We start from the raw sequence: 70372 nt of genomic DNA, 5'->3' as shown, positions 1-70372 counted from the left end.
GAAAATACGACATACTGCAGCTTTAAAATTATTATCATTTATTATTATTGTACTTATGATAAAAACTAGAACCGGTGAAAACACCACACTGAATTGCTAAACTATGCCCTGCGCACCATATTAATGTAACAACGCAGAGGTCCTGTCCTTTGAACAACATGGCAATTGCATGCTTCACACAACAGAGTCAACCGCAGCTCTTTACACAATCATTCCTTCTGTTATAACCCTTCAAAATAAAAGCACAATATCTACTAAATCCTTGCACATTCGGAGAAGCTCCTTGCAGGCAATGAGTGACAGATGCATCGCTAAACTGATATTGTGGGTTTCTTATATAACATAGATAAAGCAGCATACATAAAATATCGGCTAAAAAATCGTGCAAACACGATAGTTATCATACATCTGGCAACACTGAATGACATTGACGAGAGCGGTGGTGTTCCAAAACTATTTTCAACTGAGAGCACTGTGAGCACAGCGACAAAAAACAGCTCATGCCGAGGGCGTTTTTGCACTGAACACTGAACTGCATTAGTTTTTTATAGAAAATAGGCGCTGGCAGCACAAAAAACTGAGACAGTGGGCACAGGCCCTAAGTGAGACATTTAGCTCAACACTTTGTGGTTTCCATTTCATGTAAATATTTGCATGTGCAGATCGTGTCCACATCTGTTTCATTCTTTCTAAGAAACACACACACACACACAACGTTTGAGAAGCATCACTCAGGCGCCTCCAGCTGTTTGTTTCCTCGCTCATGGTGATGATCCATCAATTTTAAAACACAGTTATCAATCATAGAAAGCTTCCACTGAGCTCTCACCCTCTCCTTCTTGCTTATTCTCTTTCTCTTTGATCTCCGTATTAAAACACACACTACATGGGTTTTGTGATACTCTGCCAGGTTCTGTGTGCCAATGCTCCACTGGCCTGGGAAAAGTTTCAAATCTTCTTCCTCTCTGCTGCTGCTGCTTTATGATTTAACATCTGGCTTACAGCTCAAAACACTCCAGGACTCCTGGTTTACTGTGTTCAGTTTAGTTTATTGTAACACCTCCACGAAACGATATCAACAGGACGAAGGTAAACATGTTATTTACATGTTGTTGTGTGTTTTAATGACGCTGTGATGCAGCCGTCATGCTTGAACAGGATGTTAACAGGCTTACATCATTCACTTATTGTTTGGCTCTTTTGTGACCTTTGTTGATTTATTGATGCTCCTCAGGTGGAGAGAGCACCTAAGAAACATGTGGTCCAAGAGTTCGAGGAGTTTGACTACAGTGATCTCTATGACGACCTCTCTGTTTCCACGGTGACCTCAGGCTCTAACGTCACCGAGTATGAGGTAAGACTCTCATACTTGGCTTTGTGTATTTGTTTCTATCCCCTTGTGTTTTCCTACGCCTTCATTTTTGTGTACTGTTGTCGGTCAGATCATCGAGTATGAAGACTACGACAACACAACAGATTACAACCACGTGAGCGAGTATGAGTACGAGGAAGAGTACGATGATCGCTACGGACCGGCCGAGAGAGAGCGGGAGATGTCTCTTAACACACAGGTACCATCAAACCATGAATTGTTGCAGTTCTATATAAGCAATCATGTGAAGGGAATAAAAAACTACTTCTTATTAATCTACATTATTACTGTTCTTAAATCTACATCAATCTTCTCTTTAGGATTTACCAGAGAAAGGTCAGAAAGGAGAGCCGGGCCAGCTGGGACAGGTGAGAAAAAACACACACACAGACATGACATTGATCTGCCTTTGATCATGTTTTGAACACAGAATAAAACCACACATATTAAGTGTCACAAACTGTGAAGTGCAAGTGGAAAGACGTGAAATATTTAGTCACATTTTTAATGTTGTTTACTTTGATTGCTATCTGTTAGCATCACTCGTGCTGTGCAGGGCTGCAGGGTTGGCCGGATATGTCTGCATGTGTTAAAACATGAGACAGCAGCCATGAATCGGGAAGTTATGCAAAGATATGTTTGAGAGGAACACAGAAACAGTGACAGTCTGCCCGTCTGTCCATCCATCATCTATACTGCTTATCCTGTTCAGGGTCGCCGGGGGGCTGGAGCCAATCCCAGCTGTCTTTAGGCGAGGGGCGGGGTTACACCCTGGACTGATCTCCAGTCAATCACAGGGCTGACACATAGAGACAGACGACCTTTCACGCTCACACTCACACCTATGGGAAATTTTAGAGTCACCAATGAACCTAATGAGCATGTCTTTGGACTGTGGGAGGAAGCCGGAGTACCCGGAGAGAACCCAAGCGTACATGGGGAGAACATGCAAACTCCACACAGAAAGGCCCCCTTAGTCCGAACCAGGAACCTTCTAGCTGTGCGGCAACAGTGCTAACCACTGCACGCTGCACTGTAAATGACGCTGTAAATGATGCTAAGCTACTCCATAAAGTGAAAAATGATGCTTGAAATTAGCATAATACTCCCCTTTAAAGAAAGAATTTTTCAATCATGAAAGAAAAGTCTAGGTGTCCCTCCAGTACACATCATGTCCTCTAGCAATCTGTATTAGTCATGATTCTAGTACACAGGATTGACAGTACAAGTACAGGATGTATTGAAATGGAATATATTACTGGTGCGACTTTTAACACCTCAACCAAACACAAGGTAAAAGGTACTTCTCTTACATTTCTGCAGGGCACACAGATCACAGGACCGTACGGGCCTCCAGGACCTGAGGTTAGTCACTTATCTGCATGAAACACATTTTTCTTCACTTATCAGGTTAAAAACTACTTAGCGTGTTGGAAAGGTGAATAAACTTTAATTCCTTTAATCTCTGCTGCTTCATGGTTTCTGTCCGTGTGTGCAGGGGGAGCCCGGGCCTCCTGGAGTCACAGGACCTGTAGGACCTCGAGGAGACCCCGGAGAGCTGGTGAGGACTGCCCCTCTGCTCGAGGTGTGATTGGCAGGAGTCCACCTCACCTTACTGTCTCTCTGTAACTGTACTCCTCCTGTCTCCTCTCAGGGCCCTCCAGGGCGGCCAGGCCTTAGCGGAGCTGATGGGATACCAGGACCCCCGGGAAACATCATGCTCATACCGGTAAGGTGAACACACTTCAGTGCTGCCTGAGGCTTTACAAGCTGCAGTGAGGTGGCTGTTGTGACTGTTTGGTGCTATTAACGCTTAGCGGAGCCCCCAGGGCAAGTGGGGATGTTTGAATGTGAGGTGAGACATCGGCTCGCTCAGGGTTGCTTACTTTGCAAGAAGGTCATAACTCGCCAGAACCCCTAAAAAACATGTGTTCTGCAAAGGTGTCCATCTAATATTCCTTTTAGCTCCTGTGTGTGTTTTTTAATATAGTTGTTTGTTACATTTTTTGTATCTAATCAGTTAAGATTTACATATTTTCATCCTAATTTAACCTTTCAGAGAGCCCTCGTTGCCCCTATGGAGGCATCAACTTGTTTCCTCACCTTGTTATTCTAAATGTTTCCGTTGATTTGAGTTGTCTGGACCTTTCAAAGCAGGATTTTAATTGCAGTGCCACAAGTTGACCACCGGGTGGGGTATTGAGTTTGACTTATAAAGCATCTTGTGTACTTTTTGTGTGCGTGTGTGTGTGTGCAGTTCCAGTCAGGCGGTGATCCGAAGCTGGGTACTGTAGTTTCTGCACAGGAGGCACAGGCTCAGGCCATCCTGCAGCAGACCAAGGTACACAAACCTCTGAAATGTCACCGTCACACAGAGAGATAATAAAGACCTTCTTAAAATGTCTGACTCCTTCCTCCTTCTGCTTCCTTCTCCTCCAGCTTGCTATGAAGGGACCTCCAGGGCCACTCGGCCTCAGGGGACGACCTGGACCGCTGGTGAGTGAGAATGTTTTTCGCTGATAGCACCATAAATTATACATGATTTGCACCCGCTATCTGCCCCGTCTCAAGGTCCGATTCACAAAGGAAACAGCACTGATGATATTCAAGCGCAAACACATCCATAAAGTTTCACAGATCCGTGCAGTTTGCTCTTTTCTTGTGTCTGATTGAGGAGAGAAGCTGTCTGCACCTTCACTCTCTGCTGTGTGGTGCCGCGCTCTCAGGCATTAGTTGAGCCAAATGTCAAATTTGCCCCAAAAGTTTGCATAATGACTCATTTAAATATGTGCAAACAGCACCGGAGCATAGAGACGCTTTGGGGTGCATTTAACTCTCTGCGTGTGCTTCGAGAATGAGTCTTTTTGTGACATTTGCACAGGTTTAGCCGCCGTAAAAGCCGTGCAATCCTTTAGTGAATTAGGCCCTAAGACATTTTTAAGCACAATAAAGTGTTAAAGTATTAGTTTATTCATGCTTCTCTGCTACTTAGAGGGAAAAATGGGATTACTACAAAACTACAAGAAACGTTACAAGTTTAGAAAATTCCCGTGCAACCTGAAGATCACTGGGAAACGTTTTTAAACTGATAGTTCACTCTCCAACACTGTGAAAGGAATACATATTTACAGCATAACAAGGCTGCTGCCTCTTGACGTTGTGAATCTGAACAGTAACCATTTTAACACAGTCTTTCTTATTAGTTGTGTTATCTGCTTGGGTTGCAAATGACCTGTTGCATGCACCTCATGAGCAGTGGCAACAATTTCAGTAAAGGACGTCTCGCCCCCAGCTGGCGTGACAATAGTTGCCATGACAACAGCTGCACGTTGAGTTCCTGTAGTGGAAAAAGGTCCAGTATTAGATTAGATACTTAAACTTTCTTATAGAGAGAGACAAACACGTGCAGAAAATGGATCCTAAAGCCGACCTGTACGGACACTAAATATCGAGTACTATTTTTCCCAGGGTGCACCAGGACCCTCTGGTCTGAAGGGGACCAGTGGAGATATGGGCCCTGCGGTGAGTAAGCTGTTTGTTGTGGCAAAACAGTCTTTGTATAACACATGAACTCATTTGAGAACCAGTTCACCTTCTTTCTTTCCCACCTTTGTCTCTCCAGGGTCCTCAAGGACTGCCAGGAATCTCGGGTCAGAACGGACGAATCGGGAAAAGGGTGAGACGAATTACTTTACGTCTACTTACTTTAAGACTTTTTCTCTATCAATATCATCTTCTGTGTTTATGCTGTAATAATCTTTTCTGAATAACTCAGTTATACAGTTACAGTACGTCGTAGAAGAATCTGGCACGTCTAAGTGTGTGTGTGTTTGTTTGTCAGGGTCGAGCTGGTACAGACGGAGGCCGCGGTGCGATCGGAGAGACTGGAGCGAAGGTGCAGAAGAACGGATGTCCTGGTCACACTTCACTTACAAGCTGCTCCTCCGTCTTCAAATATAACCTTATCTCTCTCTTTCTCAGGGGGATAGGGGCTTTGATGGCTTGCCAGGCCTCCCTGGAAACAAAGGACACAAAGTAAGTTATCCGCCTGAATGAGTGGGTGGTGTTTTAACAGATGATTCATAAAACCACGTGCCAACATCCTTGTGTTTATCTTCTCAGGGGGACAGGGGAAAGCCGGGCCCTGTTGGTTCTTCTGGAGACCCAGGAGAGAAGGTGAGAGGTCGCCGTGGTTGTTGGTGTTGATTTTTTATGCATGTTTATGTGTTGGATGTATTAATGATTGTGCTTTTCACAGGGCTCTGAGGGGCCACCTGGGCCAAGAGGGCAACCAGGTGATGCTGTAAGTGTTAACATACAAATAAATTCACTCATTTAAATCCACTACAACATAATTGAATGTGACTTGAGTCTAAAACACAATAACAAACAGTATTTTCTTAATTATGCCTGTAATTATACCTCACACAGACGAGCCAAAACAGCATTTCCTTTTTATCTTCATCTATACGCCCAACGCCTACTTTTATCCTAAACTGCAACGTTAAAGGGACAGTCAGATGTTTCAGAGAATATGCTTCTTTGCTTCCTTCCCCAGAGTTAGAAGTTAGAAATCTTATATCAAGTTTTTTTGCAAGTTGATTAGCTTAGCTTAGCTTAGCTTAGCTTAGCATAGAAAAACAGCTAGCCTGGCTCTGTACAAAGGTGATTAAAATCTTATCAAAAGCCATGTGTTCCCATCAATGCCGATCGGAGCTGAGGCAATAATTACCCGGGTCTACTGCAGAGTCGTGTGACCCGGGTCTGAATGCCGATTGTAGCCTTTCCTATTAAGCAAAAAAGCCGAGTGTTAGCAGGTTTTGTGACCAGTGGGAAAGCAGCTAAATAGACAACTTGTGGCTGTACCGGAGGGGTTAAGTATCCAACTATTCTTGGCAGTCTCTCTATCATAGTGAAGTTGCCACAACCATAGCAGAGACTTCAGGAAGCAGAGAAATAGTCCAGCACATAACACAGCATGAAACAGAGAAAAGCATTTTTACACTTTGCTTTTGTATGAATTAAACATATATGACATAAAACCTTAGAATAACAGCTTCAGAAGGGATTTTTTCCTTGGATGGCGAAGTGCTTCCTTTGTTTCCACTCTTCACGCTGAGCGAAGCTCAACAGTTGCTGGCTGTGATAACATGAGAGTGGCATGGATCCTTTTATCTAAATCCCTGCAGGAAAACAAATAACAGATAACCCCAGATGGAGATGTTGGACACAGTCACAGTCCAAAGACATATTTACATTTCCCTTTTGCTTGTTACCCTACCACACACAAATAAACACCCATGTGTTGTACTACTGTACTTGTTATTAATGTCCTAGATTCCCTTGTCCCTTACCTTTATCCTTAAACTAAGTCTAGATCTTTAGTGAGGAAGTGTGGACTAAAGAAAGGTCCAGACTGTCCTAAAATATCCTGTTTTTAACATCTAAAATTCACATTGGTCCTCACAGAATAGACGTATCAGGGCACACACTCAGTTACACACAATAATGTCTCCATATATGTCACTGTGATTTCAGGGTTCCAGAGGTCTGAATGGTCCCAGAGGTCGTCCTGGTCCCCCGGGTCAGATTGTGAGTGTGATATTTACATGTTTTCCCACTCACACACAACATTCACACAGTCACACACATTAACGTCTGCCCTAAACATGCTGGTAATTATCCTGTTTAACGCCTCTTTGTTTACCCATGTGAGGAAAATAAGGCTCCTGTCACTGCCAACATAAATCAGCTGCGGTCTCGCTATCAGATATTACCACGTGACGATGCCCAATCATGATGTAGCTGTGGTTATCCATTTGTTAACATGATGTTATGTAATTCTTATCTCATCTGAGTAAGTGACTCTCTGCCAAATACAACATTATATCTCCAAACACCTCGAGCAGTAGCTCTCTAGTTTTATGGCTTACACGATGTGTGCACTTGTAGAAACACAAGCTTGCACTTGTGAACATCTGACACTTTTTCATTTGTTTCGCGCTGGTTAATTAAGCATTAAACGCTTTAAGCGATGGGGCGGAAGAGCCAAAACCAACAGGGAGCCTTATCGCTTCCAGTTTTATTTAGTTGCTGTCGCAGCAGACTTTTGGAACAAGCCTGGGGAAATTTAAAAAATGACAAAAATGGAATATATTAAGCTAATGCGCCCTTTTTTAATCTTTTCTTTAGCCTGACAGGAAATGAAAATATGTATAATAAATAGAGGGTTCATGTGCCACAAAGTAAACTCCATACAAGGGCATTAAAACAGCAGCTTTGTCTGCTTTTAAGAATTAAAAAGCTCTTGTGCCGTGAGTGTGCTCAAGACTAAACACTTCCTTTCATTTACTTTCTTTCTCTCCTCACAGGGCATTCGAGGAATTGACGGAGTTCAAGGTTCAAAGGGAAACATTGTGAGTTTAATCAAAAGCCCTTTTTACATTGTGATTCTGCCACAGCGCCGTAACGAAGCTCCGCCGTCATGCAGCCTTTGTCATTTTACATTGGACCAAGCAACGCCCCGGTGTGTGTTGCAGAAGCAAAACGTGCACGAGGTGTAAACAAACAGCTTGTGCTTCACAATACACACGCACGCCGCTGTTCCACCCTGCCGGCTCCGCTGTTACTACCTCAGAGGCGGAACAACTTCGCCCCACCATACCGCCTCTGTGCGTTTTACACAGAAGACAAAACGTAACAGAGGCGTAACAATCCCGCCTTGAACTGGCAGTGTAAAAAGAGCTTAAGATTTACTATTACAAAGATGACACATTTCAAGCTACACCAGTGACCAGAAATAGAGTACACTTCCTGTCTCTCACGTTTCCCCCCCTTCAATTCAGTCAAATAATAACTATAATATATAATAAGTTTTAATGCAAAGAAACACAAGATGTCGAACTGTTGTTTCTCTTCATTCATGATATTTAATTTCTGTATATCGGCTTGGAAAGAGATGTAGTTTTACGTTCAGCACAAAGAGAGAGAAGAGAAATCTGTATTGCCTGATCTCGCCTAAGTGTGTTGCTGACGCTGACAATCGAATAAGTTAATTTTCTCCCGGTTTACATTTCTGAAAAATGCAATTTTACTTTTAGAATATTTGAAAGATCTGTGGCTTCTTTAAAAATGGATTCAATAATCTGTTTTCATGTTTCCTACTCCGATTTGAGTGTTTCTCTTTAAACCGTCTTTGGGAGAATAAAGAAATTTCCTGTTTGTAACAGGGACCTCCTGGAGACGTCGGAGCACCTGGGCAACAAGGCAACCCTGGCATTGTGGTACGAGCAGACACAAGATACTCACCAAAATACATCCTTTGCGTAAATACTCTAACAGAAACACTAATGCTCCGTCTCTGCTGCAGGGTTTTCCTGGTCCTCAGGGGCTAGTCGGGATGCCAGGAGAGAAGGTAAGACACTTCTAGTTAGGGTTTTTTTTTACTTTGGAATGAAGGAGTCGTGATTAATTGTTTGATCGTTGCCTTAAAAGGGGCCTCAAGGGAAGAAAGGAATGCAGGGCTTACCTGGAAACGACGGACCCCCAGTAAGTAAGAGCATGCATTAGCCTGTCCCTAAAATGAACCATAACAGTACAACTATGTGCCTGTGTTTGTGAATTAAATTGATATTCCCTCACGTCAACAGGGTCACCCTGGAAGAGAAGGTACTCCAGGGGAAAAAGGACTGCCGGTAAGTCTGTCGTATGCGCGTCTCTTTGTTTGTGTTCAATGTTTGCATGTTGTGTTTTGGAACATCTTAAAGGAATAGTTTGACGTTTGAGAGTTTGCTTTATTGCTTACTTGCTTAGCAAATTGTTCCCAGCTCCCCATGAAACCAGTATGTGTCCTTTTCTATATTAATTAGCCTGGCTAGCTTTCCTGTGCTTCCTGTCTTCTACTAAGCTAAGCTAACAGGCTGCTAGCTGCAGTATCATATTCATCTGACAGATATGAGAGCCGCATCAACCCTCTTATCTATTTACAGCAAGAAAATGAATTAGTATTAAACTGTTCTTTTACTGTATGTGTGTCTAAAGGGTCCCATAGGAGTGCAGGGGCCGGTTGGATACCCTGGACAACGAGGAGTAAAGGTAGGTGATGCGAAGGCGAAATATTCCTTCTACTTCACCTGCAAGCCATCTTCGTTAAATTAAGCAGATGATTAGGGTTTAATGGAAAAGGATGCAAGCAATTTGTTGTTTACCACCTCGTGAGGATGTCCTGAACAAGCGGTTATATATGATCATGTGTTTTCTGTTCTCTTGTTGACCTACACTTTGTTTTCCTGTCTGACAGGGAGCAGATGGAATCAGAGGATTAAAGGGAAGCAAAGGCGAAAAGGTAAGGCAGAAAAGTGATTCAGGCTGTGCTCATTCAGGATGTTTTCCCATGTTACCACCGCAGCTCAAACACAGTATGCGTCCTATTATTCAGTGCCTTTCATGTGTGTCTCTGTCTTACCTACTCCTCCGTGTTCACTCTGTCTGCAGGGAGAGGACGGTTTCCCAGGGGCCAAAGGTGAGATGGGAGCAAAGGGTGACCTTGGAGACAACGGAGCTCCGGGCGTCCGAGGAGAAGATGGACCTGAGGGGCCAAAGGGTCAGAATGGTCCTCAAGGAGAAGCTGGTTCTTCTGGAATTGCTGGAGAGAAGGTGCAGAGCTGCGTTAGCATGCAGAATGCTAATCATGACTAATAAAACTAGCCATAAGGATTTTTAAGTACTAGTATTAGAATCCAGCTGTCTCTCTTTTTAGGGAAAACTGGGAGTGCCTGGGCTGCCGGGATATCCAGGGCGACAGGGGCCGAAGGTATGATAATTAAAGTCATGATTGAGTGATTGATAAATGTAAACAAGTCACAGATACAGGAGATATTACTGATACAAACTGATCAGTGTGCCTCCTCCTCAGGGTTCTGATGGGTTTCCTGGTGTATTGGGATCTGCAGGAGAGAAAGGGAAGAAAGTAAGTAGAAGGTTTAAAGTGATCATTTTTTTTGTTCCAGGAAATCCGACCTTCTCCTTTAACGTCCCGTCTTTTGTTCTCAGGGTCCTGCAGGACAACCAGGAGGCGCAGGCCAGAGGGGACCAAATGTGAGTGCTGTGTCTCAAAACTTTCCCTCGTTCTGAAGCGAATGAAACGTGCAGAAAATTAGATTTTTATTAAAAGCAAGACATGTACCTAATTACTTTTACTGTGTCCAGAACTTTAAACGCCAGGTGTGTCAGAGGAGTAGGAGTAGAGAGCAAGTCTCTTCTAGCTGTCCTCTCTTCTATTAGCTTCTTTTAGTTGGTCACTTACGCTTACGTCAATTTATTCCTCATTGTTCTTGTTCCCTGGCCCACACCTTTACTGTTCTGGTGCGCTCTCACAGCTGTTTTCATCCACAGGGACCTGCTCTTAGCGAAAAAGCAATAAAGCCTCTGACCTAAACCTGTCGCCTACCTGACCTACAACCAGACAGACACAGTTAGCGACTAGCTTTTAGCAGCTAAAGAGCATCACATTTTCCTCAGGAGTTGGCTCAGACCAAAAACAGAGCTAAAGGAGAGCGAATGTTGGACCTAAATCTGTAAGGTGGCCATATTCACTACTCATAATGAATGTGATGTACAACACGAGCAACAATCAAGACAGCATCAAGATAAAGACTGTTTGCTAATAAGTTGTGTTTACAGCTCGTTTCTGCTGCCCCCAAGTGGCCAAAAATATCTCACGTTTAAAGAACGTCATCGTTGTTGTGCATCCCTTATAATCACAATGCTGGAGAGCTCAGTCAACCCATTAATCAATCCCTGAGAGTTCACTGTGTGCTGAGTGTCTGTAGGCTGAACTGTACGTTGGTTTGAGTCTGTTTGGGTCAGTAAAAGTTCCCGGTTTGTTCTCACTCGTGTTTCTTCACTGACAGGGTGCACGAGGGGGCAGAGGAGCGAAGGGGCCGACAGGGAAATCAGGAGAAAAGGTCAGCTGACTCTCCTCAGCCAATAATAACGTGCTGTCAGTCATTGTGGAAACACTTTTAGCGGTCAACACTTTCCTCATTTTTACAGGGCGCTTCAGGACATGACGGGCCTCCAGGATCTCCTGGAGATAGGGTAAGAAAAACACTGTTTGATATATGTTGTTAATGAATTGATTGATCAGCTGATTGATCGCCTTTTATACCGGCTGGTTGTGTTTTTTAGGGACCTTCAGGGCCGCAAGGAAGGAACGGAGAGCCAGGACCTAAAGGAGGAACCGTGAGTTGTGACAAAACACAGAACAAACAAATAATGTGTATATTTTTATGTCATTGCTACAAATCTGCTGCACAATACAGGAGAGGACATGTTGTTTTCACCAGCTAATCCACCTTTAATCGCTTTTCTAAGTTATTTTTTTATATCTATTCATGGATAAGAAATGAAACAAGAGCAAATGAAGTCCAGGGCGGCCTAAAATCTCAATTTTACACATGAAGTCAAAAGATCAAAGATGTTCTTATACGAGCTTTCACAGTGAAAATACAGGTCCCAAACTTTAGCACGAGAATTAGTTCCATCTCTAAGCTAGTATCTGATTTTTGGGGTCCCACAGAGGTTAACTTGACCCTGACTCGGTGTCTAAAGGGTGATCTGGCAGGAAGTGCTGTCAGAGAAGTTACATAGGTGGTTAAAGTCGTGGCGCAGGCTTCCAGGCTCACGCTGAAGGAGCGTCATTTTTCATTTTCTGATAAAAAATTCTTGTGAGCGAGAAAGCACTGGAGAGAATTCCTTGTCACCTGCTGCTATGAATCACCTACAGTGGCCTGCAGGGGACAGTTCTGCAGACTTATTTATATATTTGACAGCTGCTGTAAGAAAGAGGTACCTGAGCGAAATGTAAAAAAGGCTCAGAACATTTGTTTGGCACTCACCTTGAACATCACGGATATTACTTCCGAGGACAGTTTTAATCCTGAGCTGCCATCAATGCTTCACCTCGATCTTTGCTTAAGTGTGTGTGTGATTCTGTGTATGTGTGTGTGTGTGTAGGGTCCTGCTGGGAAAGACGGACTTCCAGGTCACCCAGGTCAAAGAGGAGAGCCGGTGAGTGTTCAGATTTCATGAGAGTTCACAAGAGGTCAGCAGATACTGAACTCTTTCTGTGAGTTCACCACACGCACACACGCACACACTGGAGCATGTTTTACAGCCTTCTTCTTCTGTGACTTCAGGGATTCCAAGGGAAGACAGGACCTCCCGGACCCTCAGGTGTTGTTGGGCCACAGGTGAGATTTATGATGTGAAGCTCTCTTATGTAATATTTCTGCAGCCTCTGGCTTCAGGTTTGATGTAACCGAGCCTTTTACTCACCGTGTGTGTTTCAGGGCAAATCAGGTGAATCGGGTCCAACAGGGGACAGAGGTCACCCAGGGGCACCTGGTGTACCGGGAGAGCACGGCTTACCTGGGTCTGCTGGGAAGGAGGGAGGAAAGGTGGGTCCACAGAATCTGTCACACATGAACAGTAATTGTCTGTATCTCAGAGCGTCATCATTTGTGTTTTAATAATGGGATCAGGGTGGAAGAGAGGCTTGCATGTAGCCTTAGTAGACACTAAGAATGTGAAAGAGTTTTCTGTTTCACTTGTGTTTTATTTATCTTGAATGTTTTGTCTTGTTTTGTTTTGCATGGACCTCAGGAAGAATAGTTGTTACCGCGGTAATAAATAAATAACACAAATGTTTGTATGTCTCAGGGCGATCCAGGTTTACCTGGGACATCTGGAAAGAACGGTCCTACAGGACTGAAGGGGTTCAGAGGGAGCAGAGGAGCTCCTGGAATTATGGTAACACTCGCCTGAAAACACAGCCAACACACTCCGTACAATTGACATGATTTTTTTAATATTATAAATAATAAAAGTTAAATAATGAAATGCATGCATCATGTTTACAGGGACCTCCAGGTCTGAAAGGAGGATCAGGACCTAATGGATCCCCAGGAGCTTTAGTGAGTTACAGGACATCTCGTCGTCTGATTTTAGATTGTTGTTGAAGTTTGAGTTGAATATGTTGTGCAATATTAAAGGGGACATATTTTAGCTATGCAATCAATTTTCTATTATTCTAATGTGTTTTAAAAATTGTATAGATATTTTAATTCACTTATTTTTCGGAGCCTCTCCTTCCTCCTGAAACCAACACGCCGTTTAGACATTCAAAGGTCAGACCTGAGACACGATTGGCTGACAGCATTAGGAGTGACCGCTACACTGCACTGTCACTCCAAAGTTGTAGAAAACATGGCTGCTCTAGGATCGTTTATTCAGCCTTATATGTACGAACCAGAATCGCCAGGAGGTATGGGGATGGTAAGTTGAAATCTTGACGACTACAGGCTCGTGCAAGAAGGCAGTCTGAGGTGAATGACGGTGAATGACGATTGGTCGATTTCAGCGACAGCAAGGTTCTACGTAGAAACCTGCAGCTGTTCTGAACGGTCCAATCAGAGGCGACCTTTTTAAACATGTCATTCTGGGAAAACAGAATAATGCATTTTAAACTGTGAACAATGAACACACAAAAATGTGAAACCCATGAAAATATGAGAATATCCATTTGAAAGATACTGACCCTTTAAACACATTTTACAGGGTCCAATGAGGCTGTGATCTATTAACACTGAACAAATTCACACTCAACTATTTTTCATGTCTTTTAAAGCTCCTGTGGGGAGTTTTTCGCTGGTTATCAAACAGACTGAAATTAATTCTGATGACTCTCTATGACCTACAAAAGCAAACCAGACCATCAGCGACAAGATTGATTATTTCTATACAGTTATTTTTAATGCCTGAAACCGCTGGTAGGTGTCAGATGAAGCGGTTAACTGCACGCTGCCTTTGTTTACATTTTCAAGTGCAAAAAATTAAAGTGAGTGATACATATGACTGTTACAGAAATCAGGATGAGATTTTTTGTTTAAAACCACCATTTAAACATGTACAGGACAAAATCAGCAAAGAGATAAGAGGTACGGCTTTGTCCACAGGGGGCGCCAAAATCAACACAAACCCAAAGTTCCTCACAGGAGCTTTAATTACAGAAGTATCAAACACCATATATTATTCCAGCCATGATGACTGAGATGTTCTGTCGTTCTGTCTGTAGGGGGCGTCAGGTGAGAGGGGCCCTCCTGGATCAGCTGGAGCCATCGGACAGCCTGGTCGCGCCGGATCACTCGGAGGTCCCGGACCAATGGGAGAGAAGGGCGAGCCTGTAATTATACTCTGCTTTACTCTGTGTTACTATGTGGTTCTTTTGATATACTTTTAGATCTGTTGTTTTTCTGTATGAAGCTTGTATGACAGAACTACATGTGTTTGATGTGTTTGTGTCCCAGGGAGAGAAGGGTCCGATTGGCCCAGCGGGTCAGGATGGAGATAATGGACCTGTTGGGTTGCCTGGTGCCACGGGCCCTGCAGGACCGCCTGGAGACGACGGGGATAAGGTAAACTGTCTGTCTCTGTGACTCTGAGAAGGAAAGAGAGATCGAGTGTGTGGTGGTACTGTGGTGGTAACTTGTGTCTTCTCTGTGTGTGTTTGTCAACAGGGAGAGCAGGGAGAATCCGGGCAGAAGGGCAGCAAAGGAGACAAAGGGGAATCAGTGAGTCTGGAGCTCGACATGGACTGACCTACATAACCAGAGTAGATCTGATCATGTCTGACTGTCTCTCTCTCTCTCTCTCTCTCTCTCTCTCCACAGGGTCCTCCAGGTCCCACTGGCACACAAGGGGTAGTTGGTCAGCCGGGACTTCCAGTGAGTCTGCTCTTCTCTTTCAATTCTGTTCATCTTTGGTCAGTGGCTTAAAACTTCAAGACCTCACATCACACACAGTCTGTTGAGAAACCTAATTAGACGCTGCTTTTCACTCACTCTTGTTTAATTGGATCAGGAGGATTACAGGACTCATCATTTATTGATCGATCGAGTAATAAAACATTTTTTGGGGGGAAACTTTGCTGTTTGCTTTCTTATCAAGAGTTAGAAAAGTTGGTCAATATCTCTTTTATGTTGGTCTGTTAAATATGGTGCTACAGTTTGGAGACAGTTAGCTTAGCTTAGCATGAACCAGCTACTGGAGAACCCGCATAAATAATGTGTAAACAATGTAATGTGTGGTTTTAGGGGGCATTTCTCACAATGAAGTAGTTCTAAAACCTGTAAACTTAAAGTGATAATCTCGAAGATTTCATTTTAATGAATGACTGTTAAGTCACTTTCTATCGCCGGATGAGGTAACACATTGGTGACTGAGCCTATGGCCCGCTGATGAAAGCCTTTGCATTTGCAGTATTACAGACTGGGTGTCTGTGGCGCCCAGTTAGTGACGCGTTTTCCATCAGCCAGCAGTGGTTGGTCTGCCAGAGAGGGTAGGCGGAACTAAGCGGCTGCTTTTCGGTCTCTGCAAGTGTTGCAAGTAAACAGTAATCTACTTTGGCTGAACAAACAAAGAAAAGATGGATGACTACAGATACAACTTCAACAATAAGTGAAAATCCAAAGAAAAAGAAACAAACTCGACGCTCAGATGAAGCAAACAGTCTAAAAAGGAAAGCGACCGTCAGCGAGGAAAACGAGCCAACCGTGGACGTCACACATGCAACACTGTCTGGATATCTGGGAAGTGTGCTCCCGCAATAACCGTTTATCGCCATAGGTGCTGCCAAAGAGAACGAGATCTTCGAGATTACAACTTTAAGGAGGTTACTACCACCAGCAAAGACATAGGTCCCCATACAACCTCCTGTAGAACCACAGCTTGTTGTTGTTACATTTAGGTTTTTGTACAGATTTGAGAGAGTATATTGTGATTATTAGTTAGCTTCTCTTAGGTTCAGTTAGTCACCGGTGGACAGAGCCAAGCTAGCTGCTCCCCTGTTTTAATTCTCTGTGCTTAGCTAAGCGAACCAGCTGCCTGTAGCTTCTTTTATACCTTGCAGACCTGAGAGCGGAAATAATCTCTCTCTCTAATCTTGCAAACTAATTTCCCGAATTACTAAACTCAAGCGAAGAGTAAGCTGAACCAAAAAGCCCGACCTTTAAAAAACACAAATTTAACAAACCAGCCTTTCTGCCAACATCACCATCATGTTGATACTCACACTAACTCCACGCTCCCCTCTGTGTACCAGGGTGTCGATGGAGTGGGTGGACCTCGGGGCCAGCAGGGCATGTACGGCCCGAAAGGAGATGAAGGACTCCGCGGCTTCAAAGGATCCAAAGGACCAATCGGATTACAGGTGAGATTTGTAGAGCAGTCGGGGTCCTCGGGGATCAGATGCCCTCTGAATCGATGAGGTGAACTTTGAGTTCAATCCTCTTCTCATCCTGTGTCCTATTTTACACAGGGCATGCCCGGCCTACCAGGAGAGAAGGGTGAGAGTGGACACGTGGGACTAATGGTGAGCTTGTATCCTGTGTAAATGGCATTTTTTCTTCCTTAAACACAAATGAATGAAGTGATACTAATTCTTCCTCTCTCTGTTTTAGGGTCCCCCTGGTCAACATGGCCCTAATGGTCCTCAAGGACCTATTGGGGGACAGGTAAGTCTCACAGTTACGTGTATGCATCCTCAGTTAATCGAGCGCTTGATTCAAATTCTGTTAAAATGTGGTGATCTCCTCCGTGTTGTGTAGGGTCCCAACGGTCGACCTGGGATGATCGGACAGCCAGGTGGTGTTGGAGAGAAGGTACAGAAATAATATTAACAGTTTTCATACATATTAAGTTTCTATATTCCTCCACAAACAAACAGTCTCTTCTGAAAGTTCTTACTTATAGTTTCTGTCTCTCTCAGGGGGAGGATGGTGAGGCAGGCGACCCAGGTTCAGTCGGTGTTCCAGGAAGGCTGGTGAGTTCATTTGCTTTCTTCGCGGGGCACATTTGGACTTCAAAGCGAGAGATCAAAGAATATGCTTCCACCATCTTCGGTTTTTTAAGCTTCGCTTACCCTTCTTCTGTGGCCCAGTTTTTTTTTTTCTAATCGCTCCCTCTGCTTCTTTGCTCTTTTAGGGAGGAAAAGGAGACCAGGGGGAGAAGGGAGATACCGGCCCCTCAGGAGCAGCTGGTCCTCCAGGAGCCCGGGGCACGACGGGAGAGGACGGAGCCAAAGGCAACGCTGTGAGGAAACCAAAAACCACTCGTCACTACTGTTAGAAACTCTACCATAAACACTGCCCGAGCAAGGCAAAAATCCCGTTTAACCATGAAACAGATTTTTTTTAGTCTTCTTTTAACGTAAAAGAAAATACATTGCCAAAGAAATGCATAAATTGTGGGAAAACAGCTTTAAAAAGTTTTCAGAAACCAGAAAACTGAGGAAAACTCCAGTAAATGCTCTCTGGCCTGGGTAGTTTGTAGCTCCTGCTACACTTCCCACGACAGAGAGCCTGTACAAAAACAGCTAAAGGAAGCTAGTTACAGATAGATTCTGCTAGCCTCGGCTAAAGCTGGTTTTACCTTTCTGTTATCTTCAAAAGAAGAAATATCTGTTTTATAAGGGGCGACGGTTCAGCTCAGTCGGTATAGCAGCAAACCGATGTACAGAGACACAGTCCTCAAAGCATCGACCCGGTGCTAGACTGCAACTCGAGGCCCTTTGATGCACGTCACCTCCCATTCTCTCTTCCCCGTTTCATGTCTATCTCATGCTGCCCTATCTAACAATCAAATTGCCAAAAGAAAAATTATTATAAAAGTTATTAATAAATGTTTATAACTGTAGACAAACACCTTGCAAATCAGAAAGTGAAGGCATTACGACAGGGCGGCTGCGGCTCAGTGGTAGAATTGGTTGTCTCTCAATCGGAAGGTTGGGGGATCGAAGTGTCCTTTGGCAGGACACTAAACCCCAAATGGCTCCCAGTGGCATAGCCATCGGGTATGAATGAATAGGCATTGATCCTGATTGGAAATTGGCACTGTGTGTGAATGTGTGAATGGGTTAATGTGACATGAAGTGTAAAAGCAGCTTTTAGTGCTACAAAAGCGCTTTATAATTACAGTCCATTTACCATCTACAATCTATCTGTCCGTCACACAGTTAGTCTAAATGGGATCTACGAGTGATCTCCCCGGATTCATATGATCGTTGCCGTGGATACGGGTAAAATGGTAAAAATGGGCTGTACTTATATAACGCTTTACTAGTCTTCCAACCACTCGAAGCTGCTTTTACACTACATGTCACATTCACCCATTCACACACGCTTATGGCAATGACGTATGTGCCAATTTCAAATCAGGATCTATGCATTCATAGAGCCATTTGGGATTCAGTGTCTTGCCCAAGGACACTTCCACATGTGACTGTAGTAGTCAGGGATCGAACCCCAAACCTTTCGACTGAGAGATGACCGACTCAACCACTTAGCCACATCCACCCCAACGGCCTTCACGGAGAGTGGGCGATGCTTAATGTGGCCCAGGACACATGTGCGTACACACTGCCCAGACGTATGTGGACAAATACCTGTAATTAAGGCTGTCCACTTGTGATCCGATCATAAAAACCACACGTTGCTACCAAAGGTGAACAGGGCGTTTAAACTTCACTGATTCTGTAGCTGCATACACATTTAAAACCTACTGCTCTCTGCTGTACAGTATACTGCACTTTTAGATCAAACTCTGCCTCTCTGTCTCCACAGGGTCCTATCGGTCTCACTGGGGATCTTGGACAGCAGGGAGAAGCCGGACCAAATGTAAGTGCCTGCTTTTTATATTCATCTTCCACTTTTTCCCTTCATCTTCAATTCAAATTCAATATTCAGAATTAGGGAATTATCATGTCCCACTGCCAGAGAGAAGACAGACCAAAAAGATAGTTCTTTGATAAAACACATATTTCTTGCCTTTAAGGATTTAACTGCAACATTTTATCTTAGACTTGCAAAGCATTTAACAGAAGGCTAAGCGGTGTAGGATAACTACACTACAAGAAAACACTGTTAAAATTCTTAAGGAGTAATGGTTGGAGAAGACACATTGTAAGCAGACCTTTGAAATCAATACACAGAATCACATATGTAACATAATTTGAAGAGACGCCAACACGTGTGTGTTTAAGAGCTGATACGTGTATCTGTATGTGGTTGTATGAGCACCATGTGTGAGATAAGTTTTTACAGACTCTTCTTTAACTCCTTTAATATGTCTCATAATTGTATCAACATTATTTCATTCCTTTGTATTGAGGTTTTCTACATTAAAAGCTTTCATGTTGCCATAAAAACAACTGTCTCCTGCCCTCCTTTTCTCTGTCCTCATCAGGGTGTGGACGGTCTGGCCGGGGCTAAAGGAGACACAGGAGACCCTGGAAAATCTGTGAGTTCCTCTCTTCTACATCCTACACCATGACATATTTAATTCATAAACATGAGAGAGATGCTGTCATCATACAATGCAATGATTGGGCTTAAAGTAGTTTCTTTATGTTGCTCAGGGACCCCCAGGAGCGGCAGGGGAACCTGGACCATCTGGACCTCCTGGGAGAAGGGTGTGTGTGTTTTTGTGTTCATGTATCACGGCCTATAATCAAACCATCCTTAATGTTTATTTCCTGTTTGATTTATTACATTTTAAATCCTCTTTCCTTGTTAGAATGAGGTCAAGGCATTTTGTTTGTGTGTTTGTTCTGTATGACACAATCAGGTGAACATGTTGTAAAATGCTGTTCTACAGGGCCACTTGGGAAAACCAGGCAAGGAAGGAAAGGCTGGCCTGAAAGGAACGAAGGTGAGAGATAGAAACAAGCCTTTGAATAGTAACAACCGGATGCTTACAGCCTCTGAAGGTCGTCTACTTCTCCGTCTGTTTCAGGGTGCTCCCGGTTTCGAGGGTCCCATAGGGAAGACGGGACCTGTTGGTCCTCAGGGACATCCGGGAAAGCCTGGACTTCAAGGTTTAAGAGGGATCCCCGGGCCTGCAGTAAGTCACACAGTGAAGAATTAATATGTTGACATAGAGCATTACTGCCTTAAGCAGAGATGCATCCATACATTTTATTTACCCTAAAATTTGGTGTATAAGACACAATTTTAATACATTTTCACATAAAATGCAGAGTGTATGTTATTGTGCGACGGTGACGATGGCGCTATAATCGAGCTGAAGTTGTCGGTTGTTAAGTGGTGACGTCACACCTCTGCATTAAACTGTTTGTGGATCCAAGACGCTGCAATGTCTCCTATTTACAATATACCGCAGCGCTGTATTCCTCGCTGTCTTAAGGAAAACTAGCTTGATTGTCGCTAACGCTTCGTCACAGACATGCACCGTCACGGCCACCCTCACAACAATCAGCGTAACCGTAGGCTGCCAGCTACCGCTAGCTACAGCACCAGTTAGCTAGCAGGATTGCAAACTCGACATGGCGTAAACAGATTGTAGGCTGTAATTTGTGTGTTTTGAATTTGTTTTAAATGAACATGAATTTAAATAGTGTTGAAATAACTTTATTTTTATATATATATTTATACACGTTTTTATTAATAAATAGCTATAGAAAATCTTTCTCCCTCTGGGATACCCCCAAAAACTGACTGCGCCTTATATTCCAGACTTTACGGTACTCTGTTTTCTCTTGACAGAGTGAATTTCTTGAGATAACGAGATAAATAAGTCGAGATCTCAATATATAACGGGAAAGTAGTCATTAACACAGGAAAACGGAAAAATAAAATGTTTGAATGCATGTCCGCTTCGGGCTTCCGTACATGACAAAGATGGAGGTTTGATCATTTCTGTCCGTGTGTCTTCCTCTCAGGGAGAGCAGGGTTTGAATGGACCACCCGGCCAGTCAGGACCCCCGGGTCCCATGGTAAGACGACAAATCAAATGAAGAGCATAACAGAGAAAAAAGAATAGAAAAAAAAATATTATATAGCATTAAAAATTAAAGGTTTTGTTGACAGTTTATATACTTATATACAAAACACATCTTCCTCTCAGGGTCCACCAGGTTTACCAGGACTGAAAGGAGACCACGGCAAGAAGGGAGACAAAGTGAGTTCATACTGGTCACACAAATCACTTGACTTCACATAGACCATGAGCTCATTTGTGACGTCTCTTCAGGGTCACGGGGGTCTAATAGGTCTGATAGGGCCACCAGGAGACATCGGAGAGAAAGGCGACAGAGGACTGCCAGGAAACCAGGGACTACCGGGTCCAAAAGGAGAAGAGGTGCTGAAAATACACACACAAACACAAACATACACACAAGCCGGATTTCCTAGCAGGCAGTTGGTTTATACTCATGGTTCAGTATGTTTTTGGAGGGGAGGAAACACACCAAATAGAGTTGTTTTCTTTAGATAATATTGTAATGAAAATAACTGGTTTACAGGCTGTATTCTTAGTGTGAAAACAAACCGTACATTTGCATTTGGTCAGTTACAAAGCTATACAAGTAATGGATGTGTAGTGCTGAAATTCATTTACACTCTAGAATGTTGATAGGTCGGAATTCAAGTCATGAAAGCTAGTTTGCATGTTTTATATAGTTTGAATCCCTAAGATGTCTTTGTGATATTTTATTATGAAACCTTTGCAAAGGGGTCAGCAAAGCATCAATGTTCATAGTGCACATTATACCTTTGAGAAACTCCCCCGCACAGAGATTAACAGCTATAAATCTTAACAGCCATATGATTTATAGTTACATCTACTCCCTTCCACAGAGCACTCTGCTCAGGGCCAGGTCGCTGACTCCCTGGGATAGGGAAAACAAGTCGAGTTCCTAAATCACTAGACACTAAATCACTAGGTAGCATGTAACATGAACATATGTACACAACATTAGAGTAACCTGAACTGATTATATAATGATGAACAGGTTTAGATCTCAGATCTTATGTAACCAGGAAGTCCCTCGAGGGTGAAATCTCAATGTCAAAGGACTCGGCATCTCAATAGAAACAGCAGTTACAGTTAAAACACAGACACAAGACAACAGAGAACACAGACACCAAGCAGCCAAGGAAAATACTTAACATACTTAAGCCCTAAAATGCTATTGTATTTCTTAGTTTCATGGGGTTTTAACAGTACCATAATATTTTCCAAGGGGACTAGATCATTTCGATGTAGAATGTTCTGATAATCAATCAAAGTCGAAGGAGTAAAGAAGCTCAGGGCAAACCCCTGGAACCTGCTGAGGAAGCCACCTGCTGCAACATACCTGAAAACTGCTAAAGGCCTTTGTCAGGAGATTACATAAGTTTGAGGGCCTTTTACATATAGCATGACGTCGTACCAAAAATGTACAAATTAAGCTGTCTACAAAGATTTAGTGATTGACAGACCTTCTCATACCTTTTAAGGTGAAACTACATTTATTTACTTTGATTGAGGTTACTGAGTGTAAAAAGGATATTCATTAAGAATGGATTGCGGCCGCTGATAGCACCCACTATCTGCTCCGTCTCAAGGTCTGATTAACAAAGGAAACAGCACTGATAATATTCAAGCGCAAACGTTTTGCAGTGGTGATTGTGGAGAGAAGCTGTCTGCACCTCCACTCTCTGCTGCGCGCTGCTGCACTTTCATGCATTAACTGAGCTGCACACTGACGGATCTCAGCTCCATCCACAGATCAGTGATGAGCAGGGAGAGGAGGGGGTAGCTCTTTTAATTGAAAAGTCCAGACTCGACAGGTGTTTACTAGTTTCACTGTCAGTAACGCAGCTTAATTCCTTGAGCAAGCCCTCAACAGCTCGCCCAGATCCCAGTCATGTGTAACCGTCTCCACACATGTGGACAGAGTGTGCCCGTGTACCGGGGTTGAGCCTCGCACAGCCCCAATTGATTGGTTTCCCAATTATAATAATAATTACAATATATTATTAACGTAATGTATTTACAGACAAATACATTTTTTCATCACAGAAAAGGTGGAATAGTCGTCATGATCAGTGGAAACTCAGAGCGTGACAGCCCTTGTAATACCCCAGACGGTAATATTTTCACTCTAACTGCGCGGTGCTGTTAGCGCTGGTGTTTGTGAATTAGGTGCTTTTTGCCACGAGGCTCATTTACATAGAAATTTGCCCCACATGTTTGCATAATGACTCTTTAAATACACGCAAACAGCACCGGAGCACAGAGACGCTGTTTGCTCTGCAGCGCACTTTGGGGTGCATTTATCCTTTCCTTGTGCTTTGAGAATGAGGCGGAACTCTTTCTGAATCATTTGCACAGGGTAAGCCGGCACAAAAGCCACGCAATCCTTACGTGAATTAGGCCCTTAGTTTGTACTTAACTTGCAATACAAAACCTTTGTTTGTGTTCTTGCGCAAATTTTAGATTGTTCAGGTCAACAAAAGAAGCTCATCAGTTTGACAGGTGGTCAGGTGTTCTGCTTATGCTGGATGCTGGTAGTAACAAAGAACAAGGGGGTCATTAAAAGCCCATGCTAGACTTTTTTAAGGGCAGGTTAATCTGTCTTTAAAGGATCAGCTGATATTTTATATTTTTTCTAATAGTCATCACATTCCCTGAAAAGAAGGAAAAAACAGCAATGAATTTTTACCATGAACCACTATCTACTTTTTCTCTATATGTGACGGTTGGTTTCCTCTCTCATGTTTAATTTCAGGGTCTAATCGGTCCACAAGGTCCTAACGGTCCCCCCGGCACAACGGGTCTGTCTGTGAGTACACAAGATAATCTTCAAAGTTTATTTATATCAAAATACATTTATCATCACTGTTAGCATCGGGTTTACAGGGACATTAATCTAACTTTATCTCTTTACCTCTCTCAGGGTGCAATCGGTCAAAAGGGCTCTAAGGGAAACCAGGTAACTGTGGTGCTCGTTGTTTTATTATATAGGTCAGTGTTATCACTTCTGAGCCTCGTACATCTCTACAACCTCAAATTTATCCCTTTTTTCTGCTTCTATTTAGGGTCCAATTGGTCCCAGAGGAGACATTGGGCCTGCCGGACCTCCAGGACCTCCAGTGAGTTATACACGCAGACATTTAGTTCATCCAAATACCCTGCAACACTCAAAAAAACTGAATCCACCTGCTTATCCTCTCTCCTGTCTACCTGTTTCTTCCTCTCCTCAGGGATCACCAGCCATCGGGATGTCCCCTCTGCCAGAGCGAGGTCGTAGAAGAAGAACCAACTCCTTGGTGGATGGTGCTGCACTTGAAGAGGAGGAGCAGGAAGAGGAGGCGATAGACGGAGGAGAGGAGGAGTGGATGCAGGGGGACCAGGCGGGGCAGGACGGGTTGATGAAGGACAAGGTGGGACAAGGCATGGAGGAAGTGTTCGCGTCTCTGTCCTCTATGAAAGTGGAGGTGGAGGGTCTGCGTAACCCACTGGGGACGTACCACAGCCCCGCCCGCACCTGCAAGGAGCTCTGGCTCCTCCACCCAGAACTCCCCAACGGTACTTTATCAGTTTGTGTCTGGTTGTTTGTGTAGACTAATTTGGCCTTTCTTCTGTCTGTCTGTGTGATTATTCTGTTTTAGTGTTTCTGTTCTTCAGGTGTTTGCCCTTTTTCTCTATTACAGGTGAGTACTGGATAGATCCAAACCAGGGTTGTCATAGAGACTCCTTCAAGGTGTTTTGTAACTTCACTGCACAGGGAGAGACGTGTCTACAACCTGACAAGAAGTTCCAGTCGGTTAGTTTTCATGCAGAAAAACACACACAGAAACACACACCTCAAAGCTAACAGGAGCTAAATGAATTCTCAGAAAAACATTAAACATTATTTTAATCATCCGTGTGTTGATTTAGTGAACTTTAAACGGATTTTTGTTTGTTTGCCATCAGGTGAAGTTAGCAGCCTGGAAAGGGGAAAAGCCTGGCTCCTGGTACGGCACATTCAGGAAAGGAAAACAGGTATGGTGTGATGCTTTTGCATGCTATCTATGTGTGCTGGTGTGTGTTTTTTAAGCAGCACGTCATGGAACAGGAGGCTTTTAATCACTGCTACAAATGTGGGAAATATTTTATGTTATACAACAGTTTGTTCCGACCAAATAATCTGATTGGATGACAGGCATTCCATGAGTGGTGACATAAGCTGTGTCTGAGGATGCTGCATTCATAGCCTGTGTAGACCGTTAAAGCCGAACTGAAATGAGACAGTCTGGTCTATCCTTGCGTCACCAAACGCTGCTCCCGTTGCCTACCAACAGGTAGCTAGCGGGCTAACTAGCTAGCATAACTAACGTTGCGTAAGTTAACCAATTATTTTGAAGATAATTTGTTCAAGGGCCCTTTCGTTTTCTTAAACATGTCTAACACTGGCTATTCGATAGAGTTACAACCCAAAACTGTTACATTTTGAAGTTTATTCCTCGGCCGTTTAAAAGTCCGCCATCTTGTTTGAACTGGCGCATAATGCATCTCGGGATCCGGTGGGCCGCGAAGGATGCACCCGATGGATCCTTCGCCAGGGAGACGGAGGACGCATTTGTCGACCGCATCTGAAGGAGCCTTTAAATTAAAACAAACAGATAAATGAACATGATAAAAAACAGCTGATCTGTGATAACCTGTAGACACAGAGTGCAGGAAAATGTTTGGGTTGCTTGGCAACAAAAGAGAGATGTAGAGGGAAAAAAAATTGTTGTTGATTGTTACTGCTATTTACCGCTTGTGTAACTGTTGTGTAAAAGCAATATCACACTCGAGGTTGTGATGTACTGAATACCAGCACTGCTGTGATTATCTATTATCACAGTTATGATATTCAGTACACCATCACTCCCTCTCATGTGACATTGCTTAATTATGCTAATTAGCACTTCAGTTAGTTAGATGTAAAGAAAGACACTCAGTGTGTTTTATCCACTGAGTTTTCAAAGCAGCGTTTACAACATTTGGCAGCCGATTTTACTGAAGGTGTCTTACAATGCTGGTCAGTTTTTTATGATAACAACAAAACCATCAGGTCAAATGAAGTCTGATATTTGGCAGCAACCAGATCATATCAGTAATGAGCAGACTAGACGTGCTGGAGCTGTTACAGAAACTATAGGCAGTAGAGTTTCTTACCGTCGAACAAGCTTTAGCTAATTTCCTAATGCAGATTTCCATCTGGGTAAGGTCACACTGTCTCTTTTACAGAGCAGACAGCCTTGCTTTCTTTACTGATAAATGACAAGGGGTGCATTCATGAGGAAGGAGTGAAGTTCCAACCCTCCACAGCAGAGAGAGGAGGTTTGACCCTCAGTGGTGCGTCGTATGATGATAACCAGACAAATCTGCGAGCCCATGTTTTATTTGCTCTGGCAGATGTGTGTGATTGCCGTCCCAATAATAGACTTTTCCTTACGGCCTTATAAAGGTCAGGCCAATCACAACCATTTATATTATACGAGGCAATTTTAAGTGCCTAGAAGTGTTTTTGTATACCAAGATGGCTGCCGCTAATGTGAAATTAATCTGCTATTAAGTGGTAAGTGTTAGCTACTAAATCACGTCATGCCTAGTATCTGTGTATTATGCTGAACTAGAGGACATATGAACTGGACTTTGGAACTAGCTACGCAGCCTAGTAGAGCAGCATACTGCTATCTCACTTGTGTCTTAGCTTTTATTGTTTTAAGCATCCAGAGCTCCAGAGTCTGAATCTGTTTTCTCGCTCTTGGTTTATTGAATGTTCTTTATGAATGTGTGTCAGTGATTTTTGTGTTCTTCTCCAGTTTTCCTACTCAGGGTCTGACGGCGTTCCAGTCCACGTCGTCCAGTTGACCTTCCTGCAGCTGCTGAGCGCGACAGCTAAGCAGACCTTCACCTACCACTGCCTGAACTCTGCCGCCTGGCTGCACGTCGCCACCTACAGCCACGAACACGCACTGCGCTTCAGAGGCAGTGACGGGGAGGAGCTGACGCACGAGAACACACATTACATCAGTGCGCTGTACGACGGGTGTCAGGTGAGTGACACAAATATAAATTTAAGTGTAAACACATACTCCTATATTTGTTTTCTGATTGTGTTTCTCTGCTGCAGACGCGCTCAGGGCAAGAGAGGACAGTGTTGGAATTTGACGCTCCGCTGTCCAACACGCTTCCGATCATCGACGTTGCTGTGCCTGATTTTGGGAAGGGGAACCAGAAGTTTGGTTTCCAAGTTGGTCCGGTCTGCTTCAACGGTTAACCAAGCCGAGGGCGGGGCTTAAAACAGGAGTTATTTAATAGGAAAAAAAGAGCCATGGACACTTTTTTACATGCAGGGAGAAAATTACATTCAAGACTTACCTGGTGCCACATATTTATAAGTTGATTTACCTACAACAGTGTTTCATTGTCTAAACATTCATTCTTTATTCAGATGTTTATTCACTCCTTAATTCAGACATTCTCACAACTCTCTCAAACTTTAATAAATGTCTCACTCTCAACCATATCACAATTTTCTTTCCGTCTTTGAAGGAGTGAATCTCTCAAGTTTTCATCCTTGTCTTTTAATACAGTTATTACGGTAATCTATGCACTCAATTCTCATCTATACACAATCATACACAAGCCTGCAAACATGACCAGTGAATCATCTGCAATAATACAGAAAAGCCTAATTCAGCAGCATTCACTCACCACATTGTTCTGTGTTATCATCAAACCTCAATTTGTTGTGTATTTTTTGTCTGTTGTTGTCATTTTGTTGTTATTATTAACTGTAATGTGATGTATATTGGAGTGTAAGTCATCACGGTGCTATTATGTAGCTCCTTACAGGAGTACATTACTTTGTAAAGGGAACTGGGACAGTGCATTTTTTTATATATATTGTGAATCTGTGATTTATATTTGTTCAACATTTCAAACCAAACTGTGGTACATGATTGCCTCAAGGTCTTTCTATGCACAGTTTTGTGGGAAAGTGACTGACTAACATATTTTAATAAAAGTACATAATGTACATTTAAGTTAATGATGATGAGATGTAGTTTTATTGAATGTGTTTGTAAAGCAAAGACAACAGAGAAGAAGTCTGAGGAGCAGAGAGAAACACCTTCAGATTTTCAACCAGGTAATTCCCTTCAGTATGCGCTTTCATGTCTGCACTGTTGATATTTTTTCCCTCATGTTCACACTACACTTTTTCTTGCTATGGTGACAGGGTTCTTGATGATTTCATACAGTATAAAACATGTTTAGCATTTTCTCAAAAGAAGTAAATCAAAGAGTTGCATTACAAAGCAAGAAATGGCTGCTATAACACACTTATGAGAAGTCAGAGAACAAAGTCGGGACCAATCCTTTCCATGCTTGGTAATCGATCTATAAGATGTTTGAAGTTATTCTTGATGCAACTGTAAGCCAGTGGAGGGGATAAATTGATGCCTCTGGACAAAACTATCTCTTACCTCTTTGCTGATTTTGTCCTGTACATCCTTAAGTGATGTTTTGTAACAAACAATCGCATCCTGCTTTCTTTAACAGTTATGTGTATCACTCACTTTAAAGTTTTTGCCCTGGAAAATGTAAACAAAGGCAGCGTGCAGTTAATCACTTCGTCTGACACCTGCCCCCCGCCAGCAGTTCCAGGCATTAAAAATAACTGGAAGTAATCAATCTTGTCGCTGATGGTCTGGTTTGCTTTTGTGGGTCATATAGAGTAGGCTAATCAGAATAGATTTCCGTCTGTTTCATAACCAGCGAAAAACTCCTCACAGGAGCATTAGTTTGTCAGAATAACTCGCTGTAAGTCTGAGGGCAGAGAACTTTCTTGCCTTTGAAAATGTTTTCAACCAAAAAACACCCTGTGCTGTTTTTAAGATAACAAATTCAAGTCAAAGATTCCTGAATTTCTGACATTGAGCTTACTTTAAGTTAACATGAAGCCATATTTTCATTAAATTATAGTGTGTGTGTATGTGTGAGTAAACAGGATTAGTATTTGTCATTGTGTGGTGGTACCTCGAGCATACCACCATTCTTACTCTGCCTTCCTTGCCCTGTCTTCCCTGATTCTATGCTTTTTGTGACCCTTATCCCTCCTGCTCTTCTGTCTATTCTGACATCTGCAGTGAATCTAACATTACTGCTAAAACTTTAATGAGATGAAGCGAATGAACGCAGTTCATCCGGGAGTGTTTAGCCTCTAATTTTCCGCCATAAAATATGTATAAGAAATATGACCTGACATAAAAGTCAGTCACATCATGGTTAACTACACCCTGAGAGTACTACATGAGCTCCAACCCAACCATGTTGGGAAGGAACAGGTCGAAAACACTGGTTAATATTTTATTCCTTTTCAGCTTGTAGATAGAGGATATATGTCAGTATCCACAGAGATCATGTAAAAGCCGAGACGAAGGTAAAACAAAGACTTTTTTTGCTCTTCATTTGTTTTAAGGCACTAACGGTTGGTGGGTAACGGTTAATAACAGCAACGTCTTCAGACCTCAGTTGACCAAAAAAATGGTTAGAAGTGAGTAAACAATCTGGACAACTTTTAGATAGTAAAATATTTATGGTTTCCAAAGTTAAAATAATAATGTCCATTTTTGACGTCAACCAGCCACCGACATGAGCTAGGTCAAATGTTCATGCTAAAGATAATTAGCTAGCTAAACAAACCTAGCTAACGGCTAGCACAAGCTGTTAGCTCATTGCACAGCTTAAAGCCAAACTATAGGGTAAGGTAATATTGTCAATATTGGGAAATTATGCTAAGGTAAAAAACTCAAATTTAGACAATACTATTTAATAATTATTGTTTAATATTTATTCTTTACATGGCTTACGTACTGTATTTAAAATATGTAAAATAATCCAATTGATATTCTGTGAAGTTAGGTAGTTCTAATAATGGTTGAAGTAGCTAATACATTTTGGCTACAGAATTTTACATTAAAAAAATTATGTCATAACATCACAAAATAACTCAGCTTAAAATATGATAATAGATAAAATTATGATTGTTTAATGTTGTGGTCGGGATGCTAATGCAAAGCGAGGCTAAACAGCCTAAATGTGTATTACAGATTAGGTATCGGCGATTGTTGAAGTGTGGGCTAAATTAGACCCTAAGGCAAGTCTAAACTGTCACATTGCAGATATTAAATGTTGTCTATGTAATTTCAATACAATATTTTAATTTTGTGATGTATTACAAATGTGCTATTCAGCCTCATGGATGCACGCCGTTACCTTTTAATATTTATTTATTTATTTATTTATTTATTTAAGGTTTGATTAGGATAAGCTTCGGGTTATTGACTGAAATGTGTCAGTATTTAAAACTGTCAAATAATCCTCCTCAGATTCACAGTAAAGAAACAAGAAACTGTTTAATATTTTTGCCTTAGAATTAAATGATTATAAATATTGTCAGTTAACCAATGTGTTTATTTACAAATTTTATCACCCCTGAAAATGTTGAAATGTTACCCAGCCATATGTTTATGAAATAACATGAAACACTAACAAAATGATGCTTTATTTCTACTCTGATTCTCTAGCATCACTTTATGAGGCCAAAACCTTTGTTGTTATGTCACATGCAATCTGTCTCTCACAAATGCACCCACACATACAGTAACAAACGATAACCCACAGCTTGTGTTGACGTAACAGATTATCATCCTGTTCTCCAACTCCTCCTTCCCTATACCTCCTCTTTCACCTTCTCTAAGGCGGTTGTCTTCTCCTGTTAGCCTGAGTAGCTCTCCTCAGCATGCAGCAAACACTAACAGTCTGTGTTCTTCCACAGCCAGAGGGGATTCACTCACTCCAGCCCGGCCTCTACACCAGTCCATGACCCCGGGGCTAACTAAGGGAGGAGTACGGTGTCCAGGTGGTGCCTGTATTTGGAGTCTCTCCAAAGTGCTCTGCGGGGTCAAAACCTGGGTTTGTTTTGTTTTTTTTACTAACTGTGGTGAGCCCGACCTGGGTCAAGACTACGGGGACCTGGAGGAGAGAAGAGGATAGTGATGGGTACACCTGAAGTCCTTTGGGTGCTGCAGCTGCTGTTTACTGTCTGCTCCTGTAAGGTAAGAAAACACTGTGTCCCCACCTCCAACTCCTAATCTCTGTGTTAGAACATAGAGCGTGTAAAGCAAGCTAGAATTACTGCAGTTGTCTAACTTTACAACAAATGCCAGGGGAGAAAGTTAATGGAGACTTACTGTATTTATAATCCTGTGCTATGGGGAGATAAAGTTCTCCCTTACTGGACTTCAAAGCACATAAGAAGTTAAGTTAAAGGAAGTAATACCAGTAAAACTTTTTGTGGCTCTCTCAATTCCCATATTCAAAGCATGCATTTGTTTGCATAGGAAATGTATTTATATCTCCCCAAAAACATGTCTTGTTGAATATTTCAATTTGCTTTCCATTTGCAAGGAATGAAATGCTTCATGGACTAACGGCATAAAAAAGACTGGATAAATACAGTATTGCTGCCAGAGGAGTTCTGGCTTGCATCTAGAGAGTTTTCTTTCCAGATTTTCATAAAATCAAATTTATTTGTTGTTTGTTTTTTTCTCCAAGACATTGCTGCTGTCTTATCTTTTATTCTGGGTATTAATGTGCCTCGTTATGGCTCATTGTTTTGGCTGATTACTTTGGGTTTTAGTCATTTTCTTATCTGTTGTTTTGTGATATAATTTGCAACACAGCTCTCAACTCTACTTTTCTCTTTTGCTCTATAATAAAAACACATTATTATTCTATATTTCCTTGAAATGCAAAGAGGGAGCTACCTTAGTCAGTGACCGTGAATACCCTGTAGGTGTTTTATGCAGCGCTCAGTTGTCATGTCGGCTCCATTGTGCCCCTCCATCTCCCGTCGACTGTGTTACCCCTAAGTGCTGCTGATTGAAATATTCATGGTAGTTCAGCGTATTTGCTGAAGGGCATTTTATGTATAATCCATGTGTATCCTGGGGGCTCTTTACTGAGACAAGAAAGCTGGAGCATGTAACCGCTGATCAGAACAAAGGCACAATGAAACATTTAGTGTTTGTTAGTTAAATTGTCGGCACATAATCGCTTCAGGCGTGAGCCACGTTACTTTTCCTTTTGTAGTTGTCTTGTAGTAAAGGGATGTTGTTACTTTTGAGAAGCTTTTTCACACATAAGCAAATAGTAATAATGGTCTGTGGGGGGCCTTGAACACACCACATCCTCTTTAAAAGCTCTTTGTTTCATCAGCCTTACATGTCAGGAATTTTCCTTATTTTATGAGACATACTTGTAACCATGATCTTGATTAGCTTCAGAACTGTGCAACAGAAAATGAGCTTTATTTATTGTTAGTTATCCAACATGAAATATCTGAAATAAGTCTACCTGGACTGGAGTTTTTAAACAGTTTGTACAAAAGAGAGCTCTCTAAGGTCTCCTTAACCAGCATGGGGATAATGGAACACTTACCACTTAAGTACTTTTCTCCGTATTTGGTTTTAATGAGGTCAGAGCAAAAGAAACAAAAGAAAAAGATTAATAATAAATATTCAAAGTAGTTCAAAGAAGGACATCACTTGATTTTGTAGTGTTCATTATTGTTGTTCATTAATACAGTTGATGATCTTAAATCATGATGACATTTTTAATGTTTTTTATGTATTTGGAGCCTCATTAGCCAATATCAAGGTAGCAACTACACTTCTGACTCACGGATCACCCGTCAATCAAAGGGCTGACACATAAGCTCCTTTTACACTGCCAGTTTAAGGCAGCTGTCACGAATTAACCTAACGAGCATGTCTTTGGACTGTGGGAGGATTTACCCGGAGAGAACCCACGCATGCACAGGGAGAACACGCAAACTCCACGCTAAAAGGCCCACTCTGTCCAAACTGGGATTTGAACTTGGAACCTTCTAGCTGTGAGGCAACAGCGCTAACCGCTGCCCCACTTTACACAAGACAAAGAAAACAATAAGCCCTCACAATTGAGAAGCTGATATCAGATAACTGTGGACACTTTTGATTAACTGCTTCCATATGAAGGTATTGCTTATTATTTTGATCATCCATCAACTAGTTGTTGCAGCTCTCAAAAATAATGAATTTAACACATTTCTTGCAGAGTATGTGGTTTGTTTACACCTGTAAAGTGACTGAATATTGTCAAATCAACAAACAGTATGCAGATTTCTCAGTGTGTGATTGACAGTATCCTTCAAGAAGCAAAACACAAAGGAAGCGATGGAGCTGCTCACAGCTACTAAATGCACTTTGTGACAAACAGGTTCATGGAAAAAAACATCAGCTGTCAATTTGTGAAGTTTTATTATAAAGCTCCAGTCGGATGCATCAGTGCACACGTTGTGTTATTTCAGAACGATATAACAAATATTAGGCATGTACGTTTTTTGTATACTAATTGAAAAGAACGCTATACCAAGATATTTAGTATATGTTTTATGAGGAATGCACTTAGTATGGAATTGGGACAGTCTCCTGTTCTGTAGCAGATTTTCTAATTAGCTCCTTTTCATGTGCAGTCCCTGGGCAGGTCAGCACAAACACTGCACGGAACAGAAGTGGCAAATTGGCTGGATTTTGTTTAGGGAGTTTGTTGTTCCCAAACACTGCAGATCAAATAAAACATCTTCTGAAGTCCCGTACTTCTGCTCAAGTTTTAATCAGATCCAGTGTGAGATGGCTTGCATACTGAGTTTGAGGATCGGAGACGCGGCTGTCCACAAGGTGGCAGTGTTGCATCAGCTTGCATAAAAAGGGCAGAAATACGCACACACAGACGGGGACAGGTCAATCCACAGCATTGTGCTTTCATGTAGGCGTTTGCATTTAATCAATATAAAGGAAAGAGGGGGGAAAGGACACAGAGGACTCAAAATCAATGTGCTCTCTCACTGCGATAGAGATGAAAACAGGCAAAATAAACGGAGAGGAAAATTAGCCGAAAAGAAGGATGGATAAGAAAACAGGCAACAAAAGGGAGATAAAGAGGAAAGTTATCTGTTTGTTCATTTAAGTGAATGTTGCTTAAGTGAAGAATTTGCTCATTTGATGAATTAATTAAGAGGACAAGTGAGAGGAGGAGAGGTGGAGGAGTGAGTCTGAGAGAGAGAGAGAGAGAGAGAGAGAGGGATGTTAGAGGGAGGGAGAGGCAGCAGAGAGTTAGTGGATAAATGAGAGAGCAGCGCTGGCTCAGCCACAGCGTCTTACTGCCAGGAGAAGGAAGCACTCCAAACACACACACACACTAACACACACACACAGCTCAGTAGGAATTAAGCAGCTGTTTCCAGGAGCATCTCCTGCAGCCCGAGCCGATTGTGGATGTTTGGACTTGATGTTGCTGCACATGGAGGCTTCTGGAGTGGCTTGTGCTCCAGGATTTACTTTCTAACCTGTGGCAGTGTAGGACTTTGGACGATCTTGGCTGTGGTTTTATTGCAAAACATTGACTTTGGATTCTCGAGCTGAAAACTCCTCCAAGAAGATTTTTTTTTTTAACCTGTAGCATCATGTTGTGCACCTGCTGTTTCTAGCATGACTGCTGTCAACAGTTTGCAGTGTGTGTGAGAGCCAGCTAGAGACTCTTTGTCTGTGTGTGTGTGTGTGGTGTGTGTGGATGTGTGTGTGTCAGGATGAGTGTACCTATGTTGAAGATTGGCGCGGTGCTCAGCACCATGGCTATGGTAACTAACTGGATGTCCCAGACTCTGCCGTCGCTGGTCGGACTCAATGGAACCATCATCTCCCCCGATGGCACACATGAGCGGATCGTCAGTGTATGTATTCTTTAAATATACACACACATTATACAGTATATGCACACACATAAACACACTGAATTAAGGGGTTTTTTTTGCTGCAGAAGTTCATGTTTCACATGATCTTAAATGTTCAGGAGTCAGTTTAACAGCTCAGGAGTTACAGTTATCTTCAGTGAACACTCTCATGCTTCAATCAGCTGTTTTGTAAATATAAACACCCCCTCTCTGTACGTGCAGTCACATAAGCTCTCTTAAATGTGACTAATAAGTGAGAAATTGCTACTATTGAATTGCGGCACAACACCTATAATAGTATCCAGAGTTACAGAGAGAAGGAGTCAAATCCAGGGATGAACACATTCAGAAAAATCTGGGCTATTTGGTGCAGATATTTGATCCGCTCATTGATGCAGAAAATAGACCAAAGAAGAAGACGAATCACAAAGGAAGGGAAAAAAAGCTTAAAGGAACAGATTTAGAAGCATATCTTAAAAAGAGAGCAAAGTGTGTCGCGATATGAAGAAGAAATAGCACAGATAAATAAATATATCCCCTTTTATAATGATATGAGTCATGTCGAAAGCATGTACAGTATGCTACACACAAGCACACACATACACACACACACACACATATATATATATATATATATATGTACAGAGGGGCAATAGGATTGCTTTCCCCATGACTTCCAGGGGTGATATTTCTCCCGGGGAAGGCTGACTCACCCGCGGGACAGCCATCAATTTGTTGCCCTAGCAACACCCAGGAAACCCTAGACGTGTGTCCAGCGAACATACACAGGTTTCTGAATTTTGTGTGTGTTTGTGTGTTTGTGCGTGCTTTGGGCTTTGCATGATTTAGCTTTCTGGCTTGAGAGGCACCTCACAGCTGCTCTGTGGCTGTACTTTGCAAGTTCAGCAAAGTGCACACAGTCTGATGCAAGCAGACGCCTACACGCAACCACAGACACACACACACACACACACACACACACACACGAGAGCTGGCTGGGAACAGATGGAGATGTAAGTGGTGCAGTGTTGCTGCTTCTTGCTGCTTCAGTAGATGATGGACAGAGAGTCTCTTAAATCGTATGATGTTATGTTGCCGTGAATCACTCTGAAGCCTGAGTATAATTGTGAGCTGGATCAGCAGTTCAAACCTGTAAGTCTGACGCTTCCTCACAGCCCTGTCAGAGGAGCTCAGGTACTCCTTCATTCAGCTCACCTGTCATGCTCACCGTTCATCCCTTACTTTCAGCTCTTTCTTTCAACTGTTCAGCCATAACTTTTTGTTGTCTTTATCAAATGCTAATCCTTAATGTTACGCTTACTGTTTACACCGTATTTCCGTAGCTTTAAGCTGTCTTTTCAAACCGTTATCTATTTTGAAGTTTATCCATTACCTTTTGCTCACTAATGTAGTGTTAACCCGCTAGCTCTATCTCTCTTTAAATGTATCCATTATCCCTGGTGCTTTGTTGTAAGATTCGTGCATTACCTTAACATGTTTGCCCATAACCTTTTTCTTCTGTTTTAATGTTCATCTATTTCCTTTTGCTCTCTATGGAAGCATTTATCCATTACCCTTACCTCTCTATTTCAACATATATCCATTGCCTTCAGCTCTCTATTGTAATGTTTATCCCTTACCTTTAGCCCTCATTTTAATGTTCATACATTACCCTTAGCTCTTTATTTGAACGTCTCCCCATTACCTTTTGCTCGCCATCTTAACATTTATGCATTTCCTTTTGCTCTATTTTAAGGTTTAAGGTTTTCAGTTGTGTCCATTACCTTGTGCTCTCTATTTTAATATATCAATTACCTTGTCTTTCACTCACCTTGTGTTTATCCATAACCTGTAGCTCTCTGTTGTAACGTTTCTCCATGACCTTTAGCTTTCTATTTTAACCATCCATTGCTTTCAGCTCTTTATTTTAATGTTTATCCATTACCTTTAGCACTCTAATGTTTGGCTATTACCTTTTGCTCCCAATTTTAACATTTATGCATTTCCTTTTGCTCTGTTTTGGGGTTTATCCATTACCCTTAGCTCTCCTTTTAACATGTATCCATTACCTTTTGCTCTCTATTTTAATTTATCCATTACCCTTAGCCCTATTTTTCACGTTTTTCACGTAATTTTTGCTCTCCATCTTAACATTTATCCATTACCTTAAGCTCTCCATTGTAACTTTTATCCATTACCTTAAGCTCTTCATTGTAAAGTTTATCCATAACCTGTAGCTCTTCACTTAAAGTTTATTCATGACCTTTTGCTTTCTATTATAATGTTAATCCAATGCTGTCAGCTCTTTATCCAAATGTTTATTCATTACCTTTTGCTCTCAATTTTAACGTATATCTACGAGATAGAGAGATTTTTATTCTCTATTTTAATGTTTATTCATTACCCTTATGTCTGTGTTTGAACTGTTTTTCCATAACCTCTACCTCTCTATTTTAACGTTCATCCATTACCTTAAGCTCTGTTTCAACATTTACCATTACCATGTGCTGAAATTTAGTTTTTGTCATTTATCTTTTGCTCATTATTTTAATTTCTATCCATTTCCTTTTGCTCCCTACTGTAAAGTTATCAATTAGTTTAAGCCCTGTATTTTATTTTCATCCATTACCATTTGCTATCTATTTTAATGTTTATCCATTACCTTTAATCCTCTATTTTGAGCATGTATTCTTTGCGTTAAGCTAACTGCTCAGACTTCCCCGTTTGCTTGCTAACTGGTTTTTACACAGGCTCATTTTCAGTACATAAAGTTCAGGTGTAACAGCTGAGTCGGTGTGTAGATCATCTGGTTTTTCAATTAATTCAAGTACTTCAGAAACCGCATGTATGAAATGTATCCTGTAGCAAGTGCAGAACCTCCCCCTTTACTACAGTTTTACCTTTACTGCCTCCGACTCTATCAGTTCAATTCTTGCAGGAATTTACCTCATTTAGCTCTCTACTCCCTCTCTATATATTTGCACTGATCACAATCAGCTGAGCTGCCTGAGTAGATTTTTATCATGTCTCCCTCGTGTGAAATGAGCCCTTAGGTGCCGTATGTCCTCCTCTCTTTAATTACATCCAGCATTCGACTCAAACAATGCTTATATTCTCATTACATTCACAGCCGTCTGTTTAAACCCTCCCACCACCCTTCAGCTTCATTGTCAACATGACTTGAAGGTTAACACACCAAACCAGCTGATTGATTTATCAGATGTTTCCCTCCAGGCCTCCACCCCCCCTCGGGCCTCCATCCTCCCCGCTTCCTCCTCTGTCGTTATTCTTTTTCAGGGTTTGTAGGGCAGCTTCTCAGTGAGATTATTGTGACAGGCTGGTGTGCTGGCAGCCAAGCCTTATATTGTTCTGAAATGTTAAAACTAAGTAGGTCAAACTGGAGACCTGCTTAAATCCCAGCAAAAAGAGCTCACGTGTGCTCTCATTAAATGTCTTGTGACTTGGGTCAGACGTTTAGACCCCAGGGAACAATATGCGTCACCTCAGTGCTACCTAATGAGCTCCAAAATAACCCCAAAATGAAAAAAGGAAACACGTGTCATTATGTAACAACTTAGGTGGTATTTTATAGCTGTTAGTACATGTATGGAATGGCAGCCTTGAAAATAACATCAACCAAGCATGTTGATCTCATTAATAAGAATTTGCGCTTTTCTTTATTATGCAATAGATTAAAATGAATGCAAATGAAAGCAAATTATGGCCATTACTGATTTCAATCTAAGAAGCAACTGAATACCTACACAAGTACCACTACATTTAGAGCATTTTACCCTGGGAATCATCTATCTGAATTTTCACGTCTCACGTCTCCATCTGCCCTCATTGTACAAAATTCAAGCCAAAATATTCCCTGTGATAGGCTCTGCCATCCTGCGCTGGTGACGTCATTTGGAGCCAGAGCTGCACAGTTGAGATGGGCGAGTGGAACCGCCGTAGCCACTTCCGCTAACCAAAACACACAAAAAACGTACCAATTTTGTTTGAGTTACGCTTCCTCTCGCCGTTCCTCCTCTACTCTGCTAATCCGGAACAGATCGGCTGCAGGAGCCGTATTGGTCAACAGAGCTGTCAATCATCCTTTTAACATCATCAAATTAATTAAAACTAAACTTGTCAGAAAAACACTTGGACGTAAATCAGGATAATAATAACTAACTATAATGACAGAAACCATGTTTGAGAAAAATGTATTTGACGTGTATTTTGATTTTATAGTTTGACTCATGTTCCACCTGTTAACATGGAGGAGGCGGGCTTTATGACATATACTGCAGCCAGTCAGCAGGGGGCGATAGAGAGGGTTTGGCTTCACTTTTAGGAAGCTGTCATGTCGTCCATCTTTTTATACAGTCTGTTCTCAACACGTCACAATTTTTAGACGATGATTTCAAGTGGTTTGCTTTCAAAAAGTAGATATTAGACCTGTAGTTATTGATTTGGCCACCTGGGTAAAACATTGACACATCATCACTATTTAAGTGAACAAATTTAAGTGGAAATCTCGGTAGTTCATTACACAGCTTACACAGAGTTGGGAGTCCTGTATTTGACCACCTGATGAATATAAATCTATTGGAGTTTGTCTTTTGGTTGTTGTTTTGTCTTCACCAGCTCCTTAAATATCTCTCTTTAGCTGCTACATGTTCCGCTATGTTCACCAGGTAGTTGCTAAAATCTTTGTCTGCTGTTTGGTGCTGGGAAGTTAGTGTAAGTCAGCTTTTAGAGTCTTTTCAGTAAAGGAGCTGCCTTCTGCTTGATGGAAACAATCTACAAGAACAGTGAGAGTGAAACAGAACAGTAAAGTTTAGGGATTGAATTTTGTCACTATGAGCGCCTTTTTTCATGTGAAAGTATTGATTATAGCCTCTTTTAGGTTTCAAGATCAGATCACTGATGAAAGCCTTTGCATTTGCAGTATTACAGACTGGGTGTCTGTGGCGACATTTGTGGAAAAAATCACAAGCGGCGCCCAGTTAGTGACGCGTTTTCCATCAGCCAGCAGTGGTTGGTCTGCCAGAGAGGGTAGGCGGAGCTAAGCGGCTGCTTTTCCGGTCTCTGCAAGCGTTGCGAGTAAACAGTAATCTACTATGGCTGAACAAACAAAGAAAAGATCGATGACTACAGATACAACTTCAGGAATAAGTGAAAATCCAAAGAAAAAGAGACAAATTCAGCGTTCAGATGAAGGCAAACAGTCTGAAAAGGAAAGCGACCGTCAGCCAGGAAAATCAAGAGTTACAATCGTAACAAAGGGAGCCAGCCGTAGTTTGGTTAAATTGGGAAGTGTCCTCCCGTAATTACCATTTATCACCATTAGGGGGCGCCCAACAGAACTGAAATCTTCGCGATTGTAACGTTAATTTCAATCAATGTCATGTGATCAAAGTGTCTAATATACAGCTAAACAAACGGGAGCAAGATGCTGATGTTAAAGTTTATATTGTTCATCTTGGTTTTTTGCCAAAATTTAATTCTCTTAAATGAAGTGTTCATGATAATAATTGAATTTTTTGAACCTTGAAATAAGCACTAACCACATAAATTCACATAGATTGTTTTAATGCCAAGTCTTGGTCGTATTGTTAGTAACATTTGTAGATGAAATGTGTATTTAACTTGTTAATGAATTGGTACCAGTGTCAGTAGACACAGAGTCGTGCACTGGTGTGGACTGTGTGTCGGTTAGAAATCATTTTTGGTGCAGATTTCTTGACACTTTGGGGAGCCAGTGACTCTTTGCCAGCGAGAACAGCAGCTCTGGCTGTGAGTACGAGGGTGGAAACTTTCCAGTACTGCTGATAGCTTTCCTGGACGCAGACATGTGGGAGATGTCACAGCTGATTTAAGCTGCAAACGAGAAATATCCAATTTAGTTACGGATGTCTATGGTGCAGTCGGGTACAATAAAGTGCAAACAGAGCATGAATCCTCCTTTTTACAAACGCACATGGACACTTAAATTACGATATGTGTCTCGCCGCGAGCTCCTGAAATCCTGCTGAGATTTACAAGGAAAATGGAAATAGACAGAAACACTGTAAAAAGGAAAATGTTTGTCCATCCACACGAGTACAGACTGACCTGAATCACACGCTGGGCTGCTGAAGAAATGTGAGCTGTATGAAAGAAACTGCTTCAATAGAGTGACTCATTGGGTTCTTGTGAAAAACACTTTACTGTAGAACAGATTCACACAAAGACTGACCAAAAACAGCTTCAGAAACGATAAAAATAACAAACACAAAGAATAAATATAGCTTCAGAAGCTGCTTTATTTTTGCTTCAAAGGCAAAGCACAGCTTATTCCCTTTTTCATGTCAAATTGTTACTTCTTTGACATTGTCATCTTCAATTCAAAATATAGAAAGATCCCTGCAGAAGTCTCCTATATAATGCACCACTGTACCTACACTGTGTGCCCTTTTTAACATACTGTATGTGGCAGGCAGGATTTATATGCAGCCTGAGGGGAAGCAGCTCCTGAGGGATGTGATTCAGGGCAACTGATTCCATAACACCATCATGTTGTGCAGCTCGTGTTGTTTGCACATAATTGAAGCACATTTGGTTTATGTGTGATATCAGAGAGTATTGTCTTGTTCACGGTGAGTGAACAAAAGGAGAACACATATGAGGTTTTATGGATATGGATTAGGCAATACTGGACTGTGGGAGGAAGCTGGAGTACACAGTGGGAACCCACGCATGCACGGGGAGAACATGCAAACTGCACACAGAAAGGCCCTCATGTCCAAACCTAGATTGGGAACCAGGAAACATCTAGCCAATAGGACTTCAAATTTCTTGTGTTGTCTAATAAATAACGCAACACCCACAGATATTTAACTTAGAGCGGTTTTAAAGACCCCCTCCAGTGAAAAAACTGTGTTTAACCTTGTAAACATCTCCATGTGGCGTTTTTGCTACAAGACATATCAGGGACAACATCAGCAGTCATCTCCATGGCTGGGCCTGTCTGCTTCTAAACTGCAGTGTACCAAGGACAGGCTGAACAACACGTTTTCAGATTGGCAGGTTTGAGACGTCACAAACCTAAGGAGCCAATCCTGTTAATGGACGGGGTGACGCTATGCATATCATTATGTGTACCCTATGGCAACCACTTGGGCGATGCATGAGCCATCTTTAACCTTCATCGTCATTTTTTTCAAACTCACTACTGACTACTAATGTAAACGTTACGTTTTGTTTTGGGCTGTAATCTTACTAAAGGAGAAACGTAGCACATAGTGGGCGGGGCGGGAAGGAGGAGACGCCTTGAGAAGATTTTTACAAGGTAATTAAACGTGTTTTGCAGAAAAAACAGACACAATTCATTATTTAAAGCAGAGCATTTTATATGTCTTAAAACACGACTGGAGCTGGTCGTTAAAGCAAAAGTGGCTCAGATATTTGAAGCTGGAACCGGTTACTTTTTGCTGCTTCCTTAATTCATTAAAGTATTAAACCTTAATGATGGGGCGCCGGTTTAGCTCAGCGGTTAAAGCGTGCGCCCCACGTACAGAGGCTACAGTCCTCGATGCAGGGCTCCAGGTTCAACTCACAACCCTCGGCTCTTTGCTGCATGTCACCCCCACTCTCTCTTCCCTCATTTCTGACTCTCCACTGACGGCTAAAGAAAAGGATTCTTTCAACATTACTAACAAATTTTAATTTTAGTTTAATTTTCAGCTATTCAGTGACCTCGCTTCAGCACCATTAGACACAAAAAATGTCAAAACAAAATGCCTTAAAGACTCACAGTTGTTATTGTATTGTAGATAAGTATCAATAGAATTTTGCAGATTTCAAAGCTTAAATCTAATAAAAAGTAGAACTTAGACTGAAATGCTCTCACAAAAGTTTGTTTCAGATTCAATAGAAAATGTCAGCTATTTGCTAAAACAAAGCAACAAATGAATCCAATAATTTCCTTTGAGTTTGACCTTCCTGACCTTCTCTGTCTGAATCACAGCTGACATGTTTCCCTGCGGTGACTTCATTAACACAGAGACTGTGTTTGTGTGCAGGGCTTGTACCCGGGCTCAGAGGAGGGCTGGCAGGTGTACAGCACAGCTTCAGATCCGGACGGCAGGTGTGTTTGCACGGTGGTCGCACCGGCACGAAACCTCTGCAAACGAGACCCTCGGAGTCGACAACTACGGCTGCTGACTGAACAGGTGTGTGCGTGCGTGTTTGTTTGTTTGTGTCTGTCTGACTCTTGAGTGCGTCCCCGCATGTTTCAGCGGTCAGCATTGTGATGCAGCACGGGAGGAGAGGCAGCCTACTGGAATGAAATATTCACTGGACTGTCTCTTTGTTTTGACACTTACAGGAACACACACAAACACACACACACACGCACACACTGAGGGTCTCACTGACAGATGTATTCCTGATACATCAGTAGCTGTATCCTCTGAAGACTCCCAGTCATTCAACATGCCAAAAGAGTTTAAACTCAAAGGAATCACCGACAGATGGGTGGGGAGGAAACATTTTGTTCTATATGCAGGCTGCAGCTCTGTGTGTGTGCGTGTGTGTGCGCTTCAGCGTGCATGTTTATGTAAAGATTTGCATCTGGCTGCGTAAGCACATTTCTTTCAATGTATATGTGCGTCCAGAGACAGAAATAAATGTGATTTGTGACAGAAGTTGATGAATTATTGAACGCCATCAGGCCAGCAAACATTTTCCTTAAGCATGCACTGCTGCGAGGCACACACATCCTGTGTTCTCGCCAAAGTAAAAGCAAACCACAGCACATTAACGATAACATCACAGGGATTATAACTCTTTTTTATCATTCGCTGCTGGTTTTACATCCCGCCCTCCTCGCACAGTAAGAGTGAGAAAGAGAGAGGTAGATGAAAAGTGAAATCTTCAGTTACTACCTCTCTGCTGTTCTCGCTCTTTCTGTATTTATGAATCTTTATTAGCTCAGCTTTTCGTTGGATATCACACCTAGATCCTGCTGTGATCGTGCATGCGTGTGTGCTGTGCTTCTCCGGCCTAGGCAGCATGTGTTACAGCGGGAGATGTGTGGGTGGTTTGTTTGTTTGTTTGCATATCACTTCTGGATATCTGGGTCATTTTCATAATGGATGTCTTTTTTTAATGCTTGCTTTTCATTTGAATAAAAAAAAGGGTTTTGAAGTATCTGTTCAGCGTTTCATGGTGGTTAATGAGATGATGTGACAGTGTGTGTTTACTTTGAGCAGAACACACTCTGGGTTAGACGCTCAAGTTTTAATGGATCTAATGAGAGGCTCCTTCAAAGAGAAATATGATCTGTGAGACTTTGTCGTGTTGAGCCAAGGTGGTGTGAATATTAGATCGCACAGAACCCAAAAACACGTCCCCTCGCACCTCTTTTCATTTCATTTGTCCACCGTTTCATCATCTTTCCCTGAGATTTCTGCCACCCTAAAATCAAGGTGAGTGATATTTAGTCTGCGTTGCTCACAGCTTTGCAAAATTGTGTCTAAAAAATTCAGCAGCAATGTGTCTGTCCAGAATCAGCCTGTCCCTTTATTTTTGATGATGCGCAGTCCTGTCTGCAAAGGGATAAAACTGGAACCGCTTTGTGCCAAAAAAAGAGTCTCGATCAAAACACAGACTCATCATTTTGTGTGATACTTATTTTATTTTTGGCCGCTTTAATGTTGTGACTGTCACCGTGCAGGACTGTTGATCCTGACGGAAGTTTGGATTACAGGATGGATTGTGATTAAATTTGTGCTCCGCAGAGGATGACCCCTTATGACCTTTGTGATCCCTTCAATTTAAAGCGGCACGATTATCGGCAAAATGATAATCACAATTATTTTGATCAGTGTTGATATCGTGATTATTAATCTTGATTATTCATTAATTTCAGGGACATTTTTTAATGTACTTTCACATTTAAATAAACAGAGCAACATTTTCAGTCTCATTTTGTGCTGCATTCAGGCTCATGTACAGATTTTTGCATCAAAATAAGACTTAAAACTAGCTTTTTTACCTGAAGTTGTGCATCATGGGTAATTTCAGTGTGTCTTTGGTAGTTGGGTGGATAAGGTCTAGGTGTTATGGATGTCGGACTTGACGCTGGACAAGGACGGGGAGTAGCGACGTTATTCCTCTTGCCTTCATACACTCATCATGCTGCACTTTGTGGAGTTTTTTCAGTTGGTTGGACAAGTCACTTGTGTTTGCGGCACAGACACAGGATTCATGCACTCTTTGCATACTAGTATAGAAATACCACACAACCGACGTCGAGCGGTTTCGGGGGAACAGCTCTTTGTCTTTTGTCTCACACATTTGACTTTTGTTTGACCTGACCGGTCTCTGTTGGTCACTCGTCCACACTAAATTACTGCTGTAAGGTAGGCGCTCATGACATGACATGCCAGCTCCCCCAAAATTGAAGCCAAAACCTCTCAATCTTCCCCTGGGGGAGTGGCCGTTAGTTTAGGAGGCGCTTGACTTGATGTGCAGCAGAGTTTTCTACAGGCGGAGCATAAATTTTAAACGTCACTATCGCCTTCAATCGTGTTTATTTAATCGTGGGAGGCCAAAATCGGGATCAGGATTAATACCTGATTAATTGTGCAGCCCTACTACAATTATCCTGTTTTCCAATATTTCTAGTCAATAGTGAAATATCTTGACAACTTTAGGATGGATTGGGTGAAATTTCCTAAAGATATTGAAGCTCTCTATCATATATAGCCATCATCAGGCTTCATAACTATCCTGGATAGAAAGAGACATCTGACTCTGAGACAGGGCTGCAACCAGCGACTATTCTCATAAGTGACTCGTCCATTATTGAAACGATTAATCAACCAATCGCAAAAGTAATTGCACTACTTAATGGCTCTTATTTAGCTATCAGCTTTTAAATTAAGTTGAAGGTTCTTTTAAGCATGTGCTAACTAACAATAGACAATGAATCGTTTTTGTCCATGTAAAACCAACGACAGACAAAGAGCTGGCATATAAAATAAAGCAAATGAAGTACACAAGTCCAGCGTGCCGTCTCTTTAAATGCTTGCAGATGTGCTCCCTTGATAAACACGGTCCGCTTAATAAATCTTGCAGGCGATCCTTTTCTTTGGGGTGAAATGCTGCCAAGTTTTAGGACGCGATGGTGTTGCATCGGCTGCCGCCATTTTGCTACGCTGTAGGCTATTTCCTGTGGCTTCCTGGTCTCTGTTTGGTATGTGCAGCTCTCAGCAGAGATGGTAACAATGCGAGATGGCTTACCCGTCAGCAACTCTGGAAAACGATGTTATGTCAGCGCACAGCATGAAAAACACGTGATGACGCAGCCAACTATTATAGACAATTACAATTTGTTGGCAACTAATTTTGTCATCGAATTTTGACTGACAGACAGATAGATAGATAGATAGATAGATAGATATGCATCCAGGAATTCTAACAGCAATAGATAACAATAACTTCAACTATATTAATCTAAAATATAAACATAACCATATAACTAAATATAAACATGTCTTAAAACTCTTCACAGTCGTAAATATGCAATTACAGTGTATTGCACATTTATACCTCGACTCTGAGACTGAGTGTTTTCTTCACCTGCCACTGTTTCTAACAGCTCAACACTTCAAATCTATTCAGAACGTTTCGGAACTGTAAACACTGACTCTGCTGTACCCGGCAGTATAAACGTGGAATATATCATATAACAGGTACAGGTGCAATTTCCTTCCTTGTATGAGGTTGAAACATGGCAAACAATCCCTTTAAGCTTGAGGTACTGTTGTACGGGCAAAACAAGCTACCAGGTAGACTATAGACTCTTTATCTTGTTGAGTCATAACAAGCAGCGAGACATCTTCAAATAATTATGCGAGATAGAAATATTGTAAAAGACTGAAGAATAAATAGTGGTTATGTGTTCTGTGCATAATCAAAGAAATGCAGACAATATTTCAGAACAGACACAAGGTGATATATGTACATCCTCCTACTCCTGGGAAGACAAAACCTAAGACTGCATGTTTGGATACCCCAAGAGGTGTAAAAGAAAATGTGTCATGCTGTTATTTGGGTGAAACAGCCCTTTAAGTCTTCCATCACATCACCACACACTCATGTCAGCAGGCAAACAACAGGTGTTTGGAAACAAATAACAGGTGGCAGAAATCAGGCAACAGCCAAAACCACTCGGGCATTTCTGCCAACCCAGGATACTAACAATAATCACTCATGATGTATGTCGTGTTCGGTTTGTGTGTGTGTGTGTTTGTGTCAGGTTCAAAATGTGAGTCAGTCCATGGAGGTGGTAGACCTGCGGACATCCAGAGACCTGCAGTACGTCCGAGACTCCGAGCCGCTGCTGAAAGGAGTGGACGGACGTCTACACACTTACGTCGCCAACCCCCGCACTCTGACGGCGAAGGGCCTGCAGGTACACACACACACACACACGCACACAGCCAGACACTCAGACACACACACACTTTAAGACGGTCGCTGTAGGGAACACATAACCTTTGGTGTGAAAACATTGATTTCACGCATGCCAAGTTGAAGTTTCCTGCCTGCACTCAGACACGCGAGCATCTTTCATAAAGGGGACAAAATTTGTCTTGAAGCTGTCAATTCTCTGGCCTCGTGTCCGCTGTGTAAAAGTGTCACACAGCCTCGTACAGAAGGTGCCAGCAAAACTGCAGCGTCACTGCACATATTAAGACTCCGAGCTGTCCACAAAAAGAGAATCTGTCTGGAGATTTCAATATTAATGAATGAATTTGCATAATATTGACACACAAAAGCAGAGAGACTTCAAGTACACCAAGCTGTTTTATTTTCAGCTCGCTGTCAGTGTTCTGGATTTGCAGGCGAGAAGATAAGATTACCTGGCAGGATAAGTATTGCCTTTTATTGAGGGAAATCTAAATCTATTTCACTTCTTAAATTAGGAGTACTAATCTGATCCGGCTCGGTGTTCTCTGCCACGATGCCGCTGGCAGGCGTCTGTGCCAAACAACAAACCAGCTGGCAAGTGGAAGATTATCTCGAGAGCTACGGAGAATTAAAGACTCGGATATGAGGACTGAGGGGCGAATGATCTGACAGTTAAATCGGCTGTGACACTGCTGGTTTAGTGTCTGCAATACACAGCTCAGGACTCCTAAAAACACTGGCAGTAAAAGGTATTAATAAGCTTGTAAACTGAATACTCCTGCATTTAACTTTCCCACTAAACATCGATTTGGGGCTTTGAGTCGTGTTTGATGCCAATGTGAAAAGCGGGCTAAATATGGCTGAAAAGTTTTTGGGATATCTAGGTCACATAAAAAGTTGTTTCAACTTTCAACGATTATATTTCAGTGCAGTTAGAACAACTTTCATTTTAAGTTTAGTCCTTTTCAACCAAATTCAGCCCTTATTTAAACAAGACATCAAGGTGTCTTTTGATATGCAAACAACACAATTATGCCCGCAGGATCTCTTGGGGCAAAAAATAACAAATGTAACACAACAGAACAAATGAGCACAGACGAGTCAAAGCACCTTATTTTGAAAGGTCCCAGCAAAGGTAGACGACTTGTATTGATCCTGACTCGTTCATCTCCACTTCAGTGTGATTAAAGTCACAGGTGCAGTAAGTATTGATTGTTTGTACATCGTGTAATTACACTTTTTTTAGGAGGCTGGTTGTTGTGTGCTTTTGTTAGCTTGCATTGCTAACTCCTACAGCAGCGTTACTATGTGTTTTTGCCAAAGATTAAATTGAAATTATGAAATTAGGCCGTCCCGTCCTGGTCTTTCTTGCTTTTTTTTGTGCTGAAAATTAAGTGACAAGAGCGATTATGTATTCAGACAGAGAGTAAACTCTGTCAAGAGGCTTTTTTTTGTCCAGTTAAAAGGTTTAAACTTGCTGCGTTGGCAAGGAAGGACAAACTTATGGTCGCAGTTTTGAGCACCTGAAGACCTACAGTTTAAAGCGATGCAGTGGTTGCCCTCTTCCTTCTTGACAGGTAACGGTAGCTCTTACAGTAACAGCTAACGGTAGCTCTAAGCTCCAACACGTTGAGGTAAAAAGGTGGTTCACTCCAAGAATCATAACTGATAACTTTAGTAGGTTTTGAACATTTTGCCAACAATAAAGTCTACTTTTTGGAAGAAACAGCATCTCTCCTCTCTCTCTCTCTCTCTCTCTCTCTCTCTCTCTCTCTCTCTCTCTCTCTCTCTCTCCTTGCATCATGTCAAATCAATGATTATTTTGTGAATGTTGGCCATGATTTAGCAAAAGAAATTGTGAACCCATAATAACTGAGGATGTAAATGAAAACCTCATTAAAATAAATCCAAATACCACTTTTTTGAAGAAATTGATGAGATGGAGTTGGTTGATGTGGTTATCAAGTTTAAGAATAAGAAATCTACTGATTGTAATGATATTGACATGGCATTAGTTAAAAATATTATAGATGGCATTGCGAAACCGCTGACCCATATGTTCAACCAGTCACTACAAACAGGCACATTTCCCAACAAATGAAAACAGCCAAGGTCATTCCTATCTATAAAATTGGAGATAAGCACTCTTTCTCAAACTACAGACCAATTTCTCTCCTTCCACACTTGTGTTGCACACTGTGCAATGTTTTAAAACCAGATTGGAAAATCTCAAGAATATTTTGTTCATTTAAAAAGTCCATGAGCTGAGAATAGACAATCTTTTCTTTTAGAGAGGAAAGGCAATTTAGAGATAGGCCTGAAATTTGCCAAAACAGTAGGATCCAGCCCAGGTTTTTTTTAACAAAGGTTGCACAACAGCATGTTTAAAATTAACAGGAACCACTCCAGAGGACAGACTGCTATTAATAACTGTGAGAAAAGATGGTCCGACAGTCTGGAAAGCCTCCTTAAAAAGTCGGGGAGGGACAGTATCATCTGGAGAACCTGAGGGGCTTCAAATGACCAACAATCTCCTGCACAAAGGGCAGGGTCACAGGCTCAAATGAGTCCAACCCAGCAGAGCAGGGGACAGACACTGAAGGGTGAATGGCAGGAGGTGAAATAAGTGCTCTGGTAGAAGTGACTTTATCAACGAAGAAGTGAAGACATTTTTGTTGATAACTTTAAACAACACACGAGGCGTGTTGCAGGACAATATCACAAAAATCTTTTCTTTTAGCATCTTTCACAATGGATTGGTAATGACGCCAGTAATCCCTCAACATTTGAAAAGACACTTGCAATTTGTCCTTTTTCCACTTTCGCTCAGCTCTTCGACAATCCATTCTGGCAGCACGGGTTGTTTCATTCAACCAGGGCTCCGCCTCCGATTTAGTTTTATACTGTCTGGTCTTTATTGGAGCCGCAATGTCTATGGCAGTTTGACAGGGGTCGAGAAACCATGAGGTTAGAGCCTCTGTATCCTGATTAGAGTATATATCCAATATTTAAAAGCATAGGATGCTATAGGAAGAGGAGGCTCCCAAGGCTCTATAAAGGGTCCACACACACACACACACACACACACACTAACACGATCCCTTACAGTACTTTTCCAAATAGAGAAAATTTCCGCCCTCCCGTAAATCCATTCTGCCTTTCATCTTTTTCCGGGGAATCTTCTTAACAACATCACGGGGCTCTGGGGTCTGTTTTTAAGTTTTCATGCAGTTAGTTTATGTGTGTGTTTGTGTGTGTGTGTGTGTGTGTGTGTGTGTGTGTGTGTGTGTGTGTGTGTATGCGTGTGGGCATGCTTAGGGCTCCTTGGGGGCTTTCACAGTCATAAGCTTTTGCCTTTTTCACTGAGAGGCAGAACTGGTGAATATTTATGCGATGTGCAGCTACACTAAGTTTATCAATAACTAAACAGTATTCCCATCCCATGGGGCGAAGGGAACGGGGGAGATGGAGAAGAAGAGGAGGTAAAACTGAGAGATTAAGACCGACAGAAAGATGGATTGATTGAGTGTTTGAGGGAGAAAAAAAAGGAGTGAAGAAAGGGGGGAAAATGACTTATTGCATATTAGCATTTTCCCCTGTGGGAGGGAAGGATGAGAGGAATGAGCAAAGTGAAGTAAGAGGAGGGGGGTAAAGGTTAGTCGGGGAGAGAGGGGGAGATAAAAGAGAGAAACAGGAGTGAAGAGATTAGAGAGAGGTGAGGATGAAGAGGGAGACATGGCAGGGAAGGGAAGGGATTAGCAGGTAAAGTGTTTACTATCTAACAGGCAGTGACATTTTCAGCGTTTAATTGTAATGAGTAAAGAATTACAGGCACATAATGATGCCAATACTAATCAGTGAGGATAAAATAGCTTAATTTAAGGTCAAACATGTGAAAAACAGCTTCGGAAAATGTTTCAAAGCGGCGTCAGAAAAGTATTTAGGTCCCGATTTGAAGATTGCAGTAAAAGGATTAGACACAAGAAGTGTTTGACTGACTGCCAAGCCTGTTTCCTGGATGTGTTGTTGTGCTTGTGTGCGGGGGTATGAGATGTTCTGAGGAGATGATAACGTTTTTGTCTTCGCTTTTGACACTTCTTTTAATCCTTCTCTATTTTCCATATCAAATCGAGCTCGTCTCCCTGCGTGGTAAACAGTTCTGGGGGGGATATGAGGGTAAAATGACGTCCAAGTGTCTGGGCTTAAACAGGAAATAAAAGGTCTGTATGGGGTAAAGCATTTATCGCTCTACTGCTGCAGCACACAGCTGTGTCCTCTATATAAATCATACAGCAAATATCGATTGCAGAAGAAGTCCTGTGCTTTCCGTCCTTTCCGTTTCAAAAAGATCAATTTTCATTCAAAGAAAAAGCTTTTTCCGCGGATGCGAGGCCCAAATGCAAACAGAAAAAAAGATTTAACTTTCCATTTTGTGCTGCTTTTCTGGGTCGCAGCGCCAGCAGACTGTTCAGAGTAGTCCAGACGTACTTTCCTCTTCTTCATCTTCCATCCCCTCCTGTGGGATGGTGAAGTATTCCCAGGCCAGATGGGATATGTAGTCCCTCCAGCATTTTCTGGGTTTTCTTCTTTCCATTTGGCTAATGTGGTTCCTCGCTTTCCTCGCTGGCGTCTCTTCCTCGCGTCTCTGCTCCTCTCAGTGGAGATGCTGCGAGAGAGAGAGAGATGTGAGGAAGATGGAGACGGGGATAACTCCTGACACACAGCATCTCAGCTGTCGAATGTGGAGAAATTATTTAGTAGAAGTGAAAAGACATGCTGCCAAACTAAATACAACCAAATGGGCTGGGGTGCGAGTGAATCCAAAAAGTTAAAAAAATGTATTATTGGGCTTTAATCACTGTGATAATGTAGCTGTATAGTATTGTATCATGAAGAAAAGGAGACAAAGTTTCAGGAGATTTTTTTATTCAGACTTTATAAACATTTGATATTTTTCACTTAATAAATCATGAGTAAAATAAGAGCTTTGGTTTGTGGCTTCAGCCCTGTTTCTACAAGTAGTTTGTCTATTTGAAAGAGCTGAAACCATCTAATTACATTATGCTTACATAATGTGCTGTCCTCGAACAGACTGGCTGCTCCTATTACCGCCCTTATCAGATCAGCAGACCAATCAGTGAACAAGTTCACACTAACACAAACCCTTAATTGTCTTTAAGCTGTGGTTTTATCACACCTTGTTACCTTGATCAAAACAAAGAGAGTAAAATAGATGCTTCTAAAGATTCAACTCATTAGAGTAGACCATAGACTGTATTAAGAAAGTGGACGCCAAGGCAGAAGTGTCCTAAACCTGCATTCTTTCTAATTGCCAGCAGGGGGCGACTCCACTGGTGCAAAAAGTCAGATTCTATAAAACTAGATGGGAAAAAATCCCTACTTTTTAGTTGATTTATTACCTCAGTAAGCATTTCATAATGAGTTTATGGTCTCAGTCAAGATAATGTTAATTCAGCAGATAATGGTTCCATTTAGAGTAAAAGCAAGGATAAAGCAGGGTATCCTATCAGGCGTGACTATCTGTGATTGACAAATGGCTACCACAGCGGCCTGTCAACCAGAACACAGATGAAGCAATTTTCTGTTTACCCTGTCATTCGAATATGGTCACTTCTGGCTCCAAAAAACAAGACTGACTTCCAAAATGGTTCAAAGGTCATGGTGGCTACATCCACTTCTTATATTCAGTATATAGTGTAGAGCAGTGCTTCTCAACTGGTCTAACCTCAGGACCCACCACCACCAAATTTCTGAAATGATTCAACCACTCAAATGTATTTAATGAAAAATGGTGCAGAGACGGAACGAAACATCACAGTATGTCAGCTTCACAAAACACAGCAGTATGATAGTCAACAAAAAAGACCAGCAGGCAGCAGTGCGAGGAAAATATTCCCTCAACAATTCATTCAATTAACAGCTGTTTTTCAACAGATATAAACTTACAAAGTGACACTAAATGTAACTACTGTAGGGCTCTTCAAGTGTCAAGAATGTAAATGCAACTGTAGCTGGAATTAGGCAATCAGTGGATGCATGGAGTGTGAATAAACTACACTTCTACTGCACACAAGCCATAGGAAACCCATCTCCTTCAAAATAAAAGCGCAGCCGCAACTTTTATTTTTACATCGCACATCTGAGACCCACTTAAAACAGCTCTGCGACCCACTTTTGTGAGACCCACGGCTTTAGGGCGTGGCTACCTGTCTACCCGTCATTTCAAATATGGTCCTTTCTGGCTCCAAAAACCAAGACTGTGACGTCCACAATGGTTCAAAGGTGACATCATGGTGGCTACATTCACTTCTTTTAAACAGTCTGTGGTGTGGACCTCCTCCTCTCTCTAACTTCCTCTTCTGTCATGTCCCCACAGGAATTAAAGGGCCAGATGTCTCAGCTCCGCCCCCTCCTGTCAGTGGTGGATCAGTACAGATTGGACCTGCAGACGCTTGCCACCCTGCGACTGGAGCTCCTCAACCTGTCAATTATGCTGGCGTCCATACAGGAGGAGGTGGGAGCGTACGACTACGAGGAGCTGCAGCAGAGGGTTTTACTGCTGGAGACGAGGCTGCACAGCTGCATGAACAAACTCGGTATGTATTGGAGGGTCAGTGATACACATAAAAGTATGAGGTTGTATTTTCAAAATGAGATGTGGCATTCAAGGGGCACGCCACAGATTACACTCAAAGAAGAATTTACTCGTCACGAGGAAGCGTGAAAATGATTGTATAATCCCTTTTGTGGCTCTGGAAGGAGCTTTTTAAAATTGGACTCGAGCCTTGAAATTTTCAACAAAAAGAATGCATTATAAAGTAGGTCAGTGAAGATTGAAAAGTATGGATGTATACCAAGCAAGGTCTAACAGAATTTGCTATCAAGATGCATTGTGGGAATTGTACTGTAGGAGTCAGCTTTGCGAGAGGCAGCAGTCCAGATTTGGTTTAAAAGGTGGGATACCTCGCCTGCTGCTTTCGCAATATTGACTGCTATTAAACGTTTTAAGTTAAGAGAAAACTGATGGGACATTGTTTTTTAAAGATTCTTTTTGGACCTTTTATGCCTTTATGTATAGAGAGGACAGTGGATAGTGTTGGAAACAGGGGAAGAGAGAGTGGGCGGGTGGGCAAAGGGCTGAGGGTGGGAGCCCAACCCGGGGGCCGCTGTGGCCTCCATACATGCTGAGCTAAACCGCCGCCGAGTTTCAACTGTTAATATTAAAAGTATAGTATAAAAGTGTTAAAAATAATCAGTGTAGTAATGAGTTTGTAAAGACAGCCACACTTTTTTGGCGGGGTGTATGAAAATGTCAGACAATAATTAAAGATATCAAAACGATGTAATTAAAGGTTACTGGCAATTTAATAATTAAAGCTCCTGTGATGAGTTTTTATCTGGTAATGAAACAGACTGAAATCACTACTGAGACTACTTTATATGAGCTACAAAAGCAAACCAGACCATCAGCGACAAGACTGATTATTTCTATATAGTTATTTTAATGCCTGAAACCGCTGGTGGGGGGGTAGGTGTCAGACAAAGTGATTAACTGCACGCTGCCTTAGTTTATATTTTCCATGGCAAAGGTTTAATGTGAGTTATACATGTGCCTGTTAAAGAAAGCAGGAGGAGATTTTTTGTTAAAAAACTCCACTTGAGCATGAACAGGACAAAATCAGCAAAGAGATATGAGGTACAGCTTTGTCCACAGGGGGCGCCAAAATCAACACAAACTAGTAGCTTTAAAGTTCCTCTGCTGACATTATTAATCCCCTAAAAACTCATCTTTGTTTATCAAAATTACATATTTAAAAGTTTAAGTAAAAAAATCCCTTTAATGGCAGATATGTAACTGCAAATAGTCCCCTAAATCTCTGCTTCTGTTCGGCCTCTCTCTCTTACTATGTATCTTCGCCTTGACATAGTTATCAAACAGCTAATTAGGTGTTGCTAATGTTCAGTTAAGTAAAAGTAAAACTTCACAAAATAACAATCCGAAGCTACACCTGTTTCTCCTCGAGTACCCCTCATTAGCACCACCCTGCAAGCTGTTGGGATTTGTTCCTTCGATATGAGGCTTATAAAACTATGCCTGTCTGAATCTGTGTTTTTGAGTCTGTCATCGGTGCACTGCAGTTTCAAAGCAGACTCGCTCAGCCATGACAGTTGTCTGCTTATTTATATCTTGCAGCGAATAAAAAAAACATAGCATTGGAACGTGAAGCATTGATTGGAGCGGGTCCTTCGTGAAGGTGCAAATGATGTGTTGAAAAAGACTCACAGAGATCACTCACAGTTGAAAAATGTTTGTTTGAGTTTAGTCAGAAGGACTCAGAATTCAACCTCTTTCCAGTCATGTCAGTGTCCCCCACATTGTGGTAAGGAAACACATTTGCTTCACAGTTCATGCTCGGGGCACAAACATGTTTTATAGTGATAGATTTCATGAAATGTGCGTAAATTGAGTTGAGCCTGGTGGCAGGCGACGGCTGCTCATGAACAAGCTGGGCAGGTGACCTTGACAGGAAACATCGCTCACTCCAAACCAGAAACTACAAACACACGTCTATAATCTTCACTTTGCATAAGTAAAACTCAATATTTTGTGTACCCAAGTCGCAGCTTTAACACGATTTGTCGATTGTTTTGTTTACAGGTTGTGGTCGTCTGACTTCAGTGAGCACTCCGATCACCGTGAGAGCCTCAGGGTCCCGATTCGGCTCCTGGATGACTGATGCCATGATTCCCAGCTCTGACAGCAGGGTAGGTGCACAGTGTATGTGTGTGTGTGTGTGTGTGTGTGTACATGTCAAGTGAGGCAGGAGTTGTGAATGTGGTCACAAAGTACCTAAGCTCTATATTTTTCCTAACATACTTTTTCTGTCTCCCTGCCTAACTTCTCTAATGACTCCAGTGTGCACTCTGTCTTTACCTGCTACAAGCTTCACCCATTTCCTACACACGCACACACACACACACTGTGTTCAGGGGGAGAGCATATTAAGCCAGTTGTCAAGGCGACTGTCTCCCAGTTGCCAGGTGTGATTTATATCGCCATGGTGACCCTTGGCTGTTCCCTATTAGAGCTTTTCCCTGGTGATGAGAAGGAGCCAAACACAGCAGCAGTATCCCTGTTATTACCGCCTATTTCTAAGTTACCACTGTGACTGTAGTTAAAGTTAAGAACGTTTCGGCTCCCAGTGTCCGAATGCATGTTGTGCAAATCTTGTAATGCTTTTTGTAGCATATCCCACCAAGAGATGGTCAGACACTTGAACCAATGATTTTAGATTCCTAGGAAACCCCAAAACCAACATAAGAGCTGGTTACAAAACACATGAAAAACAAATATGTTTATGAAAGTAGAACTAACCTTTTTAATTAAACTGTCAGCAGGAGTTATTTTCATTCAAAGCTAATCTTTATTTATACACAGAGACAGCACTTTGGAATTGTTCTGGCTTCTGGTTGTAGTATGTTTGTAGTCCGAGTGGTACTGACCAATCACGCATCAGCAGGCTCCGGTGTTTGCAGGAAACGCAATCCCCAATAATGATGTCCTCCCATCAGCGGTCATTTGACAATGATTTATTTATCTCTATAAACAGATATCTGCATGCAAGTGCAGCTAATAACTGTTGGAGATCAAAAATTTTAACTTACGAAACTAAAATTTGAAAGCCAATGAGAGTTTAGATTTCCAGACTTCCTCAAATGCATCAGAAATGATCGAGCCGACCTCCGTTCAACAAACGAACAATTTAAAGTAGTTTTCTTCTCCTCTTGAGGTCAGACTGACTAAACTTGCATTTTTTCTTTTGACGTATCTGCATCATGATGTTGTTATTTCAGCAACCTTACGACTCGTTAATTAAAGTAAATCACAAGAAAAGCGGTTTCTTTTTCGGGCTCATACCACTGAAGTTAGCCAGAGTGCAGCCTCTGTGTAACTTACTTTACAGTGAAACTGAGACTCACCACAAACAGATGAGCGGGCGCTCCTCCGGGGGATTTAATGAACAATGAAATGACAGCGTTTATTTTGCTGACATGTCTCGAGGGGGTGAATTTCGCTTCGCTTTTCATAGTACACAACTTCATTACTTGAGTGTAGATACTCCTGATATTACTCCAACACAAGTTAAAGTTACTCAGTAAAATTACTGGAGTACTTATTTTTAAAAACACTTCAGTATTCAAGCTACTTTTTAAAAAATCTCTAAACGTTGTATTTTCACAAAGCATGACTGCAGTTAGGAATACACTAATGTACATTCTGCTACGTAATGTTTTTTTAGAAAACATTATTTACATTTCTAAACTCACATGCTACAGGTTTACAGATCTGCAGCTCCAAAATAATAGAAACAATAATAGGAACAACCAAAAATAGCTGATGACCAGGGAAAACGTCAGCTGTAGCCATCATGACCAGCACTAAATGAACTGCCTGATCTGAGTTTGCTCTGCGTTTGCTCTACGTTCAACTATGGAGACGTGCGAGGTACAGGTACGGCAACACCACTTAGACAAACCACACGCAGGCCTACACAAACACAGTTTGTTGTCTTTGGGATTTTAGAAAAGAAATGAAAATTCATCAGCGGACTTCAGAGCAAAAGTAGCGAGTAACAAGAACATTCATAGAATTTAGTGGAGTAAAAGTTTCCCCAAAAAATAATACTCAAGGAAAGTACAGATACTCAAAAAATGTACTTAGGTAAATGTACTTTGTTTGCTCCAGAGGTTGCTAATTGGACTGTAAAAGGAAGTCTTGGCTGGAAGTTGTTTATCTCTAAGCGCTGGCTGCACCACAAATACAGAGAAGTTGGCCATTGTTTTCAGAGGCATGTACTGTTTCGTCTTCAGATGGCCCATGGGTTCCCAGAACTAATTAAAGACACAAACCATATCTAAATATTCCAGCGGATACTAACTTTGTGCATCTTTGGGGGCTGATGCATAAAACATTAAACTCTTTATTCTTTCATTCTCCACACTAATGTAACTGTAATGATCCGTAGGAACCCTTCCCCTTAACCAGAATTGTTGAAAAAAAATCCCTCTCAAGAAAACAGGAAATTATACAATTCACTGTGTGCTTAAAGCAGTAGAAAGGTCGATATAAGCAACAAAAAATGTTATGGGTGTTCCTCTGCTCTGGGGCATAAACATGAATGAGGTTATTTACACTGTGTACTGGATGTTCTGACTTTGACATTCGGCGAGACACAAGTGAAGCGTTTAATAAAAACTCAGTAAAAGTTCTGTCTGAACTTTCTGTGGATTTATAAAAAGCTGTAATCTTCTAAAATCACTTTCATCATGCGTCTCTTCAGGCTTGAAGGAGCCCCGTGGAGCTCTCTCGTAAACAAACACAGTTATGTTTACATTCAGTGCTTCCCACCAAAATAAACTGAGTCTATCCTTGAGGCTAAAAACACAACAGAATAATCTCCTTCCTCTGAAATAATTTGCTAAATTTATATCTTTTAAAGCCTACATTGTTTACAGTAAACACGGATGTACATCAGACAACCGGACGCTGCTTTCATTGATCGCCCCCCATTGATTTCTATAAAAGTTGCCAACTGGACACATTCAACAAAAAGTCTCTGCAGGCTTCCTCACCAGCAGAATTAGGGATTCTGATGAGTGAGTCATTGAGTCATGAATCATTTAGGGGTGCTTGTCACAGTTGAAAAAAATTATTCAGCATTTTACTGCCGCTCCTTTACTGGCCTAAAAAACATTTCCCATACACAGTGACTGCAAACGGAGCAGCTGTGAGTTTGTAGTTTATACATTTTTCTGAGCATCACTGTGTAAGTGCATAAAAAGCATTTTAAATATGAATAAGAGCACAAACTTTGACCGCAGAGTCTGGCTCTTATAGTAGGCGTGCACAATATTGTTTTGTTGTTTTCAGATTTCTGATATGACGATAATTTTTGAGCCATTGCTGATATTTGCTCTTATTATTTCCACATAATTACAGAGACCATCAAGTATCTCCTGTAGCATTTGATACAAACATACCAGAGGTAATTAAAACTTTGCATCAAAGCTACTTTCATCAATCCATTATCCATACTAATTATCCGTAGAAGGACACAGCTACTTAGGCTCACAATCAAAGCTGTTTTAGTCTGTTTGAATACCCAGAGAAAAACCCACGCAGAAGCAAGGAGAACAAGCTAACTCTATAGCTCCTGTTGATCAGAACCTCCGGTGGGTATCTTTAAAGTGTTGATTCGATTTTAAGCATCATTGGGAACAAACACAGCCCTAATGTGCCTTTAGCTTCGACAGTTGTTGCGGCTAACTTGTCAGCAAACTCTGCCGACGTACACATCGAACAGACGCCGAGCAACACTATCATCCCAGTGGACTAATTCCTGGCCACTTGATTGCGCATGTAAAAGACCAACTGCTGGTGTTACACGGCCTGAGTTCCAACTTAAATGACTTTTTTTCTTAACTAACTGCTGAATGTTTTTTGATGTCTCACATGTGCTATGTGAAGATTGGCAGCTGGACAGAATTGGATTTAATCTGTTTACACCAAAGAGACAATCAAAAAACATTACGCATGTTTTTAAATAAAGGTTTGTGGGGGCGCTGGTTCAGCTCAGTTGGTAGAGCAGGCGTCCCACATACAGAGGCTACAGTCCTCAAGGCACTGATTGCAGGCTCAACTCCTGATCTGAGTTGCCCTGATCATTTGGAGCATGTCATCCCCCACTCTCTCCTCCCAACATTTCCTGCCTCTCTTCAGCTGTCCTATAAATAAAGGCAAATCCCCAAAAAATAACCTGTAACTTTGCCAGATGTTATCGATACTGTTTGGGCGCTACTTATTACACAAACCAATGATAGAAAAACGACCTATAGTATATCTCTCTTAAGAGATGCAGAAACAAATTAAAACAGTGAAGCTCCTAACATGCGCGCCAAAATGTATGGAAGCCGTAAGCGGACATGCATCCATTTTATTTACTTTGTTTTCCCGTCATAACGAGAAATTTCCGGTTGTTTTCTGAAGATCTCAACTTATCTCGTTATCTCGACATAACAACACTGGTTTTCCTGCGATAATGAGTTCATAACTCATATGTTGCAAAAGCACAAAACAAATATAGAAACAAGCTTAACTTACCTCATTAGTGTGGGCAATGGCAGCATTTTCTACAGCGCCACAAAATTATCCCGTTTACACGAGAAAACAAGCTTTGTTATCTCGAGATAACAAGATTAATAAGTCGAGATCTCGAGAAAACGACCGGAAATTACTCCTTATCTCGGGAAAACGTAGTTGATAAAATGTAAGGATGCATGACCGCTTAGGGCTTCCGTACAAATGACCTCTGCAGCCTTTGATATTTCATAAAGTCATGACTAAAAGACCGCTGATATTGAGCATCAGCAACCAAACATAATTAAGGGCTTTTAGTTGGTAAAGTCCAATAAAATCAGATAACTCCACCAGTGAGACGAGACAACCTGAATTTTATCAGCTAAAGATTCAATACACAAACACACACACACACACACACACACGCACACACACACACACACACACACACACACAGCTGTAGCTGTAAGTAAAGTCATTCTCATACATCCTTTGGTATCCATGACTACAGAGTCTGCACGGGGTCCCAGTTTGGCATTTATGAATTCTTTATTAGCTCATCAATATGGGAAAATGTGTGTGTATGCGCGTGCACATATTATACTTTACACTCTCACACACACACGTGTGCATGCACACACCTGTCGCTGTGTTTGAGAACAGATGCTGAGGTGTGGATATCCCCTGATCTGTCAAGATGTCTCTGCTGAAAGTGTGAGGAGGAGAGAGGGAGAGAGAGAGACAGAACAAGGCCTGCTGGTGAGGAGGTGTGAGGCACAGACAGGACAATGGAAGAGGGGGTGGACAGACAGAGGAAGAAACAATGAGAGAAACGAGGAAGAGGGAGATGGTTGATCAAAAGAAGACCAGTCGTGCTGACGAGCTGGATGAGATGAAAGAGGACGGGGGCAGAGATGAAAAGAGGAAGAGGGGAAAAAGAGGTCAAGACAGGCTGCGGTAGACATTAGAGATAGGTTTGAATTTTTAAAAGGTAATTAGTTGCTGTAATCTCTCACACTGACCCTGGGGTGATCCCTTACTTGCACGACTCCGCTCTCAGAGAAAAGTGACAAAATCCAGAGTCCTTGTTCTGAGTAGAGATGTTCTTAAATTCAGCTGAAGTTAATCTGAGGCGTCAGCAGTCGAGCAATCAAGCATCCATTCATTCATTATCTATACTGCTTATTTATTCATGCGATGCAGGGGGGCTGCGGCTGATCCCAGCTGTCATTGAGCGAGAAGGGGGGGGGAATACCCTGGACTGATCGCCAGTCAATCACAGGGCTGACACATAAAGAGAGAAAACCATTCACGCCAACACTTTTACACCAACGGGCAATTAAGAGTCACCAATTAACCTAAAGAGCATGTCTTTGGACTGTGGGAGGAAGCTGGAGTACCAGGAGGGAACCCACGCATGCACGGGGGAGAAAATGCAAACTCCACACAGAAAGGCTGACAGGAACCTTCCTGCTGTGAAGACGGCAACAGTGCTAACCACTGCAAAACAGAGGTTAAATGCTGAACAGTGTTGTTTTAGGTACAACTGATACGAACAAACAGAGTCCAGCATCAGTAAATAGATCCAGGCACTTAAAAGCAGCTCTGATACCAAACTGTGCACATCGATTATACTTTCAGGAAGGATTTCATTGTTCTAAAAAATAATCAAACATTCTCCTCTCAGGAGAACGGACAAAGGGTCATTAGGAGACATTCCGCTCGCTGTGTCTATAAACTCCTCTTCACTTCTTCATTCGAATAGTTTAGTTTAATTTTCAGTATAACTCTAGAAGCAGACATGACATATACGTACAATAAATATTAAGCACAATATCCTAAACAACAAAGAGCTGCATGTATCACAATGCAGGATGTTTGGATGTCTGATTGAGCATCGTCATTTTTAACCAATCAGCTTACTTAAAGGAGCAGTTCTCCCCTGGAAAAAGCCTCTGTCAGTCAAAGCTGGTGTTCTCTGTAATCGATAGAAGCGATAGTATTTGAAATTGGCGCCATAGCTGTGGAGGAAGTTGTACAAACAGCTCGTGGTTTCGCCCATTCTACATTCTTACAACACCCAGCGTGCATTGCGCCCCTCCCTCTGAAATGAACGGCCCAGTGAGAGACGCTGGAGAGAAATACAACCGTTTCACTGCAGGCAATGGCTCAGAGCGGTACAGAATCTAAAATAAGGTCTGCATGGTCTGGTTTGCTTTTGTAGTTCATATAAAGACATCAGAATTAATTTCAGTCTCTGTCATAACCAGCGAAAAACTCCTCACAGGAGCTTCAACAATAAGTAATTGCACGGAAAGAAATATGTGAATTGTTCTCTGTAGATCATTTCACAGCATTCAGCCATTGTTTTAGGACAGACTGAACTGAGCAGGAAGCTGGAAGTAGCATAAAATAACGGTGCAACCACCTCTAAAACAAGAGTTCAAGAAACTGTAAAGCTCTCTCGCTTTCTTGCACGCAGCGCTTGTTGTATAATCAGCGTCTGGAGCTTGCTTATAAAAAGCAAATGGTGCAGTCAGATGCGAGAAGATTACAGCCGCCAGAAAACAAAGGGACTGGTGATCCTTTTAAACTCGGTTTTAAAGGGAATTAAAAGAGAAATCTTCATCAGATGAGCCGATGAAGCACGGAGGAGTGTGTTGATGTCTGAGAGGGAGCAATCAGTCTGTTTCATTGTCTTTGTAAACATCACGCTGAGTCCCAATTAAACATTGTGTCATTAATGTCTCTCAGAATCAATGCAATCAGTTACCTTTGTCTTGAGTTTCAACAGCAGTTTGAAATATTGCTCCTATAAATTAACTGTAACTGTAAAGATGATGCTTCCTCTGCAGGAGATGTTTTTCTTTCCTTTGACTCACTGAAAAACAATGTTTTTTTTTCATCTGCTCCTTCTTTGTACATTTGTCTCTTGGCAGAGCGAGTAACGAGACTCTTTTTCCCCAACAATGATCTCTCTCGCCAGCGCTCTCTGCTCCTTTCTTTCATCTTTTCACCTCCCATCCCTCTTTGGATAATTAATCCTCCATGTCGTCTCTTCTCGCCGCTTGTTCTTCTCTCATTCTCTGTCTTTTTGCTTCTCCGTGGAACTCTGAAGGCTTTCTTTTCACTCTAACCGCCTTGGAGTTTTTATTTGCCGTTGCTAGCAAGAGTCGCCTTATTAACGATAACTCTGTGTGGGTTGAATCTGTCTCCGTCTCACTCGTTCTGAAACCTGTAAAAGACTCCTAAATATGCTGCTGATGGCTCAATTATGACATTCTGCGAAAAGTTACATGTGACAGGAACCTCAGCATCCTGGCAAATGAGGATTTGTGTGAAAGACACAGGAATAAAGGAGCAGCATTGTTGTTGTGTTGCAGGCTAGAGCCAGTTGGCTCTGGTATTACAGTGCAGTGAGGACAAGGACATTTTTAAACTGCTGATTCAGCGAGAAACTAACTAGAAATTATTGAGTCTCAGATCCGAGATTGCTGTAAATATATTCAGTGTTTACCTCTTTTTATTACCGAGTCCTTTTGTTTTGGAGTGAACTACACCTCTATGAATTATTCAGCTCCCGGTAAAAAACCTCTTGAATGATGAACACTGAAGGAACTCTAACCTACACAGAAGTCGAGCACCTACAGACGAGCGAGCAGCAGCTCACTGCCCTTCCTTCTATCCTGTGTGCAGACGAGCCCCAGAGAAACTGTGATTTTAAACTTGTAACCTCTTTGTTTAGTGTTTCACCTGTGTTAATCACCGGGGCCATTTGTGGTTGCAGCTAAAAAACAAAAGCACAGATATTTAAATGACGTCTTCTCGACTAATGATTTGAATCGTTGAAGAAGAGCATGTTTAAAGAGGGGGCATTATGCTCTTTCACATTTTAAGACATATAACTTTACAATGTTTCAGCTCAGTCTGCAGGCTGCTGTGAACGCCAGGTTTCACACAGTTTTTTCTACATGCTGCACTTTGTGACGTCACAGCAGGCTTCGGAGAGCTGGCCAATCAGAAGAAAGCGAGCTTGTAAGGGCGGGGTTTCTTAAAGGGACAGAGCTGACTGAGTCGTTTCTGGCAGAGGCTGTATGAGGGCCTGCACAGAGCACCAGTGTGAGAAACATGATGAGATATTTAAACTGTAAATTATGCTAAGCTACTCCACAGGTATCACAGAGTGAAATATGAAGCTTGAAATTAGCATTACCCCCTTTAAGGGAGCACATCTGAACTCTTTAAATATTGGTTATCCGTCTTACTACAAACCAATGCACATCTCTTCATGTTAATTCAGTCAGGAACACTCTTGTCATAGATTTAACCATTTATTGCCAAATGGAAATACTAACTGCAAATAAGTCGCTCCCTGGGTTAGCCGAGCAGCATGCTACGGCTTTCCAGGCAGCACAATGCAACCCCCCGCCCCCGGTACACGGAGTGGGCCAAAGGCTTAAGACTAGAAAGGAGGAGGCTGGGGTGGTGGAGGCAAAGCATTGCCAGCATCAGCAGCAGTGTGTGTGCAGCGTTGGTGTAGCAGGGATGAGGGAAAAGGGAAGTTGCATTTCAATGGGCCGCCTTGTTGTGAGAAGCGGCTGTGATTGGTGTTACTACAAATGACTTCTATAGCCCCTTTCCCACTGGTCAAAAAACCTACTAACACCCGCTAACACCCGGCTTTTTTGCTTAGTGGGAAAGGTTACGATCGCCATTGATGGGAACACAAAACTTGTGTCAACACACTAATCTCCGCCCCCTTTCCGGTGTGATGCTATGCTCTGTCTGTAACTTCTGCGACTCCTTGTCATCTCAGCTACAAATTCTGCCTGTCTCCATCCGAGCAGCGCTCGAACATCGTTCCAAATTTGTCGCCACCGAGTTTGATACACAGACTGAATGAGTAATAGATACAATAAAGAGCTAACCACCGTAACATCATCACTGTTTACTTACCTTGTCTCCTGCGCGTTTGTGATGTCAGACGGTGACGCAGCAGAAAAGAAGCCGAAAGGAGGATACTCCACTGGAAATGGGAAAAGAGACAATCAAGCATTTATTAGCAAGTCTTCCTCGGTCTGAAAAACCTGCGTCAACGCGCTAATTTGGTGGGAATCCAAAGCTTGGCAGACCTGCTGTGCCTAATTACAATTGCTTAGTGTTTAGTAGACAACTGCTGTTTGGGTGAGGAGTTTAGGTCAGTTAATAGTCTCTGATTTTCTGTTACTGATTTGTATTGATTTCATGGGCTTGAGGAACAACATGGCGGCTCACAGGGACACAGTTTGATTATCATCCAAAAGCCTGAAAACTGTGTCATGGTACAATCAAGTTGCTGGTGAGAATGACAGGTGGACAGACCTCTCTGTTAACAGAATTTAATGCCTTGTGTGTGTTAATTGTACTCCCTTAATACACAGGTAAGATCAGAGGTAAACCTGTTGTTTCTCTTCCTCCATCAGGTGTGGTCGATGGACGGCTACTACAAGGGCCGGCGTGTGTTGGAGTACAGAACCATGGGGGATTTCAGAAAGGGCCAGAACTTTGTGCAGCATATGTTGACCCACCCCTGGGCAGGAACGGGCCACGTGGTTTACAACGGCTCGCTCTACTACAACAAACACCAGAGCAACATCCTGGTAGGAGAGCGGCTGGAAAGCAAACACAGTAAAGGGCTGATAATCAGATAAGCAGAGTGAGAGATGTGTGTGTCTGTGTTTCCAGATTCAGTACCATTTCCGCTCTCGCAGCGTGTTGGCGCAGCGCAGCCTAAATGGAGCCGGATACAACAACACGTTTCCCTACAGCTGGGGAGGATCGTCTGACATCGACCTCATGGCTGATGAGATGGGACTGTGGGCCGTCTACACCTCCATCCCAAACGCTGGAAACATAATGGTACAGTCTGCTCCTGTGTGTGTGTGTGTTCCTGCTCTCATGTGATCACTAAACAAAATGACAAGCAAGATACATGCTGATGGTTTCCAACAGTGTTTGAATAAGAGATGTTTAATGCTAATAAGTCAAATGTAAACCCACTCATGTTCCTGTCAGAAGTTGCCGCAGGTTTTTAAATAGCTGACAGAGATTTATTCCCATGGGGGTGTTACTATCACACTTTGTCGCAATTGGCTTTTAGCTTAAATTAACTCCTCGACCTCAGTTAAGTGGAGAAGCTTTTTTGCTGCTTTTTCTCTCTTTTTTTATTTATTATTTGTAGCTTTTGCACTCCTGTGTTTCACCAAACTGAAAATAGGCATAAAAAGAGGTTGACAGAAACATGCTGATCGCTTACTATACAGCACCAGACAGCTAGTGAACAAACTATGCATTATTTAACAATTACCTTTGGCTCTTCTGTTCTGTATTTGCTCACTTCTTATCAGCTCGCATATATGCCAATACAGATATATCTACAGTAAGCTAATATGTGCCTGTTTGATTATTTACAATTCTCTCTGAAGCAACTATCCTGGGAGCGAGACAAATCTGCGAGCTTATGTTTTATTTGCTCTGGCAGATGCTTATGTTTCCCTGCTTGTTCAGACGTGTGAGTCCGATCCAATGACTGTATACTGCATATATAGATGGACGATGCATCTCCATCTACTCTCATTGTAAATTGCCAAAATATCCCCCGTGACGGGCGCCGCCATCTTGCGCTGGTGACCTAATCTGGAACCAGAGCTGCGCATTAGAGATCAACAGCTTCTTTGTGTTGGTCTGAAGCAGACGTTCACAGATATGGAAACTTCAATGACTGTAGTGATTGTTTTAGTTACGTCTCCTCTCGCTGTTCGTCCTCCGCTCTGCTAATCTGGAACAGATCGGCTGCAGGAGCCGTATTGGTCAACAGAGCTGTCAGTCATCCTTTTTACAGCATCAAATAACTCATTAAAAATAAACTTGTCAGAAAAATGAACACTTGGACGTAAATCAGCATGATAAGAACTAACTATAATGACAGAAACATGTTTGAGAAACATTTATTTAACATGTATTTTGATTTTATAGTTTGACTCATGTCCCATCTGTTAACATGGAGGAGGCGGGCTTTATGACCTGTACTGCAGCCAGCCAGCAGGGGGCGCTAGAGAGGGTTTGGCTTCACTTTTAGGCCGCTGTCATATCGTCCATCTTTTATACAGTCTATGGCCCAATCTGTCGCTAACGTGGAACGTTCTTAATCCAATACGTCGTCCACAAACAAATTTGACATCACTTTATATTGCCTAATAAGGACAAGTGTTGGTTAAGCAATCATGTCATGCCAAACATTTGTTCACTAAGTTGAACTAGAACCCTTGTGAAGACAAAGGAGGAGAAGTGCTGCAGGGTCTTAATCACACACAGGTGCTCTTTGGATACTTTAGGTTTGCTGTGGTTAATTTAAGCAGTCGCTGCACGGGTGTAAAAATGAACTCAGTCATAAAGTGTAAAATGCTGGGGCGCTGGTTTAGCTCAGTTGGTAGAGCAGCGCCCCGTGTACAGAGGCTACAGTCCTCGGCACACTGATCACAGGCTCGACTCCCAGTCTGCCGATCATTTGGTGCGTGTCATCCCACACTCTCTCCTCCCCACATTTCCTGTCTCTCTTCAGCTGTCCCACAAGTAAAGGCAAAAGCCAAAAAAAGTCTTTAAAAAGAAAAGAAGGTCAAAATTTTTTTTAAAATCCACTTTACAATACATGCAATGTGAAATAAAGACATTTTAATTACACAGAGTGCCTTCAATTGTGTTTTGGAGGACAATTGCATTTTGCAGTCTTTGATTGAGTTCATTTTTTCACCCTCACAACGACCCCCCCTTCACAGGATGAATTAACCATTTGAATTGGTTGTTGGAAATAGCTGCCTAACCTTGCAACCTACCACTCGGCACATTTCTTCCTCTGATGTGTCCAGAGATATTTCGTCTTTGCTCCTTGTTATAGACTGTTAAGAATGATAATTGAAATTTGATTTTCCAGACTAATTAGCGTGGGCATGTTTGTCCCGGAATCAAGGCTACTCTATTAAAGCATGTGATTTTACTGCACTTTGTTACTCTACATCAAAAGAAAATGCTGGACTTTGGCAGAAGGCTTCTTCTGTGTTGTTTGCACATCAGCAGCTCACCTCTGCAGACAGATTGTTGTTAACTTTATTATGATCCTATGACCTCTGTGACCAACGCTTCCTCTCTGTCTCCAGGTGAGCCGGCTGGACCCTCGCTCCTTGGACGTCCTGCAGAGCTGGGACACAGGGTTTCCTAAGCGCAGCGCAGGGGAGGCCTTCATGATCTGCGGCACCTTGTACGTCACCAACTCCCACCTGGCCGGGGCCAAGGTCCACTTCGCCTACAACACCAACTCCTCCACGTACGAGTACACCGACATCCCCTTCCACAACCAGTACTCCCACATCAGCATGATGGACTACAACCCCAGAGAGCGGGCGCTGTACACCTGGAACAACGGACACCAGGTGCTCTACAACGTCACACTGTTTCACGTCATCCGGAGCGACGGATAGATCCACACGTAGGAAATGGTTAAAATAAGATAGTTGTAGGAGAGACGGAGGCGATGGGTCATTAAACACACACACACACACTCTCCATTCACGCCAACAGGAAAATGATTTCTGTCTACGTTTGAGTTTGAATGACTTCTAGACTGACTTCTTACTAGACACAAAACACAGTTGTTGAACACATGTCTAAAGGTCACAGACTACAGTTTCATCACGACGAAGACAAAAATAAACTGCCTCCGCTACAAGGACACTGATAGAAAGAAGGAAGTCAGAAAGTTTGAGTTCATCCATATTTTGTTGCGTTTCATTCCACCTGTGTCTCGAGAAGTGATTTTGGAAGTCAAGGTTGATTTGTCTAAAAAAAAATGCAGCTCGTGAACTGAATAAGAACTCGCTTTAATCCTCGAGCGATAATGACGGACCTGATGGAGAGATTCTGGGTTTGTGATGTGATCGTGGACGTGTTCAGTCAGCATGGTTGTTCATTCAATAAACATTACTGTCAAACTTTGCCAGGACTGCGGTGTCCTCTGTTTAGGAGCAGGGAGAGGGTAGAGGGGGATTAGCCAGCAGTTGTTTGTTTTTTGTCATGTCGCTCAGCATACAATATGTTCGTATGAGTGTAGGTTTAATTCCCTTATTGTTCTGTGCTATTATCTTTTACACACAAAGGCTCCAACAGAGAACATAACATTAAACAACAGAAACTGACTTGAAATAAAAGATATTTAGTGCAAAAGAAAAAAGAAAAAAAGAAACTTAGACATCAGAAAGGGAATTGAAACTCCAGCCAACCTCAAGATAAGCAGGACGAACCATACAGAAGGCCCACCAAAGCAATATAAAGCTTCAACAAAACAAAAACTAAGCACCTGTACTGGTGACCTCCAAGTCAAATTAAAGTAATACAAGTCTGTGCCAGCAGGGTTGGCTCAATGCCTCGATCAGCAGACGTTTTAGAGGCAACAACTGAACCAAAGACAAGGTAACATCAACAACAGGTGCACAAAACTACCCCCCCTTGAGGTGTAATGATCTCAGGTATATATACATCCATCAGCCATCGATTGAGTATTGACCTGCGTAGCCACAGACCGGTCAGGGTGCCCATGCTGACCCCTGTACACCGACGAAAGCGCCTACAATGGGCACGTGAG

The 70372-nt window shown here is 42.1% G+C and overlaps 2 protein-coding genes across 2 annotated transcripts in view; both read left to right on the top strand.

Moving 5' to 3' along the window:
• Positions 1-28254, top strand: part of LOC138595028 (collagen alpha-1(XI) chain-like) — a 49606-nt gene extending 21352 nt beyond the window's left edge. Inside the window, exons 7-66 of the mRNA XM_069666346.1 lie at positions 1235-1354; positions 1443-1571; positions 1693-1740; positions 2696-2737; positions 2871-2933; positions 3027-3101; positions 3630-3713; positions 3812-3868; positions 4841-4894; positions 4995-5048; positions 5214-5267; positions 5354-5407; positions 5495-5548; positions 5631-5675; positions 6911-6964; positions 7744-7788; positions 8602-8655; positions 8742-8786; positions 8867-8920; positions 9022-9066; positions 9413-9466; positions 9672-9716; positions 9866-10027; positions 10131-10184; positions 10287-10340; positions 10424-10468; positions 11284-11337; positions 11426-11470; positions 11561-11614; positions 12389-12442; positions 12571-12624; positions 12724-12831; positions 13094-13183; positions 13294-13347; positions 14508-14615; positions 14740-14847; positions 14950-15003; positions 15103-15156; positions 16533-16640; positions 16749-16802; positions 16891-16944; positions 17038-17091; positions 17199-17252; positions 17414-17521; positions 19051-19104; positions 19673-19726; positions 19845-19898; positions 20084-20137; positions 20222-20329; positions 21168-21221; positions 21353-21406; positions 21479-21586; positions 24000-24053; positions 24168-24203; positions 24310-24363; positions 24475-24799; positions 24925-25037; positions 25190-25258; positions 27070-27303; positions 27381-28254. Of these exons, the coding sequence (XP_069522447.1) occupies positions 1235-1354; positions 1443-1571; positions 1693-1740; positions 2696-2737; positions 2871-2933; positions 3027-3101; positions 3630-3713; positions 3812-3868; positions 4841-4894; positions 4995-5048; positions 5214-5267; positions 5354-5407; positions 5495-5548; positions 5631-5675; positions 6911-6964; positions 7744-7788; positions 8602-8655; positions 8742-8786; positions 8867-8920; positions 9022-9066; positions 9413-9466; positions 9672-9716; positions 9866-10027; positions 10131-10184; positions 10287-10340; positions 10424-10468; positions 11284-11337; positions 11426-11470; positions 11561-11614; positions 12389-12442; positions 12571-12624; positions 12724-12831; positions 13094-13183; positions 13294-13347; positions 14508-14615; positions 14740-14847; positions 14950-15003; positions 15103-15156; positions 16533-16640; positions 16749-16802; positions 16891-16944; positions 17038-17091; positions 17199-17252; positions 17414-17521; positions 19051-19104; positions 19673-19726; positions 19845-19898; positions 20084-20137; positions 20222-20329; positions 21168-21221; positions 21353-21406; positions 21479-21586; positions 24000-24053; positions 24168-24203; positions 24310-24363; positions 24475-24799; positions 24925-25037; positions 25190-25258; positions 27070-27303; positions 27381-27527 (4485 nt within the window). The 3' untranslated portion in view covers positions 27528-28254. The remainder of the gene's footprint in view (positions 1-1234; positions 1355-1442; positions 1572-1692; positions 1741-2695; positions 2738-2870; positions 2934-3026; positions 3102-3629; positions 3714-3811; positions 3869-4840; positions 4895-4994; positions 5049-5213; positions 5268-5353; positions 5408-5494; positions 5549-5630; positions 5676-6910; positions 6965-7743; positions 7789-8601; positions 8656-8741; positions 8787-8866; positions 8921-9021; positions 9067-9412; positions 9467-9671; positions 9717-9865; positions 10028-10130; positions 10185-10286; positions 10341-10423; positions 10469-11283; positions 11338-11425; positions 11471-11560; positions 11615-12388; positions 12443-12570; positions 12625-12723; positions 12832-13093; positions 13184-13293; positions 13348-14507; positions 14616-14739; positions 14848-14949; positions 15004-15102; positions 15157-16532; positions 16641-16748; positions 16803-16890; positions 16945-17037; positions 17092-17198; positions 17253-17413; positions 17522-19050; positions 19105-19672; positions 19727-19844; positions 19899-20083; positions 20138-20221; positions 20330-21167; positions 21222-21352; positions 21407-21478; positions 21587-23999; positions 24054-24167; positions 24204-24309; positions 24364-24474; positions 24800-24924; positions 25038-25189; positions 25259-27069; positions 27304-27380) is intronic.
• A 6273-nt stretch (positions 28255-34527) lies between these two features.
• LOC138594397 (noelin-2-like) lies at positions 34528-69727 on the top strand. The gene is made up of 8 exons (XM_069665470.1): positions 34528-35087; positions 43142-43291; positions 47386-47541; positions 53938-54157; positions 56221-56327; positions 66162-66338; positions 66424-66597; positions 68892-69727. The coding sequence occupies exons 1-8, from the start codon at positions 34944-34946 to the stop codon at positions 69210-69212; spliced, it is 1449 nt and encodes a 482-aa protein (XP_069521571.1). The 5' UTR covers positions 34528-34943; the 3' UTR covers positions 69213-69727.
• The last annotated feature ends 645 nt before the right edge of the window (positions 69728-70372 follow it).

Source organism: Semicossyphus pulcher, unplaced genomic scaffold, assembly GCF_022749685.1.
Source record: "Semicossyphus pulcher isolate SPU_LCO1_2020_fin unplaced genomic scaffold, fSemPul1.0.p SCAF_17, whole genome shotgun sequence".
NCBI classification, from domain to species: Eukaryota; Metazoa; Chordata; class Actinopteri; order Labriformes; family Labridae; genus Semicossyphus; species Semicossyphus pulcher.
The sequence above is the reverse complement of the archived record's forward strand: the minus strand, read 5'-3'. Positions and strand labels throughout refer to the sequence as shown.

Coding starts and splice junctions, on each gene's coding strand:
- LOC138594397 (XM_069665470.1), top strand. CDS start 34,944: ATGAGTGTACCTATGTTGAAGATTGGCGCGGTGCTCAGCACCATGGCT. Junction 43,292..47,385: donor TACGGCTGCTGACTGAACAG/GTGTGTGCGTGC, acceptor TGTTTGTGTCAG/GTTCAAAATGTGAGTCAGTC. Junction 66,598..68,891: donor CAAACGCTGGAAACATAATG/GTACAGTCTGCT, acceptor CTCTGTCTCCAG/GTGAGCCGGCTGGACCCTCG.